Source organism: Maylandia zebra, linkage group LG22 (assembly GCF_041146795.1).
Source record: "Maylandia zebra isolate NMK-2024a linkage group LG22, Mzebra_GT3a, whole genome shotgun sequence".
Classification (NCBI taxonomy): domain Eukaryota; kingdom Metazoa; phylum Chordata; class Actinopteri; order Cichliformes; family Cichlidae; genus Maylandia; species Maylandia zebra.
In genome coordinates, this window is record NC_135187.1 from 18091919 (window position 1) to 18164007 (window position 72089).

General features: G+C 42.0%; 3 protein-coding genes and 1 long non-coding RNA gene across 6 annotated transcripts in view; 2 read left to right on the forward strand and 2 right to left on the reverse strand.

The window, feature by feature from the left end:
* tmem64 (transmembrane protein 64) overlaps positions 1–1270 on the reverse strand; it is a 17678-nt gene extending 16408 nt beyond the window's left edge. The window contains exon 1 of one of the 2 annotated variants that reach the window (XM_004548138.4): positions 1–1269. This exon is cut by the window's left edge and continues 263 nt beyond it. In XM_004548138.4, coding sequence (XP_004548195.1) covers positions 1–448 — 448 coding nt within the window. In that variant the 5' untranslated portion in view covers positions 449–1269. The other variant, XM_004548140.4, reaches the window with a different exon arrangement.
* A 2663-nt stretch (positions 1271–3933) lies between these two features.
* On the forward strand, positions 3934–46423 carry necab1 (N-terminal EF-hand calcium binding protein 1). Of its 2 annotated transcripts, XM_076879294.1 has the most exons (14): positions 3934–4171; positions 7201–7225; positions 10123–10231; positions 15219–15244; positions 15447–15544; positions 24345–24481; positions 30666–30787; positions 32036–32112; positions 37105–37152; positions 40251–40268; positions 41143–41255; positions 43145–43222; positions 45097–45188; positions 45682–46423. In XM_076879294.1, exons 1-14 carry the CDS (start codon positions 4082–4084, stop codon positions 45708–45710), a joined length of 1062 nt encoding a protein of 353 aa, XP_076735409.1. In that variant the 5' UTR covers positions 3934–4081; the 3' UTR covers positions 45711–46423. The 2 variants fall into 2 exon arrangements, with proteins under 2 accessions (XP_076735409.1, XP_004548194.1); XM_004548137.5 differs by lacking the exon at positions 40251–40268 and having other exon boundaries at positions 3940–4171.
* A 6163-nt stretch (positions 46424–52586) lies between these two features.
* Positions 52587–59431, reverse strand: LOC143414804 (uncharacterized). Its single transcript, XR_013095479.1, has 2 exons — positions 57132–59431; positions 52587–55135 (listed from the first exon to the last, which is right to left on the reverse strand). It is a non-coding gene; the product is annotated as an uncharacterized LOC143414804 (long non-coding RNA).
* An 11431-nt stretch (positions 59432–70862) lies between these two features.
* LOC143414707 (uncharacterized) overlaps positions 70863–72089 on the forward strand; it is a 2200-nt gene continuing 973 nt past the window's right edge. The window contains exon 1 of the mRNA XM_076879542.1: positions 70863–71293. Within this exon, the coding sequence (XP_076735657.1) occupies positions 71034–71293 (260 nt within the window). The 5' untranslated portion in view covers positions 70863–71033. The remainder of the gene's footprint in view (positions 71294–72089) is intronic.

Sequence of the window (72089 nt, forward strand, 5' to 3'; positions counted from 1 at the left end):
ATCCCCATCCACATGGAAAGGACACGATAATCAAACCAACTATAAAGAGCATGGCTCCAACAAAGCTGTCCAAACTCTCCACCCAGAGCAGGAGGTCCTTGAGGTATTGGCGTACCAGAGCCACCGAGGAGAAGCACACAGCAGTGAGGATGCACGCCAGCAGGGCGCTTTTAAAACAGAAGGTGGTGATACAACACGGGTGTCTGAACTCTGCACCACCGGTGAAGGTCGTCCCCCCTGCGTCAACGCTGGCCTCGGGAACACCATCCGACTTCCCCAAGCCAGTCCCCCTCTCATCAAAAGCGTTGCATATTAGGATGTCGATTTTGTCACACTCGTCCGTGGAGGTCTTCTGCAGCCAGCGGTTCAGCTGGATCTGCGTCTTGCCCACTGCGTGCTTTACAAGCTTGGTGAAAAGCTGCACGGTCGTAGCCCCTGACATTGACATGTCGGTCCTCAAACAGCCTCTGGGGACCAGCAGTGGAGCTCAGATTGACCTGGAAGCAGCTGTTATGTTACAGGCTCCTAGAAAGCGTCTAAACACAGTCAAAGTCCATCTCAACAGAGACAAGTAATCACAAACTTCGCAGACGATGGCTTCAGCATAAGTAGTAGTCCATTGCTCTGGTGCTGTTACTGCACTGGCATAGTAGGGCATACAGGTAACCTTTTGCCATTACATTAACTGCCCAACTTAACCCGTGTTAGCGGTTTATCTCGGGTACACCAGCTGTGTAGCGTGCCAGCGCAGTGACTTGATGTTGTCAGTTTTGTAGTCGCTGTCTAAAGCACTCGCCATCTTCAGAGTTGTTATCACTTCGCTCAGGACAAGGTTGAGTCAGTGGCCGGAGGGACACGACAAAGATGGGTCTGCATGACAAGGGGAGAGCCTGTGCTATCCACATCAACTTTCAGGACTCCCCCAGCATTCACATCCAGTTTTAGCGATAACTCACCAGCACAAATCACTGCGTGGCTAACTTACTCTCCGCCGTTAGCTAACTAGATCTCTGCGAGGATAAAGTCCAACAGTGCAATCTCGAGACTAAAACCACCGCCACCGGCCTTTCAGAGCCGCCTCTCCCGGACACCAGAGCGACAAACAGGACTCACAAGCCGGATGTGAAAGCCCAGTTTGCTCTTTGTCTCCAGGCTAGCTGCTGTTGCTGTTTCACTCGTCGTCCTCTCTCCTGAGTGGATGCTGTCGATGTCGAAGCTATTCATACAGACCACTGTTTGTGTCCCAGAATGCCAAGTAACCTCAGCCCACGTGACCCACCGTTTAACTGTTTCAACCAATCAGAAAGCTCTCGATGTCACCGCGAGATTTTTTTTTAAATAAGTTGTTTTTGAGCGATTGCTTGAATGATTTTGTTTCTGTCTGCCAAGCTTAACGCGATCCCTGTAACGTTTCTTTTACTTCAATCATTCGGAGTCTCTCTGTGTTTTTAAGGCAAGATATACGTAACAGATATCACCGTGAAATGTCCCCGTGTTGTTACTCCTTACCGTCAGTGTGGCCGGGACGTAGCTACGTGGAAAGCTCTCCTTTCTAAAAATAAACAGGAGCAAACACACAGTGATTTCATTAGAAAATTACAAATTACGCAACAAGAGGAAAATAAACATAGGAATTAAAAGTCGTTTAAAGATGGCCTGGATTTCATTTTGAACACACGTCATTTTGATGGTTTATGAAATTTAAATAAATGTAACTGATAAACAACTGAAGCAAATTAAAACACACAAACACATACACACACACGCATGAGATTCATATAAATTCATGAGAGCAATTTATTGTTGTTGTAGTTACATGCTTTCTGACACTTATTTTAGTGTGTGTGTGTGTGTGTGTGTGTGTGTGTGTGTGTGTGTGTGTCTCAATGTGCAGAACAGATATTACCTATACCAGGGATGTCAAACTCATTTAATATCGTGGCCTTCAGTGGGCCAGACCAGTGTAACGTCCCTTTCTGTCAGTGTAAATGCATGTAACTGCACATTTAATCCCCGAGAAGCGTTAATATAGGGGGGAAGTGCAATTTCAACAGTATTTCTCAGTTTTTCTACATTATTAATGTAGAAAATGACAGAAAGGTTTTTGGTACCTCATTGCCTACATAAACATTCCAGTACTGATATCATTATTAGTAGTATAAGTAAGTAGGCACTAAAAACAGGAACTTTTATGTCCTTTAATTATCTATTACTTTACTTTGGTATAGTGTGAATGGCAATAGGAGAGGTTTTTATGAACTTGTGAAAAGCTTATCAAAATACAGATTAAAGTTTAAATCTATGCATTCCTTCACACTTTCTACAACCTTTCAGTGGGTCAGATTGGAGTCTTTGCCAGGCCAATTCTGGACCCTGGGCTTTATGTTTGACACCCCTGATCTACACATATGTTTGCTCATTGGCATATAATCCTACAAAAAAGGTTCTCAATTCAGTTTTATTCTACTATAAAAATTATATGTTTCCTCTTGATCACCTAAAATAACATGCTCTTAAATTCAGCTGGCAAAAGTATAGATTGTCTCCAATCAGTCTTCATTCACAACAAGATGAATTAAGCTTAATTTTCTTACCATGTTCATTCAAAATAGCTTTCAAAGAAGGAATCAAAAACAAACATCCATCAAGCAATGAGGTGATGAAGAAGCAGACCTAAATGCAGTACATGTACCACAAATCTGTAACTCAACAATATATAGTACTGCAGTAAATATAGTTAGCATAAAAATACACTGCAGATTATTTTTATGGACATAATTTCACGTTTATAAAAATCTGGTTCATAATTTCAGGCGGCACACTACTGTGAAATGTGGCAGAGTAAGAGCACTTTCACTTATTCTCCTGTATTTCTGAGAGCATGCAGTATAATATTATAGCCTGAGGGGAATCACCCTGCTTGGTGTGCTCAGCATAAATTCATAACGAGGGGAGTGAAGCAGACAATAAGTTCATTGGTGCATCTAACACCGCTTTCTCGGCTGTGGAGCTGTAAGCCTTGAGGTGGTAGTCCTTTAAAAACAGACTAACCCCTCCTATCTGAGCATTGTCTCACATAAACCCTGGACTATTAATTAAATTATATGTTTTTTCTTTTTTTTTTTCATCAATGTAATTTTTGGTTTTGTTGATCTGTATTTTTGTGCTATCACAGCACCCCACTAGATGGAAGTGTTACACAGTTTTACAGCCATTTCAACCCAATACAAGTTTAGCATGAGCGATACATGTGGCAGATTATAACATACATATCCTTGTTATAGTTCAATATTCCTCTTCTTCTTCTTTTGCTAATGCAAAGCTACAATAGAAAGCATTCTTAATGAGTTGTTGTTTTTTAATTTGTTTGTTTTTTAGTTGTATACATTTTCATTATGGTCAGATTAAAAGAGAGCATATACTGCAGCGAAAACACAGAAATGTCAGTCCTTGAGAGACTGGCCATTTTTGTGTGTTGAAGTGAGACCACCGTTTTCAAGCATTCAACTACCTGGGGGGAGGGGGATCTGTCTAGAGAGGACATCATAAGCCGACCTTTTATGTGGCCTTTGTAGCTTTTACAAAAAGTTCACATTTATGTAACAGCCCCTCTGTTGGAGTAAGCTATTAGTGCTGCTCATTTGGCTGAATGCAGCGATGTTGTCAGAGTGTCTCAGGTGAAGTTTCTATGTATTTAATTATATATTTTAAAGCCTGTGCATCACAGTGTGAAAAACACGATCACTTCGCATCAACTGAGGCGGGATCAACACAGACAGTCAGTATATGGCAGGCTGTTGATTTAGCTGTCAAAATAAAAGCATATAGCTGCACATCGCTGCCTAACGGGGAGGAAAAAGCAGTCTCAAAGCTGACTGCAGGGCAGTTATATTTGGGCTTCGTTACGTGCACTGTAAGGATCGCATTAACTCTTATTTTCGGCTTTTAAAAGTAAACGTTTAATTGTGGCACTCCAGCCCGGAACTTGTGCGTTACTTCGCGTGTCTTGTCGGAGTCAGAGAATAAGAGGTTCAAGCGGACACACATTCCTCTGCAGATCACAAGTGAAGCTACACTGTGGATGATGGATTGTTCAGAAGAGGTTCAGCCGGTGTCCGAGGAGCCCAGTGCTCAAATAGAGCTCAAAAAGGGAATGTCCATTTTCATTGATGTAAGTATCATGTGTTTTTTATCCTTATTAAGACCAAAATTACACTTAAAAATCAACACTGTTAAAACATAACTGTGGAAAAAAATATATACCAGGATTACCGGTATGTGATCCTTACAAAATGCATTACAGTTTACAGATTTCAATTTATTAGAAATAAAGAAGACCTATTAGTGTTGATTGTGGCTCACTTGATTTAATATGGATTCCTCTAATGTATGACGTGTACAGAGGGCTTTCTTTCTAGTAATTATTTCATACAACTCACATGTACTTTATCTATTTGGTAGAAGGATTTCAAAGCTTACTCCTTTCGCTTCTCCTCAGCCTTAAAATCAAACACAGTAAAATAATTAATTAGTAGAAATCTGCCCCGTTTTGTTGATATGTTTGTTCACAAATCCAGCTTAAATATGAAAAATCTAATTAACATTAACATATTTCTAATTTGAAAAGAGAAACCTGTATTTTTTTGTGGGGGAAATGATCATGCAAACATGGATGTAGGTTTTGTTTGAGTATTGTGCAGGGGGTGGGGGTACATATTCAATTAAATTATGAACATCATTCACTTAATTTCCTAATTTTCACTGCAAATCTGTGCAAAGAAAAACAAACAAACCAAGCCATAGGTGGTAGTTGTAGACATGCTGGTGATTTTTCCTTAAGCGGGTCTTCTGTTTGGGTCCTGTTTTTGTTAGGGATGGAGGCAAGTGCAGAGGGTGTAAGTGTGGACAATAAAATAAGCCTAGGATTGATTCCTCACACATCTTAAACTCTCATCCTGATCTAATGACCCTTCTCCAAGTGTTTGTGTCTTAGCAGCTTTACCCCTGCTCTTAATCAGACTGCCTTCTGCCTCTTATCCACCTACTGATTCAATTTCCCTCCATGCTTTCATTCATTTGTGATATCTTAATCATAAACCTGTTGGCTGCCATCAGTATTTTCGGGAAGGCATAAGGAAAGCAAATGAACCAAGAGAAGTGTTTTGAGTGCTCGGTAAGAGGAGAAAAGTGCTTTGTAGTACATTTAGCATTTAACCAGAGTTATTAAAGGCAGAGACCTCTATCTATCCAGCCAATGGCAAACTCATTATCTGTCTTCTCCAACTGGATTACAGGGAATCAAACCATTTCTTGTTTTTAGGGGAGAGCTGGTCACAAATTGTTGCTTCTTGGGTATATTTTGTTTCTTCTGAGCTTCAACCTCAGTGTGCTTCATTAATACACATATCTTCAACCCAATCACTGACATTATCTCAGATGTTTGCATTTTTATTCTGCTGCCGTTGTTGCGGTGTGAGATTTATTTTATTAATAGCATATGAAAGATTCATTTGGGTGAGCTGAGGTATGAAATGAGATGAGACCCGGACTTGAGTTTAATTACAGGGGTAAAAGCAGAAACGGCAGGAGTAGTCATCAAGATTACTCTAAATATTATTTAAGCCTGTACTATTAAGATTGTGACAATGCGTTCACGGGGTGATAAAGAACAGACACAACAGCTTTAGAGAGCAGACACAATTACATCAGGAGCAGGTGCTTATTTTGAGCATTTATTAATATCTATATTATTTTTATACTTAATTGATAAAAACTTAATTATATGTAATTAAAATACCATGACTTAAAAATATCCTATTCTAGTTTCATATAATACAAAGTGATGTCTTTTTTGGTAGTCTTTTCTAATTTATGTACACTCACCAGACACTTTATTTAGGTACACCATGAAGCTTAGTACTAGTTTGAGTACAGGGAGCTCATCGTTATGCTCAAGAAAGCATTTTGAGATGATTTTAAACTTAGTGAGATGATATGTGATCCTGCTGGAAGCAGCTGTGAGAACATGAGGACACTGTGGTTATAAAGATGAGCAACTCAGGTAAGCTGTGGCCTTAGAATGATGCTCAGTCAGTACTAATGGATCCAAACTGTGCCAAGAATATATTTTCCAACGCATTACATCACCAGCAGCCTGAATCACTGATACAAGGATGGATCCATGCTTCCATGTTGTTTATGACAAATTCTGAGTGTAGCAGCAGAAATTGAAACTAATTAGACCAGATAATGTTTTGTTTTTTTCTAGTCTTCTGTTGTCCAGTTTTGGTGAGTCAGTGTGACATGTAGCCTCAGTTTCCTGTTCTTAGCTGACAAAAGTAGCAGCTAGTGTGGTCTTCTGCTCCTGTAGCACATCTACTTCAGAATTCAACATGTAGGGCATTTAGAGATGCTCTTATGGATATCTTTGTTCCAACGAGTGGTTACTCTTGTTACTCTTGCCTTCCTATCAGCTCAAAGCAGTCTGTTCATTCTGGAATTTTCATCCAGAGAACAGCCACTCACTGGATATTTTCTTTCTCTTTTTTGGACCACTTTCTAACATGGTTGTGATGGTTCCTGCCAAGTGAATGGTTGATTACATATTTGAAATAATAATGAAACAAAACAATTTTTTCTGCTTTGTCGCTTTGTAGAGGAACTGAATTTAACTAAGAGATGAAGACAGAGAAGCAGTATTTGTACAGCAGATTAAAAAAAAAACTGGAAAAAAAAAGTAAATCAGAGCACAGAATCGACTGCCAGGAGCTTGAAGATGGTGGGTGGATATTTTATAGTAGTTTTCTTTTTCTTTCTTTTTTTAACCTGTGTGCAGCTTTGGGCTAGAATCCTCTTAGTCTGGAAATCCCACAAATAAATGAATGAATTTAAAACAGACATCATTTAGATATAGATTTATCCTCCAAAGCCGCCCGTGCAGAGTCTTCTTCATGGTAAGTAAAAGTAGGATGTGCTATTTTGAGGATGGTGGCTCAAGCCTTTTACAGCTGATGTGGTCATTGCCACTCCGCCTTTCATCTCCTTTGGACTCTGGGACAGCACTATCAATAATTTAATGACGCACTGCTTTCGGCAGAGTGATCGATGATCCTCGCACTCACACACTTGCTTACTTTAACTCTGGTGGTGTGGAACCTGCTTTAATATCCTGTTGTTTTTTTCTTCATTTCCTAATTACAGATCTTACGGAGGGCCGATAAAAACGGTGAGTATTTCACCATCTGGCTCATTTCAGATTCACACACCAACACCACTCTCTTCTGTGTTGAGCGTCACTTCAACCTTTCTTTCACAGATTACTTTCTCAATGAAATTCCGATCATGACTCTCTGCTGATACTCTGTCAGTTTCCATGGAAACAGGAAACTGACCATGCCCACTGAGGTTCAGTTTCAGAGCATTTACAAAGAAAAACACTGACATTTGTGAACACTTTTATGATAGTGGTCCACACAAAATGACTCAGAGGTGCCCTATCAGGTGGCAAATTATGTCGTTGTTTCACCTCCACTCTCTAATGCAGGATAAACATACAAAAATACATCTTTTATGTTCTTATTGATCAGAGAAGTGCAGACAACAAAGGGAATCCAAAAAGCACTAAAATAATAAATAAATCTCTTTCTGTTACACATGCAAGTGTAATATAGGATGCACATAAATCCTCCATCTTAGCTTCTTTAAGCTGCTTCACTGTTTACTTTTCATTTAAAAACTGTTTTGACCCCACACAATTCAAGCAAGTCTTTGTTTGCTGAGATAATAAATATGCTTTGAAATAAATAAAACAAGATCTAAATTTCTTTCATTTAATTCTGGAAAGAATTAAATGAAATAAAATTAGCAATTTGGTTAGATGATGCTTTAAGTTGTGGTTATCTTGTGACTGACAAGCGCCAACCTTAGACCTCAGTCACTCATGGAAGATCCTGACTTGTCTGAAAACACTTGCAAACTATTTGTTGTGAAAATACTGTGAAAAGTGTGACCAAACCATTCATTAATTTCCACAAAACAATAAATATAAGAAAAAAATAGATCAGTTTATAAGGAAATTCTTACCAGATGTTGGTAACAACCCATCCAATCCATGCATGCAAAGAAATCACACCATAAATGTCCATGAATTAAGTTATGTGTAAATAGAAGAAATGATAGAGAGAAAATGTGTTGATCATACGAAGAAAAGAAGGTGCAAAAAAGCACAAAAAGTCATGACCCCTGCTGAAATCTGTCAGGAGTTAGAAAGCAGTCGTGATACTTTGTGCAAATTATTACGTTTGCTTTTCAAATTAAAAGCTGCTCTTAATTGATGCAACCAACACGTTTCAAAAGGTGCAGCTTTTATGTTGAAGGCGAGTAGTCTCTGTTTCTGGTTTGGGTCACTCTTTTTCAAGTTTCACGACTGCTCGGCGAGTTGCATTGCAGACTGCACATAACCATGACAACCTGCAAGCGCCCAAACAAATCCCACTGTTTTTGATACAATACTGTATACCTCTTTGTAACCACTTTCACCCAGTGACTACCTGCAGCCAATTGCCAGTTGGTCGGGCAATACACATTTTTTCTAGCAACTGATGTTTCCCAGGGATTTCCCGACTGGTCTGTGTGACTGTGGACTCATGCGTGCAGTAGCCACGATGTCTGAGATTCACCCTGTTTGACAGTTTCATAGAAACAAGCTGGAAATGACCAAAATGTTCATGTCGAGGGTTCAGAAGGGGACGTTACGAAAAACTGCCGCTATGTCCATCCTATAACGTCCATCAGCGATAACCTGGCGGGTGTACTTTGCTGTAAACAAGTAAACATCAGCACCCATTTCTGGAAACAGCTGTTTGTTTTAAAATGTTAAAAAGGAAAATAGTAGAATCAATTTTCCTATAAGTCATATAACATACCGACAAATTAACAGACCTCTATATTTAGTTGTCTTTCTTTGACCTGCATATATTTTTAATTTGGGGCATCAGTTTGTAGCAGGAGGTTGAGGGTTTGATCCCCAACTCCTCCAGGCAGCATGTAGAAGTGTTCTTGGACAAGTTGCTGACCCATTTGCCCCTCATGTCATTAGTATATTTGTTATATCTACCCATTAAAAGTCTGCATGAATGTGTGACTGCGGCTTGTTGTGTAAACAACATAAATGCAGTCCAGTTGAATTTAGCAGAAATGACCAAAAATAGCAAATCAGTATTTTTCACATGGCATGACATGCTCCATCATCTACTAAATATCCATCCCACGCCGTGTATGATTTGAAGCCTTGTCATGCAGCAATAGAAGTCATCCCACATGTTTGTTTTTATTGTTGCACAAGGAGCAGCACATGCCGAACCTGCTCCGAGCGTATTTCTGAATGCACTGACAGTGACTCACTGTAGGCTCTATTTTTGGGCATGTGATTGTGTTCCCTTACAGCAGCTATAGAAACATGCTACACATTTCCTCCAGATCAGGTCAGCAGTGACAATTTGAAGATCGGCCACACTGTGTCACAAAAACAGGAAGACACCACTGGAGCCAGAGCTGCGTGAAAAACGAGATGTCGTTGGTCTTTGTTTTCGCTGGAGGGCGTTCAGTTTGGAGCGCTCTGTTTTGAAATTCTGTTTATTTTCAGCTCATGAATATTTCATACTACTTTTATTCTGTTCATAATTGCAGCGCCTCAAATCATAAAAAATGACTGACTGTTTGATATAATGTTAGTCTAGTGGAACAAATGGTGATGACCTGCTTTATATATGGAGAGAGGGATAATAAAAACAAGATCAATGTACCTTTGCTGGTTTATTTTGTTATGTTATATTACTCCTCGTTTGATGTGAAATAGAATCTGATGTTTAAACTTGATGCCATATTTTACTGATATAATTTTTAACATCTAAAGACACCTCAGGTCAAACCAGCTCAAGACAAATATTCTTTATCAATGTCATCTTATCAGTTTTATAACAAAATGATCCGCCAGTTTCACTTTTACATTTGTTTGGACACATTTTCTTATAGTCTGATGTCTTGCAAACACAAACCAAATCCACGATGTTTTAAAGTGTTGAGAAAGAAGCCATCCTGAGAAGATTTGTTCTTTACCCCCAGATGATGGAAAGCTGTCCTTTGATGAATTCAAATCCTACTTCTCTGACGGAGTCCTGACAGCTGAGGAACTGAAGGAGCTCTTTCACACGATCGATACCCATAACACAGAGTAAGACTCGCTTTACCTTCTTACCAGTTTATTCCATTCAGATGAGGAGAGGTAAGGGGCAAGAGTAATCGGTTTCAAAATTCTGAACGATATCGTTGTGTTTTCCCTTTTAATAACATTCATCTTTTTAAAAGTAAGAAGAGATTTACTTGCTCAAATTATTTTGTGAAGTAACTAAAATAATACAACAATATAAATGAAATGGCTGGTAAAATTTGTTTGGAGCTTTCCCACTGAGGCTTTGAGAGGTCATTTTGAATTTAGTTACTGCTTTCAAAAAGAGTTTTTTTTTTTTTATTGTAATACCTGTACAGATTTTTGTTTCACCCTGAGAGACTGCCACAAGTAGAGAAATAAAGTGAGCTTCTGCATGCTTTTCTTGTACACCATGTCAGTGTGTGAATGTGAGAGTGAATGAATAGTGGAATTGTAAAGTGCTTTGAGGGTCTCGAAAAGTGCTTTATAAATGCAATCCATTATTATTATTATTATTATTATTATTATTATTATTATTATTATTATTACTCTCAAATATCAGGCTTGTCTAACGTGGTTTCCAAATTCTTGTGTATTATAAGTCACCTTTCAATCAGGGAAACCGTCAACGCATCACAATGAGGCCTAAATCATCGTTAATGATGATCCCAAAGTCCTCCCTCACTACACCTGTGAACTTTCTCTGTGGTCTTCCTCTTTTCCTCCTGACCTGCAGCTTTGTTCTGCAAGACTCAGCTGGAGGTGGAAGCACAGTAAATACAGATCATCTACTTTTAAAAATCAGGCACTGATGTGCAATGCAATGTTCCCTGGGGCGATCGTGGCTCAAGAGTTGGGAGGTCGCCTTGTAATCGGAAGGTTGCCGGTTCGAGCCCCGGCTTGGACAGTCTCGGTCGTTGTGTCCTTGGGCAAGACACTTCACCCGTTGCCTACTGGTGGTGGTCAGAGGGCCCGGTGGCGCCAGTGTCCGGCAGCCTCGCCTCTGTCAGTGCGCCCCAGGGTGGCTGTGGCTACAATGTAGCTTGCCATCACCAGTGCGTGAATGGGTGGATGACTGGATATGTAAAGCGCTTTGGGGTCCTTAGGGACTAGTAAGGCGCTATATAAATGCAGGCCATTTTACCATTTATATTCACAATGTCCCAAACACCTAACGGTGAGAGGAAGCCAAAGACACACTGACACTTCACTGTCGACCGATTTGCACTGATTTTTCTGCTTTTTAGTTCACACCAATTCTTTTAAATCACACACATGAGAAACCACATTACTTATGCTCCCTGCAGACATTATAATGTGAACCAGCTCCTGCATCAATCAGGATACAGATAATACTTATACAGTCACTCCTCTGTGATTACACTGAAGGCATTTGTGAGCAAATGACCCGCTGAGCCACAAGATATTTAGAAATAGCTGCTAGTTTCAGTTATATAATAGCAGTGCAGCACTGAAGCACTGTTTCTGTCTGAGAGGCATTTAGCAGGTGAATAAACCTTTTAGTGCCATTTTGACAAAGCTTAGATTAGTATGTAAGTATTTCTAATCTCTGTCTTCCAGCTATATAACACTGGCATCCTTAACCCTAAAGTCCCCGATCAAAGTTTTATATAAAGGAAACAAGTAGAACTAAATATATGTGTGTTATTGTAGAGTGATGTAGAACATGGTTAGGTTAGTAAAAGCATCTGTTATTGATCTAATGTTTAGATAGTCATAACAGAAGAGAAATAAAAGTGTAAAGCCATGCTAGCTTCTGTGCCACGCTTCAATTAGCATGTGCACAAACAAGCTAACAAGTGCTGTCATAAATATACAAAGTATAATATAGAGTAACTGTATCATCTATCACCGTGTACAACCAGTATGTAATCACACATTATTATTTGGTTTACCCTTCATTACCTGCCAAAGAAATGGAGAATTTATGGTTAGTGTTAGCGGTTTCACACAGAGCGCCACTTTTAGCACTTTAGCCACTGACTCTGTTGTGCATTGAATCAACACTGCTGGACATTTGGTTTTATGAAACTAAACTAAAGCTATTCACAACAGAAGAAGTGATGATAGTGATTTATTTCAATAGAAATACATTTTCTAATAGAGATGTCAAAGACTCGAGAGCACTCAGTATTTTTTATGATGAATTACCACTTTGAATAAACCACCTCACCTGGCCCTCAGTTTGACGTTAGACATTGAAAAATAATGATGATTATGTGTACTAATAAAGATCTGCAGTCTGAATCAGGTTGAAAATAGTTCTTCAAAAAGTGCTTGGAGAAACTTCATTCTGTGTAAGCTATTAGTTAAGTTTTCTTTGGTGTGCCTCACATTAATCAGATGCAGGTTCTGCATCAGTGGTCTAAAAACACTAGAAAGAGACTTTTGTAAGCTTTAAAGCAAGCAGCTGTTGAGCATTCAGCCAGCTGTTATAAACAAAGAGCTGGCTTAAAACTACACAAGGATGTAAAGGAACTTGTTCTGTATGTTGTTGGGCTTGTAGTTTACACACTGGGCCCTAGTGTCTGTTGATAGAGTAATAGTCACAGGATGGTTGTTGTTGTCTATATCACCCGAAGCAAACAGTGCTAATTCTATTAACACTGCTTAATGAGTACACTTATCAGGAAGCTTATTAAAATATCTCTGTTCACTCCACACAGTGGTGTGTCAATCATGTTACGTACTTCATTGGTGTAATTAAACAACCAGAAAATTAAACACTCTGACTCAAGTGGTTTGATACAGGTTGATTCTCTCTCTAAATAAATAGCTGCTGCAGCTCATCACATCATCACAACAATTATAAGAATGCAGGATTTGCACTCGGCATTACATCACACAACGATCACCTTGGAAAATTTACATTTAAATCAATATGTTAAACAGTTTCAATGTTTTGGTGTCCAAACTCACATAAACTGCAAGTGGACAAAAGAAAAAACAAGCTCTGGGGAGGCCACAGCGATCAATAAGTCTGGCCTCCTCACCTAACCAGTTATAGAGCCTTTTGAAGGGTTGTGCATCCACTCACAGAGCTAAAGTTAAACTTACTAACAACTGAATTTCAGTTTTTTCAGAAAAGTTTTTTGCAGACTGAGCACAGAGGCATCAAAACTGAAGTTTAATTGATTTTTATAAACATTTTTAAAAGGACAACTTCAGAAACAAAACCAGATTTCTTAAAATCAGAATATAGTTACTAACTAAATTTATTATATACCCACAACCAATCACATGACAGCAACTTTATAGGCATGTTGATAAAAAACATGAAAGCATATATCAGTCCTGCCTTGTATCAGCAGTTCAAGCAGAAGGTAGTGGTTTAATGTTGTTAGGGATATTTTCTTGGTACATTTCAGCCTCCTAAGCACCAGCTGAGCATCATTTAACCACCACAGCCTACCTGATTATTGTTGCTGACCATGTTCATCCCTTTATACCCAAAGTGTATGCATCTTCTGATCTGCAGCAACAGCAAGGTGTAATTAGTTAAGAGGTCATTAGTGCCTAAGTCCTCATCGTATACTTTTACATGGCCTCAACAAGATAAGCCAATGATAGGGGTGACTTAACAAAAAGAAAAGAAATTATTTGGCCATTTGAAAAGCAAGAAGAAATTATCTGGCTTTGTCACCACTTGCTCCTACAGTCATCACCATCTAAACGTCTGTCTACTTCCTTAATATTTTAAAGTGATAATAATTATTTCACAAACACATTTTTACACCAGATCTCTTCCTGACTCAGTATTAAAGATGATTTGTGGCTATAGCTGGAATTGAACCAACCAACAACCTTTCAGTGTGTATGTGTAGATTTGATGTGATATTTGTAATGAGAATAGAGACCTAAAATGTCCCTTTATTCCTAAGCAGAGCTCAGCAGAACTCAATTAATGATATTTAATTTTATTATATAGATTGTATCAGATATGTATTCAAGAAAATATCAACAACAAAAAAAGAAAAATGCATACTGTTGACATACAGTGGAGTCCAGTTTCCTATTATCTTTACCAGACTCCGTGTTAATGTGTGCCTCCACCTGTGAAATGAACACAGGAGGAGGCAGATGACAAAGTTGTAAGGAAGTCAATTGGAAGTCTCTGGTTGAATCCTATATTGATTAAAGAACGAGTAACCAGATTGTAAGGTCTCCCTGACAGGCTGTTAAACCTGCTCAGGTCCATGTCGAACACTGACATTATTCAATACAGCGGATTTAAACAGGCACACACAGCATGCTGCATGTATGGATGACAGATTATTGATATGGAATTAACTGTATTTACAGTATTTCAAGGCTGTTTTATTTATTTATAAAGGTAACAAATTTTCAGAGCAATGGTAATGTACCTTCAGTGTCAGAGCAACCAGGCTTCAAGCAAAACAGGAGAGAGGCTAATGGTGCGTTACTTAGTTGTCTGACTTCTGGCTCCTCTCTCCGTTTTCTCCTGTTTGGATCATTGATTGCAGCACTCTCCTCTTGCAAACAGCAGCCACGGCTTGCATGAAATGCGGTTTAAACGAGTGAAATCCCCTGGTATCAATGACTAGAGCAAGAAATAAGATGTGTTTTTTGTGTCGTCTGAAGATAGTTGTAGTGCTGATACAGTGCCTAATATTCTCTTCACTTCGTCACCTCTCCTTTGTTCCACTTCTTTTCTCTTTTGGGCTCTCTCTTTCAGGAACAAAAATACTCAGACCACCCAGAAAAGCATCCATGCATGAACATTTATTAGAAACGGCCAACATTTCTGAAACTCCCCATTTGGCCAATTTGTCTCTCACTCATGCCTCTGGAGGCCAAAACACCAAAATTATTCTGTTACTCATCGCATATTTTACTCAGTTCTATCTGTCATCACATTGATTCATCAAAGCGAAGACTGTGTCAAAGAGATCTTTGCAGGAAAAATGTACCTCTGTCCCTGGAGACGTCTGTTTTTAATTTAAATACCTGTCATTTTCTTCTTTTACAGCAACTTGGACACGGATGAACTCTGTGGTAAGTTGAGTCTTTTAAATGCAGACAGAAAAGTAAAGATAGGAAAGTAAGATGTTAGACATGGTCACATGCTCCCAGACCAAACCCCTAAGGCAGTGCGAGTGAGGTGTCACACCAGTGCTTCTTCAACAAAACACCTACAGCCCTGTCCCAGTTGTCTGACTCACAAAATGTTTTTTGCTTTGGTTTTTCTGCTTCGAAGAGTACTTCTCCCAGCACCTCGGTGAATACGAGAACGTTCTTGCTGCCTTAGAAGACCTGAACATGTCCATCCTGAAGGCGATGGACAAAACAAAGAAGGTAAGATACTATAAATGAATGTAATCAGGGGGAACATACACAGGAACACTAGATGTGAATAGTAATGATGTTTCCTGTGTGAATATTCACATATCTTTTGGGCATTGATGTTTTTGAAATTCTCTTGAAAGTGTGTTTTTCTTTTTCACAATGATTTCTGCATTTCAGATTTTATGCAAATTCCAGTTCTTATTAAAACAAAATAAGTTAAGGCATTAGACTGTTTTTTGGGTTCTTTCTATCAGGGAGGTCGTCTTGATGAAGCTACTGACATAACAGATATTTTAAATGCACCTTTATTATTATAAACGTAGCATAAAAAAGTAAGAAAATTTGTGTTTGTCAACTGTTTCTTTGGTGTAACAATCTTGCCAAATATGCATGTGTGTGTGTGTGTGTGTGTGTGTGTGTGTGTCTGTATAGTCATCAGCAATTTTATTACACGTGTCCAACTCAATATCTAATCAGCCAATCACATGGGTGGCGTCACGGCTGACGAGGCAGGTCGTGTGGAGGTAAAGTGAGGACCCCAGTGCAGTCAGAGGTTGGTATGAGGAGTGAGTTTATTTAAATGGAGACGGTGAGGACAGGAACTAAGAAATAATTAAACAGGGAAAACCTAAATGCACGGCGCTGAATCTAAAACTCACAGGATAACATGCAGATGAACACAGGGAGACATCACAGATGAACCAGCAACCAGCAGGAGAAAACACAGGGCTTGTATATTCACAGGGACAATCAGGAAACAGGAGACAGGAGGGAAACACAGCTGGGAGAAATCAGAACCGACAAGACTAGGAAGCAACATGAGACACAGACCTTCAAAGTAAAACAGGAAGTATACAGAAATAGCCTGGAGGGAGAAAGAACATGGAGGAGCACATGACGGGTGAGGAAACACAGAACACAAGGAGTGGGAACAAAGCACAACACTCACATCACTATATCCACTTAGGCTACGTTCACACTGCAGGTCTTAATGCTCAATTCCATTTTTTGATCGATTTTTAAAAAAAAAATTTTGTCTGCTTGTTCACACTACAAATAAAATGTGACCGCAAACATGCTCTAGTGTGAACCCTCAAAGCGGCCCGCATGCACAAAAGAAGACGTCACACACAACGCGCTCTGTTTAGACCCAGACCAAACAGTATTGTTTGACTGATGGCCGTTAATATGAAGACTTGTTTTGGACTTTACGTTTCCAAATTTTGCTTTAAGTTATGAAGTTATTTTGTTTTTTACATATGGCCTAATAATTATCCTTATTGCTGTTTTAGAGGAGCGGTGCTTCAAAGGATAGTTGCGGATTTCTGTCAGAATCTGCAGATTATACAGTACAAATAAAATGTTCATGTTCCTCCAACGTTGTCTTCCCAATAGTTTCACTGGATGGCCAGGAAGCGTTTGCGATGTCTTCTCCAGCGCTGATAATTGGCGTCTGTCTTGTGTCAGTGACGTAAAAGACGGATTTAATGCGACATGACCATTCAAACAGCAGTCGCTTTCTAAAACATCAGATATGTATCAGATTCAGTACCACATAAGAAAGTGACCCAGATCAGATTTGAAAATATCGGATTTGTGCCGTTCACACCGTCATACCATGATCGGATATGGGTCGCATAGGATCAAAAAAGTCGGATTGGATGCACCTGCAGTGTGAACGTAGCCTTAGACACACAGAGGGAGACGCATGGGTCCGCTACACAGAGGGAAAATTTCTAAATAAGGTATACAAGGAACATTACCCTATAGAATAACTAAAGACTGACACTGAGGACTTAATACATAATTCAAAATGACAAAAACACAGGAAACTCAAAACACTGGGTCGAAAAAACCAAGGACCCTGACAAGTGGCTGTAGCCCAGGAATTAGAGCAGGTGGTCTACTGATTGGCAGATTAGATTGGAGGGTTAGTGGTTCAATCACAGTCTGCATGCCAAGTATCCTTGAGCAAGATACTAACCCGATGCATCCATTAGAATATCAATGTGTGTGAACGTTAGCTTGGAAACACTGAAAATCATAGAAGAAAGTGTGTGAATGGGTGAGTGTGGCACTGAGTGCTCTGGGAGAGGAGGAAAGCACTATATGAGAATCAGTCAGTCCAACTCTGTGCGCTTAGGCATGCAGACATGGTGGCAACAACAAAAATTAGATATAATAAATTAGAACTATTTATACCTGCATGTTAAAATAGAGCTTTATCTTGGCAAATGGCTGTAAGCTGCATTCACAGTACTGGCAAAGGCCACTAATTTTTAATTTTATTTCACAATAAAATAAATGTATCTAATGATAATTTCCTTTATACATTTTTTTTTTTGCTAGATATCAGACATCACAATAATATGTGTGTGTCTGTGAAGGTTCTCAGTCATCCAGGTCATCGTAATAAAAGGATCCATATTCCTTTGACAATAATATGTGTGTGTTTTTTTCACAGTGAGTGAGTTAAGACTCAGTGGATGTGACATTTGAGATAAGTTGTGTCAATTGGAGTAACACAGGAAACTTTTGATTAAATTTAGAAGATGTACAGACAATAGGAAGGCATGTTTGATTTTCCCAGAATGTGTCCAAAGCTACATGCTGAAAATCAGCATGCTCCTGGGAGGACGCCCAGCTGGCATTCTCAGATCTCCCATTAGTCACATTTCCATTACAGAGCCAAAAAGGACAAGCCACGGCTCATGCATACTACTAATGAACCCCCCAGAACAAAACATGTTATAATTCTTTTTGGACTTGCAGCCAGCACAGATGACAAATTGAATGGATTGTGGCTGCGTTACCAAACAAATATGGCTTTTGATCTTTATGTATTACGTCCTCTTGATCTTACTGTCTGAAGCAGAATGCCCTTTGCATTATCAGAGACGAGAGGAAGGAAGATGAGAGTGGCATGAGACATAAAGTCAAAAAGACAGGAATGATCAGACACGAAGAAAAATGGCAGGGTGAAAGGAGAAATGACAAAGAGAAATGGGAAAAGGATGTGAGCAGAAGGAAGAGAGGTGGCTTATTAGATCTGGAGGGAGAGCTTCTATTTCTTTGTCGCACTCTCTCGTCTTCTTTGTAGTATCTCAGCTGGTGCACACAACACATGCTGTGAAGCTCAAATCGCCCCTCAGATCTTCAGTGAAGCAGACACATCTCATCGTGGCCATTGTGTGGGAGTCAAACCATTAATTTGTCAGTTGTATTTTTTTTTTTACTAGCACAGAACGAGGTAACAAATGATGACATCCAACTTATACATGTAAAAGTTGTAGTGTCAAAGATAAATGATGGCCAATCTCAGATAAGGCATTGGTTTATAGCGTGTGTTGGGGAAAAAACAGCAGTAAAGGTAGATTTTATAGAAAAAATTGGATCAAAACAGATTTATTAAGAAAATGTGAGGTGCAAAAAAGTAGTAGAAGCTCATAAGACAAAAAGGCGTTGTGGAAAAAAGGTTAGACATGAAGTAGCATAGCTGTGAAGTACACCTGCTTGAAATTTCACCATTTCTGCAGAGAAAAATACACATAGCTCTGCAACCCCTTTTGCAATCATTCAAGGGTCTCAACACGTTTAAGCTGAGGTGTGAAAATCAAATCGCACCTCAAATCATTTTTCTGTTCTCCAAGAGGATAACTGAGAGCCGGAAATGAGACATCGGCGGGGCGGTGGCGGAGGGGAGAACCAGGCAGTGTGTATGCTAAGGATTTATCATTTTCTACTGATGCTATTCACCTTGCAAATCTCTCAGAAAATCTCTAGTGCTCCCCCTAGAAAACACTCACACTGGATATTTGAGCCTAAATGAAGACAAATTATTCTGCACAAATTGGACAGAATGTGCAATAACTTCCAAATGAAATTCCAACACTGGACTGTGAAAGACACACAGGTTTTCACCACGATGAAGTCTTTCTGCTTGCGCTTTTTATAAGATTTCTTTGACCTTAGAAATGAGTCACAGAAAAAAAAAAATCCCCGTGTTTCTCTGATTGTCTCTGGGTATTGGCTGAGCAAGAAGGAGAACAGATGCTCCTTTAGTCACAGGAATAAAGCTCAATCGTCTCTGTTGGGCTGAGTATGTATTTCAGTGGGTAGTCTCTGGCTGGGGATGTACGTGAGGGGGCTGCAAGGTGTTTTTTTTTTATATATATATTTTAATTTTGCACTGGAATACAATAAGTGTGTGCACACAAGCTAATTTATTTGTGTCCATGCCTCATGTCTTTATGTACACGTGCGGGGGTGCTGGAAGAAGCATTGAAGCCAAATCTATGTGATCATAGTCAGTCCGTCTTTTATTTTATACAAATACTGATGCCAAACCTGTAATCTAAAGTTTTAATTAATAAAAAATAATATGCAGTGCTGCTGCCTGGTAAAATGTAGCCGCGTTGTTTGCTGTTTGGTAAGTTTAAAATTAGTGGAAATTTACACACTCCCCAGAAACAGATTAAAACATGCAAACTGAGTTTTACTTAGCATAGTTGTTGTGCTCAATCAGCTTGCTTTTGATGTTATTTAATTATAATTGTTAATCAGGATTTTTATAATTACCAAGGGTAAAACAACTGATGCTGAAGCTGAGGTATGATTGCAGGGCTGGGATTGCATTTATTCAGTGCGGACTTAAATGCTATGATTTTAGCAGCAGTTCTGGGTCAGAGAATGAGGTAGAAAATTATAGAAAACCACACGGTTTTGCCTTCAACAAAGCTCTCCTTTGACCTTTTGTACAACTGAAAATAAAAGATCAAAGAAGAGGCCAAAAAAAGAAACATGAAGCTGTTTAAAATGGTTCTTCATTGTTGAGATGGACACACACACGCTAACACACACTTGCACAAAGGTGGAGATCACAGGAGACTGACCTTTACCAGTTTTGTCGTGACTCACTCTGGCTGAGCGAGCGCGCAGGCATGTGTGCAGGTGTGTACATGTGTGCGTGTTTGCCAGGGGATCAAACAATATCTGTGCATGAGAGATAATGAGACTTTAAAAAAAAGTAATACTGCAAACACTGCAGAGATTTTGTGTTATCTGTACTCCTAATCTAGTCTGCTTACATATGGTTTTGTGTATGTATGTTGTTAAAAGGACTGATGGGGAAGAGTCTTAATGATCTGAATGCTAGAGGAGCTGCTAAGAGTTTATCTCTCTCCCAGTAGGCACCCACTCAACAAACTGTAATTAGTGAGTGTGTCTGCGCACACATGTACACAACATATAAACAAATCCAGCTTTTAAAATTCAGCCATTTTCATCGTACTACTGAAAAACACAGCAGTTACCCAAATAAAGAAACACTATCTTTTGTTTTGCTTCGATGCATGCATTACGCACTCTCTAATCCAAGTTGCATTAGCGTTTGCCTTCAAATGCCTCATTGTAAGTGGAGTGTACGAATGCTCATGGTCCTCAGAACTGTAGGAGCAGGTCTGCCATGCAAACAGCAAACTGCTGTGCTGACCATCCCTCACTCTCCTTTGATTAGATTCAAAACAGCACTTAGCCCTGCTGTGCTGTTCCACACATAACAAATGACATCTCTCCAAAACCTCATTGAGTCTAATTTTCCAACCTGCCATGAAAAAATATCCAACTCTGACTCACAAAATGACAAGAAGCTGATTGTTGCCAACACAACAGAAATGTAAACATGTTATTTCTCATAAATAACTGCAGGCAAACACCTGTTACACCAATCCGAAGAAAGGATGCATCATTAAGAGGTGGTGATTGATGCTGTTTGTTTACAGCTATAAAGCCGCAAAAATAACACATTTAATTCTTTAAAGTCATACTTCTCAATACTGCATGTGTATGTTTATAGTATCACGACTATGCACATGGTATCACATGACTGAGAACACTGTTTTATCATCATTTAGACCCTTTCACTCTCTCTCTGATAAATAAATACCCTACGGAGCGAAGACTAATGAATGTGTTCAGGCTGTTAGCAGCCTGACATGTTTTGGGGGAGTCAGTAGAGATCAAAACAAACCAAAGGGGCAGCAAATAGTGACCATGTGGATAAATAGAGCTTCGGAATATGTAAATTGGAAAATGTTTGCTAACCTCTTACCCATAACACATTTAAAAGTAGAGTTCAAAGTATTTAAAGGTGTACTTACAGACTTCCAGCTTTAACTTACAGGGTTTCACATATATTTTGTTTTATATGTTTAAAAATTGCAGCCACTTTTATACACAGCCCCCATTTTCAGAGGCCAAAAAGGAAATGTACAGTTGGGAAACAGATCAGAGCTGAGTCCTTGGTGTTTTATTGCAAATAAGCAGAGAAAAGCTCTGGAGTTGGTTTGTCTTTGACAACTTTTCACTAGAGCTTTCACTATAAGATCAAAGACGTGTTGATTCAAGCAAGAGAGTTTATCAGATAGCAACAAGGAGAAGTAAAAATCAAAAGTCTGGTCCATTCTGATTATCAGCTCAGCAACACCAAAAGGCCTTAAAGAATCAGAGCCACTTCAACGGGACAAGACTCAGCTGTTCATCTGCATCGTAAAGACAATGGTCAATCATTTATGGACGCCAGTGTTCACAGTTTGGACAGAGAAGACAAGTGGTTTGAAAGAGGAGTGAAAGAAGCCATCTGTGTCCACTGTGAATGACCATCTTTGAACAGAGGGCTGGTTTACGACACCAACTGTCTGCCGTCTATAATCCAGTTTTGAGATCCCCTCCCAGACACCTTAACGCCCACTCACATCCTGCGCCATTTGACCTCAGTAAATCACATGACAGGTTAGGGTTTCACAATGGGTTTACCTGAAACCTTGGCTGATTGTGACCCACACCCTGATTGTGACTTTTGCATGTGTGATTAGACACTCCCATTGGGCTTAAAATCTGGGACTGTCCACCAATTGCTCTTAGAACTGAAGAAGCTTCTTGGATGAGAGGTGAAACATCTGCAAGAAATTTCCAGATGCATTTCTTTCCAAGCGCTCTAGGCTACGATGACCTGGATGACTGAGAACCTTCACAAACAGACAGAATCGTTGTGAAGAAAAACAACTGCACAACATCTAACCAAGTAAAAAACAATCTCAAAGAGGTAAATGTAACATTGTCAGGGTCAATCAACTGATACCTTCATAATAGAGGAAACTACAGCAGGTTAACAAAACGGTACAAACCGCTGTTTACACCAAAGAACAGCATGGCTAGATTAGACTTCACCTGAATAAAAGTGTCTTCACAGTTCTGTAAAAATTATTTGGACCAATTAAACCAAGATGAACTTGTACCAAAATAATGGGAAGAGAAATTATGCAGAAGGAGAGAAACAGCTTATGATATGAAGCATATCACATCATCTGTCAAACATGATGTCTGATCTACATGATATTATAGTATTTGGATGTATTGCTGCCAGTGGAACTGGGTCCCTGGTGTTCATTGATGATGTGACTGCTTGCAGAAGCACGATGAAGTGTACAGCGCTAATCTCTCTGCTCAGATTTAACCAAATATGGACAGTACACAGTCTGTGTAATATGTGATGACTGGATGAATAAATAAATATCAATCAAACATCAATAATGACCCAAAGTGTGGTGCAAAAGCAATCCAACAGTTTTTCAAGGGATATTCTTCAATGACCAAGATAGTCACCTGATATCAACCCAACAGAGAAGCTTTCAGTGACTGAAGACAAAACTGAAAGAGAGACCCACGCATCTAAACTAAAGGTGGCTGCATTAAAGGGCCAGCAGAGCAGCCATTGACTGCAAACAATTTTCATCCAAGGATTAAAATCTTTATATTTAGAACACAAATATATTAGTTTCTCCAGTTATTTTTGAACCTCTGAAAATGAAGTCCGGTTATAAAACTGGTAATTCTTTTTTGCAAAACCTCTTGAATTAAAGCGCACAATCAGAATGTCAGTGTACAGAGGCAAAACAACAACAAAAGAGTTTTTGTCCAACAAATGATGGATCTAACTGTATATCAGTGTTGACACACACATACCAGCAGTTCAGTTCCTATTAAATCACCTCCTGTCATTTTCTGTGCCGTCACCTCCTGTTTAGATTTTTGCTTCTTTGTGAACACGGATCCTGGATCCAAAGAGCCAAAAAAAGATTTATTCAAATAAAAATGACTGATCTCAGATAGAAGCAAATATATGAACTACCCACATTTGCAGCTTTCTCAACTGAGTCAAGTTGGGTTTATCTTACAGTATATCATCCACCTGCATTTACAGTTACCACATCAAAGCATTTGCCCATACCACAAGTATGTCAACAACATTAATAAAATATTAGCTGAAAGCTTTTGTTCATGGACATAATTCTCCATTTAAATCATGACATAAACAAAGAATGAGTTGTAACGTTGTTAAATGTTAAGTGGAAGAATTCACTTTTCACTTTGTAGAAACATTCTGTCGTTAAACTCGACTCGGGTTAAGCTCTCCATCCTACATTTAACTCGACGTCGACTGACACATTGCTGACATCAGTCTAGTGTGGTGGATCAAACACAGCTAACAGGGATTCTTTTATTAAATAAGTTAATAAGAAGACCAAAGGTTTGACATCTGCTTCTTTCTTCTCCTCTCTTTCCAGCAGCACTGTTGTGTAATCTTTTCTAAATGAATGATCTCGTGGGCATCTTTTAATTAGCAGAGGAGGTCTGGGCGTCGAGTGACTCCCGGCTGGCATGTGAAACGTGTCACAGCTCTCCTCGTTCGGCCCTCCTTCACCATGCCTCCTACTCTAACTTGTCCTCCTCTAATCGCCTTGATTGACAGGATTATCAGGAGTCCACCCACTTGGAGCAGTTTGTGACCCGCTTCTTGCTGAAGGAGACTACCAATCAGCTTCATTCACTTCAAAGCTCACTCGAGTGTGCCATGGAAACCACAGCTGAGCAGACTCGCCAGGAGAAGTAAGAACAAACCTCCCCTGGTCATTCACACACGCACACACACAATTAGTCTTTCAAACTTGGGCAGAATATATTGTACAATAGCACCAATAATTACAGCTCTCACTTTTTTTTAAACCACACACACCAGTTTGCCTCCCACATTTTAGACTTGATGCCAGCATAGGTTCTTCTTAAGTGTTTGTGAAACACACCTGCTTTCTGTTGCAATCCAGCAGTTATTTGTCCTAATTTATCTGATTAACTCGTTCTCCATGAAGGAATATCTGAGAGAACTGAAGCACAGTGCTGGTTTGAGCTAAAACATCTATTGTAGTTCTCTTTTGCATTTTAGAATCTTTCAGCTCTTTCTCTTTCTTTTTGCACAGACAAGGTGCCAAATGTTGCGTTAACAAATGGTGCCAGATCAGTCAGTGCAGTGTAAAATACAATACAATATATATAAAAATATTTATAAATATTTCAGTTCGGTTCAGTTCAATTCAATTCAATTTTATTTATATAGTGCCAAATCACAACAACACCTCAAGGTGGTTAATATTTTAAGGTAAAGATCCTACAATAGTACAGAGAAACCCCAAAAATCAAACAAACCCCTTTGAGCGAGCACTTGGTAACAGTGGAAAAGAAAAACTCCCTCTTAACAGGAAGAAACCGCCAGCGGTAAGGGCAGGAATGCAGAACAAAAAGCAAGTTGTGAAATATAACCAGAGATTAATAATGACTAATGATTAAATGTAGAATGGCATAAAAAAACACTGAGTGAAATCTAATTTGATATGATTTAATATACCGAACATATATCAAATGTTTAAGTTCAGATATTTTACTGATTCATGAAGAATATTTGCTCATTTTGAATTTCATGCTAACAACACATCTAAGAAAACTGAGACAAGAGCAACAAAAGGCTGGAAAAGTAAAGCCTTGCTCCCTGTGCACAGGGAACAAGGCCAGGGATGAATATTTGATGCCTGCGATCTTCAGGTCTTTGGGTAGTATTGTATTAAAGAAATTGTATTAAAGGATCATTCTGTTCCCACTGCATGGGAACAGAATGATCCGTTTCTGAGGAAAAGTTAAAATTCTTCTTGAAAAATGTTGGACACTACATCCCTTGGACTAAAGTAGAGAGGCACTATCCAGCATCAACGCTCAGCTCAAAAGCCTGCATCTCTGATAGTCTCAAGGTACATTACAGTGCCTGTGAAATTGGAAGCTTACACATCTGGATTTGGCTTTAAAGCAACATATGCAGCATATAACATCCAGATGATTTTTCAGGGAGGGCCTTGCATATTTCAGCAGGAAGATTCTAAACTGCATACTGCATTTATTGCAATAGCATGGCTTTGAAGTACAAGAGTGATGAACTGGCCTGCCTGCAGTCCAGACCTCTCACCAACTGAAACATTTGGAACATCATAAAACAAAACATATGTTAAGCAGCTTGACTCTTCTATCAGGCAAGAATGGGACAACCTCTCCCAAATATCCAGCAGCTGCTCTCCTCAGTTCCCTGTTTACAGGCTGCTGAAGAAAGTAGGAGGGATGCTACATAGTGGTAAACATGGCCCTGAAAAAACATTTTTGAGACATATTCCTGCCTTTAATTTAAAAGTGAGCTAGTATTTTTCTTAAACTGGTAGACTTTCTGAGTTTAAACATTTGATATGTTTTCTGTTGTGAATGAAATATGGGTTTATGTGGTTTGGGAATCACTGCTTTTATTAACAGTCTATACAGCATTGTTTTTCAGAATCAGGGTTGTTGGATTTCTGCTGCTGTGTTGTCACAACTGTTGTGCAATGTGCAAAAATGGCAGTTTGTTTTTATTACTGCAAGCCATGTTTATGAATACTAGAATGTTAAAAATATGACCTTAATGTGGTCATGATCTTATTATAATTTTTCTAAATGCACTGACTGCTAATGAATACTCGCCTCTGAGCGTGAAAAGTGAAGGAGTGATGATTCAACCCGAGGCTCATGTTCTTAGTGGACTCTGTTTCCCGCATGTGCTCAAAGTATTTGATCAGTCTGGATCTGCGTTCAGGAATCAGACATGCCTCATTAGTGAGGATGACTCACCAGCGTGCAACATATTATATATGGTGTGAGTGTGGATGTAGATGGGTGTCCCCTGCAGGTCATGTCTGTGTTCATTATAATCCTGGTGTGTTTAAAGCACAGGTAATGATGCACCTGTCACCGATCTCAGATCAACAATTGAGCAACAATTTGCTGCCATTTGCAACCAAACCTGCATTCAACAGATTCTGAAATTGAACTGTTACTAAATAATACATTTGTTTTGTTTTGTCTTTTTATTCCAGGCTGTCCTTGTTTTGTGTTTCTCTAATTGCTCTTCGGTCTCTGCGGAGGAAACATATTGCTGAAAACACTCCATTGCAAACTCTTGCTGTGTTTCTAATTAAGTGCTTATTGGATGCTGGATTTTGGTATTCCAAACACATTAATCGCAGTCCTTAAGTCCTTTTGGGTTTTTTTCTTGCCACCTTAATCTTTATGCAGCAAAGGTTGAAGCTCAGTGGAGAGCAGCTGGTATCTTTGACAAACATGTGACACTCCAGCACTGAGAGGCTTTTGGAGTGCAGTACAGGAACAATGTTAATTATTGTTATGCCTTCTGCTGGAAATCATACAGAATTTTCCTTGACATTTGTGATCAGATTCAGAAAGAATGACACAAGTGATTCCAAAATCAAAATTTTTATTTATGCTCATTTTTGACCCTCAGGGCAGAAAACATGGACACCCAGTACAGTAACTCAAAAGTGAGGCGAAGTAGGGTTTTAAAGTTCATACCATGGATGCAGCTACTAAGAATCTCTGATGCAAAAACCCCAACACAGGACCTGAGAAATGCATCTGTAGATCCATCCACTGTTCACTGAAGCCTCATCAGAAACGATCTCAGTGGAAGGGTGGCTGACTAGAATATGCTTAAGGAACAAAACAAGGAGAAAAGGCAGAGGTATGCCAAATTACACAGAAACTAAACAGAAAATCAGAAGCAACCAGTCTGATGGAGTGATGAATCTAAATTTGGAATTTTTCGTTCAAGTTCTCATCAGCTTGTACGGAGGAGGTCAGGCAAGAGGCACAGCAGTGCACGTCTACAGCCATCTGTAAAGCATGATGGAGGCTCTGTCATTGTTCAGGGTTGCATTTCAGCTGGTGGTGGTGGTGCACAGAAGTGCAACCAGATTTTAAACAAAAATCCTACAGCATCTGGAAAAGATCTGATTTGCAACAGGTTATTTTTCTGTATGGCAACGATCCCAAACAGACTACCAATGCAGCCAAAGGAAACCTTGATAGAAAAACAATGGAACTTTATCACTCATGGATTGTCCTCCACAGAGTCTGGAGCTCAACATTACTGAAGCAGTGTGGGATCATCTAAAGGCAGCAAGCATCCAAAGAAGAGCTTTGAATGTCCTTCAATAAGCCTGGATAACTATTCATAAGGACTACAAATTACCAGAAACCTCCCAAAGAGTTTATGCTGTGTTGGAAAATGAAGGTGGCCTAATACCCAATAGTGACTTTGAACTGATGAGAGGTTGAACATTTAAAAAAAAACAAAAAACTTCAAAGTCCAGTCACTTTTCTTTCCAAGCTCCAATTATTGACTTCCAAGCTCATTAGAACTGCACAGTCTCTGCTTTTGCCTTATATACTGCATTTCCACGTATGTTTGTACATGTTTCAAGAGCTCACTAAACCAGTTTTCTCATTTTTCATCTCAAAAATAAAAATAGGAAACAGTAGAGAAATGAGGGGTGGCTTCAGTCTACTACTTTAGCCACATTATGTCTCTTATGTTTTCCCACGTTACATCTGCAGCTATCGAAATCGCAACCAAAGATCCAAATCACCATCAAATCATTTTACTTCCAGTTATATTTTTGGGTTGATACAGTTTTGCTTTCCATAATATTTTGTTTCACACAATAATTATGTTGACATTTATTCTCATTGGCAGAAAATAATGCGCTGGGATAAACAACCTTTAAATTAAGGAGACCTTCACAGACTGTCTTCCCTCCAAATGCATCGTTCTTTCACTCTCACGTCATTTCAAAGTGTGACTGTCGCTCGCTCCCCAAGCAGCTTCTCCTCTTCCTGCAGCCGTCTCACTGGAGAAATTGCCTTGTGCGTTTGAATTGCTCCGTCCTTCCAAACATTCGGAGATGTGGTTCTCTCTGGTGGTTTAAAATAGGTTTTTGTATTCAGTTGTAGGTATATGTGAATAGGCTATGATGGTATTACTCAGAACTGAGCTTGGGCCATAACAATGGCTCAAGAGCTTTATGTTTCCTATTGGGTTAGCATTATCTTTTTCATCATTCTCTCTGGAAAAAGATGAGCATTGAGATCGCACTTTGCTCTCCAGCTTCGAAACCTCTTTTCCTTCCTCCTCACTTGGCATAAAAACTGTAGGAGGAACATGTGGATGGGGAAGCTGTTGTGCTTTGATCTGTTAGATATCTCTGAAAGTTTTAGCAATTAAAGCAGCGATGTAGGTGAGATTGTGACTCACTGGCAGATCAAAAGGGATCTGCCCCTCCCAGTTTGTCCTCATCAAGTCTCAGTGGTATAGATGTATTAGACAACAGCTTGTGAATTAAAAACTGTGCTATGTCCCACCACTCTCTTCCCAACAAGAGCAGATCAAGCTGAAGAAAACCTGGTTGTTTCAAAAGTCATTACATTAAGACTGAAATGAGTGCACTCCTGAATACTGCACAGTTACAGTTGAAAAACAAAGTTTCGATCCCACAGTCTTGAAAAACAAGTGTATCCCATGTAAAATGTTTTCTGTGTGAATCAAAGTAAACGTTTAAACATGTTTGAAAGAACAGATTCAGTCTTCTTTTGAATTAAAGAAGAATAAGGAAGAAAATAGCTTAATAGACTGGTGAAGAGGGCCAGATGTGTCCAGGCCAGCCCCGTAGACTCTATAAAGGAGGTAGGTGAGAGGAGGATGTTAGCCAAGCTCATACCCATTATAGGTAACACCTCTCACCCCTGCATGAGACTGGAGGCCCTGAGCAGCTCCTTCAGCAATAAGCTGTTACGGCCACTGTGTAGGATGGCGCTAAAATATACATGTATGTCTGTGTATACCACTCTCACTGTTTATTTTTCCTTTTTTATTTTTCTATTATTTCCTTAATTCACTTTTTCCTTCCTGCTGCTGTAGTAAGTGAAGGGTTTGTAAAGTTTACATCTAGAGTATAAGTTGGTCTTATACCTCAAATTGCTTCCATTTTAGCAGTAATAATGTTTTACTGTGTTTTGCTGTTCATCTGCCATCAGTCTCCAACATCAGCTTCCTGAAATTTTTGTTCATTCTCCCTTATAAAACTTCAGTTTCAAAGGCTTTGTTGGTTTTCTTGCTATTAAACACAACTGCAGATGAAGAAAAACACGTGATTACAGCATGCCATCATTTGTTTAACAAAAGTAAACCAGAATACCGTACTGTAAGCAATCATTTCTTGTTTGGCTGGGTTTGTAGTTACTCTGATAATTGCATGCTCTGATTACACAGGACCTTTTTTTCCATGTGACTGTATCTGGTAATAGTCCTGGAACTGAAAAAGAAGTGAGCATGTAGGGTATTTAAAATGTAGAACGAGTTCAAAATAGAATTATGACATGCTATGTACACACGCACATGCATGCACGCGGGCGCAAACACACACATGCACACAATCATGCATGTTCACACGCAGCCTGCTCACAGACACCCTGAGGTCCCTTCAAAGTATGGGAACCAACAACTTGACAGCAGTAAGATAAATCTTAGGTGAAGACACCCTGTAGGTGCACATACCTTGTCACTGCCATTAGTATCACTGTCAGACCAGCATTACATAGAAATTTAAAGCAAGTCAAGACAACTGTGGCTCCAGACACCTGATTCTCATCACAGATTGTAAGAAATAGAAGAAAAAAACAAATAATTTAACTGTAATTTTGTGATCACCACATACGACATGTGCTGAAAGAGCATGTGTACTTTACAGAGGGCTGTGATGCAGTGTGTCCTTCAGTGATTTGACATTTTTTAAGAAAAACATAAAGAAAGTAAAAATGTATGCTGAAATATGTGAGGCTTAGGATATTTACTGGCCTGTTTTGATTCAAGACAGGGTCCTGTGAAGCCAGAGGTGTTGTCCATCCAGTGGTCGGGTCGTCGCTCTAATCGGAGGCTTCAGAGAAACAACAGCCTCTCCCCCAACAACCCTCTCTTTAGCCTCGTCAGTTCAGGTGGGGTTTTTTTTTTTAATGTTTTTTATGTTTAAATAACTCTCCATCACCATGTTGTGTTGCGTTATGTTTGACTGTGATTCATTCCTTGGGTTATCCTGCGTTGTTTCTGCCAGAAGCAAAAAAAAGCTGCTGGACCAGAGTCACACCGAGGGAGAGCAGAGCACAGGAGGGGAAGGAAGGTCATGTAGGTGTGAGAGAAACAGTGCAGTGAGACACACAGAGGGAGCTTGAGGTGGAGGAAGGCTGTGACCACATGTGTTTCTATGTTTAGTTTCAAAGCCACTTATCTGGTGCACAGGTGGAGGTTTGAGGTTGCACATATTTGGAGGTCAGTGGCAAGTCTCAATGCAGTACCTGCAGAGCGCACTGTAATTGGCTGTCCTGTTGTTGGCTCTGCAGCTAAAACATACTAACATTAGCACCCCTGCTAATATCAGTTTAGCAGGGGTGCAGGGTCAAATTAGGGGTCAGCTATTGACTTTGATTACATCTACAAAGCTTTTTTTATGTTTACGTAGTCACTGTCAATTATAGTGAGAAAAAATGGCTTCTTAATGGCTGCTTATTTCTATAATCTGAGTTACTTCTTTTGTTCTATAATCTATTACTAACCAACTCCAGATACTACTACACAGTATGTGCTGTTTACCACAAGCTCTGACATTGTACAGGACTGTAGTTACTATACAATCAATCAACCTGCTTTAGTTTTCAGCTTGTTTAGCTGTTCCTGGAGTTGTTTTGCCATCACCTGCAATTTCTTCATTTTTTTAGTTTGCATCTAGATTTTACTTAACTGTCATAAAACCTGATTCAAATTAAATAAATATGAAATCTAGGTATGATTTTTATAATATTTCTGCTTAGAATCCTGATAAATATTCATTTATCTACGACAGTTACATGTTTCCAGTGGTTTTTATTTTCATTGTTATACGTTTTTAACCGTCGACCTGGATTATAGCGCCAGATGTGGTTGCTAGGAGATCTGCAAAAAAACGACAGAGCATCTAGGAACTTCGATTACAGTGGTCAAAGCTTTTCTCATTGATTGGCCTGGTTTCTTGTCGCATGACATGAAAGGGATCCTTAAAATGCCTCCTGGCACACCGCCACCCCTTACAACAGTGACTGTTGAGGCAGTCAATGGAAAGTGTTTAAAATACAGTCGATGTATGCAGCACCTTTCATCCCCACCTTTCTGACTGAAATCCATCCTTCTCTCTGCTTCTCTCTCCCCTCCAGGTGTTTATGATGAAGACAGCCAGTGGATAATCCAGGTCAACAGACTGCAGAAACTTATCGACCGCCTAGAACAAAAGGTTACTTGACCTTTCGCTCAGCCTTTCCAGTCTCCTCTCCTTCCTACCTTCTTCTTGTGGGTCTCTTTCTGACATTTCCTGTTTCGCATCTTTCTCCTGTCTCTGTTTCAACCATCTGAGCTTTGCATCATTTTCTGAAACTAACCTGAGATTATGGCAAGTGGATTTAAAACTGTGTCAACATATTCACTCGTCCAACAACACCCACCCACATGCAGACACATGCACATATGTACGTATAGAGGCAGCACCAGCTGCACACAAACCATCATGGCTGCTCTCTGCATGAAATGTGGTGTAAAAAGTAGATAAAATAAATTGACATGCAAACCCAGAAAAGCTGTGATCTGTTTACATTACAAGTGTAAGACTGTGAACAACTGCAAGCATGAATATGAATAATATAAATATCTGAAATTTAAACCCCAGTTGACTCTAAATGCTCATTTTTTTCAAAGCATTATTATGATTACAGTTTTTTACAGACGCTAGGACACATTTCTCAATACTTAGGTCACGTTTGCAAAACTCCTCACACAGTGAGCACAACAGAAGTCTATGTGGGCTAAACTGAGGATCAGTTATCATTGTTTTGGCACAAAATGCATTCAATGACTACATCTCTCAAATTTCATGAATTATCTTCTCACTCAGACACAACACCTGCCAAAAATCTTTGTACGGACAGGACATTTTGCATGTGCTTACATACTGTTTTCAAAACTGTTAAACTTATGGCCAAAACAATAACACAATGCAAAACTTGAAAAGACAGCAAAATTCAACAACAATATTTTATTGAAACATATTTTAAATCTAAAAATGCAGTTTAACCAGCCACAGCTTATTCTCATTGTAGATGAACATCTACACAGGTGTTACTCCTTCAATTTTTCAACTCCTTCAATTCTGGCATGCCAGAAGATTCTTTCCTAGGTGTATTGCCCTAGATGATGTCATGGTCCGCGGCCCGGCGTCCGGGGTGCTGCTGGGATGTCCACGCCCACGAGCGTGGCTGCTAACCCCACACCTGCATCCCATCCCAGGCGATCATCAGGTGGACTATTTAATCCTGCCCTACCTGCTGCTCCACGCCAGTCCGTAGTCGCCTCTCAGCGATCACAACTCGGCGTGTTTTTGTTTACGAGCCACCTGCCTGTCCACCTGTCCGCCTGAGATTTGGTTCACCATCAGCTTCGCCGTCTCGACCCTTTTTGGAGCTCCACCCCCCTCTGGTTCACTCGGCCCGGCTATCACCCCTCTCACAGCCCCGCTCTCGGCGTTCCCTGCGCGGTCCCTCGGTTTCTTCTGGTTCCATACGTTGTTTTTCAGGCTACCCTCACGGGACACCTTTAGTTGCAATAAATATTACTTTCTTTATTCGCTCCTACCCTAGTGTGTGTGTTCTGCTACTGGGTCCTGCCTGCGCTTTCACTGGCTGGAGGGGACCGAACAGCCCTTCGTTATATGGACGGATCATAAAAATCTACTGTACCTTAGAACCGCCAAGAGGTTAAATCCCCGTCAAGCTCGCTGGTCCCTATTCTTCGCCCGCTTCAACTTCACACTCTCCTATCGTCCTGGGTCACGAAACATCAAACCCGATGCGCTCTCCCGTCTGTATTCCCCCGACAGCGAGGCGCCCCCCCCCCCCCCCCCCGCCACCATCCTGCCTGCCTCCTGCGTGGTGGGTGCTCTCACCTGGGAGATTGAGGAGACCATTCGCCAAGCGCTCCCGGGGGACCCTGACCCAGGGACTGGACCGCCAGGACGGCGCTTCGTTCCCGCCGCCGCCCGGGGAGCAGTCATCCACTGGATCCACACAGCACGATTCGCGTGCCACCCGGGCGTGAGCAGAACGGCGCGCCTCCTCAGCAGACACTTCTGGTGGAAATCGCTACTACGGGACGTGAGGGACTACGTGTCTGCCTGTGCCGTCTGCGCTCGTAAAAAATCATCCACGAAACATCCCATGGGCCAGCTCCACCCACTCACTACTCCCCACCGGCCCTGGTCTCACATCTCGCTCGACTTTGTTACCGGTCTCCCCACCTCTTCTGGAAAATGTGTCATCCTCACCGTTGTGGATCGGTTTTCTAAGGCCGCCCACTTCGTCCCGCTAGCCAAGCTGCCCTCGGCTGCTGAGACTGCCCAAGCGTTAGTCACGGAAGTCTTCAGGCTCCACGGAATTCCCCTGGACATTGTCTCCGATCGCGGTCCCCAGTTCACCTCACAAGTGTGGAGGACCTTCTGCTCCGTTCTCGGCGCCAAGGTCAGTTTGAGTTCCGGTTTCCACCCGCAATCCAATGGGCAAACTGAACGCCTTAATCAGGAGCTGGAGACTATGCTGAGGTGCGTAGCCAGTCAAAACCCCTCCTCCTGGGTTACTTACCTGCCCTGGGTGGAGTACGCCCACAATACTCACACCTTGTCCTCCACCGGCTTGTCTCCTTTCGAAGCGTCCCTCGGGTATCAGCCTCCGCTCTTCCCGGAAGAGGACCTGTCCCTCTCCGTCCCGTCGGCCCCTCATCACCTCCGGCGCTGCCAACGTGTGTGGCGCTGCGCTCGCCGCGCCCTCCTGCGCGCAAAGGAACGACAGGCGCACTACGCCGATCGTAGCCGCGCCCCAGCCCCTGACTACCAGCCGGGACAGAAGGTTTGGTTGGCTGCTGGGAACATCCCGCTCCGGGGCACGTCCCGCAAACTGGCTCCCCGTTTCATCGGGCCGTACGAAGTGGACCGAGTCATCAACCCGGTGGCGGTCAGGCTCCGGCTTCCGGCCTCTCGGCGTGTGCATCCCACGTTCCATGTATCTCAACTTAAGCCGGTCCGCCTCAGCCCCCTGTGCCCTCCTTCCGAGCCCCCTCCTCCCGCCCGGCTCGTCGGCGGCCATCCGGCCTGTGCGGTCCGGCGGATCCTGGATGCACGCCGGCGCGGGCGCGGCTGGCAATATCTTGTGGATTGGGAGGGGTACGGCCCCGAGGACCGCCTCTGGGTCCCGCGCTCCTTCATTCTGGACCCTCGTCTCATCTCTGCTTTCCGTGCTTCTCTCCGCAGGCGGGGTCCCGGCCGGTCGCCTGGGGGCGACCCTTGAGGGGGGGGTACTGTCATGGTCCGCGGCCCGGCGTCCGGGGTGCTGCTGGGATGTCCACGCCCACGAGCGTGGCTGCTAACCCCACACCTGCATCCCATCCCAGGCAATCATCAGGTGGACTATTTAATCCTGCCCTACCTGCTGCTCCACGCCAGTCCGTAGTCGCCTCTCAGCGATCACAACTCGGCGTGTTTTTGTTTACGAGCCACCTGCCTGTCCACCTGAGATTTGGTTCACCATCAGCTTCGCCGTCTCGACCCCTTTTGGAGCTCCACCCCCCTCTGGTTCACTCGGCCCGGCTATCACCCCTCTCACAGCCCCGCTCTCGGCGTTCCCTGCGCGGTCCCTCGGTTTCTTCTGGTTCCATACGTTGTTTTTCAGGCTACCCTCACGGGACACCTTTAGTTGCAATAAATATTACTTTCTTTATTCGCTCCTACCCTAGTGTGTGTGTTCTGCTACTGGGTCCTGCCTGCGCTCGGAACTTCGGTTCATGACAGATGACATAAGATGTGATGTGGATGAGAACCTGTGGCCAAATGGAGAAGACCGAGTAGATTAGCATTACTATTGTATGTGTATCAGTGGATGGTGTGTATACAAATTCTTGTATTTTGGGATTACTTAGTGCAAAAAAATAAAAAAAATACATAAACAAATATTAACGAATTCTGCATGATGTCTGATTCATTCCAGTAACATATATTGAAATTATAAACAGAGATGTGTCCTTGTTTTACACAAGAAAACACTGTGTAATGCTACATGTTGTTAGTGTTTTTTAGGTCATTGTTTTGTGGGTGACAAAGTGTGTTTGTCGGCTGTCAACCTTTGCTAGTGTTCTGGAAGAATGAGGTTATTTGAGACCTGAATGAAGTGTTTTGGTAGTTGTAGTGCATTTTGAATGTGAAATGAACTGCTTTGCCAAGCTGACGGTCAGTTAGGAGGATTGTGTGAAGAGTTTTGCAAAAGTGACCTAAGTATTGAGAAATGTGTCCTAGCGTCTGTAAAAAACTGTAATGCTTTTAGGAATCTAATAGAATATCCTTATTTCATTATTTAATGTCTCTCTTTGTATTTTTAATCATCCTTTTATACATTTTGAATTATTTTATGAAGATTTCAATTTTTTATTTTCATTTTTGGTTTATATATTTTAATTTTTAAAAATGTATCGATACAGTAATGTTGTTTTAATTGAATGCATTTATTAATTTATTTATTATGTAGTTATACTCATACATGGTAACCACAAGGACTCAGAAGATAAATCTTAGAGCTCATGAGATCATTACCAAAAAAAGAGCTCTACTAAAACAAAACAAAAACAAAAAAAACAACTGGTTTGTCTGGATATTTCTTTCTTTGTTCTGTTCTGCAACTTGTTTGTGTTGCCAACAGCTGGAAAAATCAGTCACTGCAGGTTTTATGGTGACTTGATTTTCTCTTTTTCAGCTGCTGGAGTATCTTTGAGTGGCTTAGTATAATTCAGAGTTTATATATAATATAATTCATTATTCATATTTCTCATCTTCTGTCTGCACCAACCCATTTTATCTTCTCCTTCTCAAGACAGCTTTCTTGTGATTGGGTTGGCTTCTATGCTCACACTAGACATGTAATTATATGGCCTTAGATGGTCATAGAAAGATATTTGCCTTCATAGACTCGTACAGAAACAAGGAGCAGAGAAGGCTTCCTGGAACTGAGCATTTAGAGCTGTTTGCAGTTTATGGCTCATGGTAGTAACAGCTCATATATGTGACAATAAATCTGTAAAAGCATACCAATGGGCCGTGTAATACTTGTAAATAAAGACTGTGAATGACGGGTTATACACTGAGATAAATGAAAATGAGTCACTGGTAAAGGACTCATCACTTCCTTTTGTTCCACAGGAGATCCGTCTGGAGCCCGTTGAAGAAGAGGTCTTGGAGAGCAAATCGGTTTGTTTTTCCTTACTTATCTACTGTTCACCTGTTTTTCCACAGTGACCACTTCACTGCTCTCACATGGAGGCCAGTCAGTGTTGTCATAGCAACAGCAGAGTTTAAAGTTGCTCTGTCTGTCTTTATCCTCCATCTGTTTGTTTAGGGCTCAATATTCAGTTAGAGTAGGGAGCAGACATTAAGGTGCGAGGACGTGTGAGCTAGGGAGTCGACAGTGCCTCTGTGTTCTTGTACTGTTTCTGCAAAAACCCATAGCTTAGAATACTGGCCATGTGAATAATACAGGACCAGCAGTAGGAAAAAATATGAACAATACATCATCACTTATTTTTATGCTGGAGCCAAACTCTGATGTTTTGCCTGCATCAAAAAGCGCAGTCTAGATGTGGAAAAGTGTATCCTCTTTCTCTTAACCAGGTCTAAAAATCTCTAAAAACAGAAGTTTTGGCATTTTGCTGTATGCAGGTGTGATGACACAATGTCAAGGAGCAAAGACATCAGCAATGATCGTAGAGAAGCAACTGTTGCTTCCCATCAATCTGGAAAAAGACATTTCCAAACTATTTATTTTACAGTAAGAAAGAAGAGAAAATCATTCAAAGACAGCTCTTCCTGGGAGTGGAAGTCCCAACAAATTCAGCCCAAGGTCCAAACCACTGAATCCTCAGAGAAACTACCAAAACCCAAGTGCTACGGCTCAGACCTGCAAGCCTCAGTTAGCATGTTATATGTAAAAGTTCATGACAGTACGATTAGAAAAAGACTGAACAAGGATTCGGATATTTTCCTGGAGAAAGGTTCTTCTCTCTAAAAAGAACATGGCAGTACAGATTAGATTTGCAGAGTTTCTCCTGAACAAACCACAAACCTCCTGTAACAATGGCCTTTGGACTGGCGAGACCAAACTTTGGATAAAACCAAACACACCATATTAGCACAACACCTCATCCTGTCAAGCATGGTGGTAGAGAGGTGATAACTTTGATGACAGCCACAGGACCTGGGCACCTTGCAGTCACTGAATCAACCATGAACTCCTCTGTATACCAAAGTATCCTAGAGACAAATATGAGCAGCAGCAAATTGACAACAGAAAGACTGAAAAAGGAAAGAATCAAGGTGTTGCAATGATCCAGTCAAAGTCCAGACCTCAACCTGGTTAAAATCCTGTGGTGGAACTTGAGGAGAGCCATGCATAAACAAATGGGTAGAAACCTCAATAAACTGAACCAGCATCGTTAAGAAGTGAGGCTTGGATTAGCTTTTGCTAAATAAATAATGTCATGCTGCAATATGTCTTAATGTCACGTGCTGTTGTTCACCTGACGTTATATTACATAATTTTAGAACCATTTTGTATTATGTCTTGATTCGTTAAAGCTTTGAGCTGGTTGAAGGTGTACTTTCTTCTTCACGTGACTGCATTAGGGTCATTACTCCTCGTGCTTGCAGATAAACGAGGGTGAGTAAAACTTAAAAATCTTGGACTAAAGTAGAAAAAAGTCCCAGAAGGAAAATGGCAGTCAGGCACAACAATGTCATTTAGGTTGATTAAAAGTGATATACACACACTTCCTCCTTCACAGATATTTTGATGTATCATAGATGATTGTCTTCATCGCATCACATACCCACTGTACTGTGATTACTTTTTGATTCCCACCATTGCAGGAGGACATGCATTTCTTTTTACCCAAAGTGTAAAACTTCTACTGACAAACAAAATGTTTTCCAGGTTTGTATTTGTGTCGCTGAATGTGCCGGTTTGTGTGTGTGTGTGTGTGTGTGTGTGTGTGTGTGTGTGTGTGTGTGTGTGTGTGTGTGTGTGTGTGTGTGTGTGTGTGTGTGTGTGTGTGTGTGTGTGTGTGTCCACATGCCAAAGGAAACAGTAACTGCTCTTGCAGTCTGAGCTGCCTGGCACTCATTTCATGGCTGAAATGATGACTCACTGACTATCACATCAACACCAGCACTAACAGGATTTCTCTTTAGTTTCTTCCATCATGAAAATCTCAGCAGCATAGCCAACATCTAATATTTTATATTTTTCATGCATTAGTTTCAAAGTTTTAATGCAAAAGCAATTTCAATCATTATTTTGGGAAATAGCTATTTTATATTTTAACACCTTACTGCCACTTAACCCTTGTAAATATAAAACAGATACATTTATCTTGTCTAACGGCTGAGAGAAGCACATGAAACATGTTTAACATGAGAACCCCTCATTGCATGTAGGGTTTTTTAGACATCTCTGGAGGTCCGTGATGTGACACATTCACGTATGTCAAATATGAAATTGTGAAAAAAAAAAAAACAACAATCTCACGTTAGTTAAGATGAAGGTTTCTGACAGATAAGGGCCAAATCAAGTCCTGCAGCTAAATTATTTGCTATCCTGAGCTATCTGCAAAGGACAGTGTTAATGAGTGAGAACTCAAAACTGTAAGTGACATGAAACCACTAAAATCTTTGTGTCATATTGATAATTTCAGTGGATAGCTCAACTAAAGTTTCTGTACCTTAGATGCTTCTTACACTTCTAATAGCTCTTGCAAGCTGTTTTTATACAGCACTGTGCAAACGTCTTTAGCTACCCCTCTCTGACTGCTTTTAGTTCTGTTCTCTGTCAGGATGATCCCACACTGCTTCAATAATAACGAGGTCCAGGCTCAATCCATCGCTAATTGTGTTATAGTATGTTTTTGTGTATCAACTTTTCTCCCTGTTTCTGTTCTTTTAGAATGGCCCCTTCTGATAATGGTCAGGCACAAGGAATGAACTGATTAAAGTTATTGAAAAGGCTCTCACACAAAAAAACGCTTTTAAAGACCTTCTGAAAGTCTGGATCATTGTTTGTTAAGACCACTTTTGGAAATTTACAAAAAGTCTGGCTCATTTGAAGATAAATATAAAAAATAAGAGGTTGTTTGAGATTTTTGTACAGTACTATATGTGCCCAAACAAGAAGAAAGTGGGATTTAAATAGTTTGTTTCAGAGAGAAGACGCCTAAGGAGCATCAGTGAGGCTATTTTATAACACAATATGTGTGCGTTATGTTTATGGAATGATTTGTGTTTGTATCCTACTGCAGAGGCAGCTCCAAATGAAGGTATGCATATGAATGTTTCATGCTACTGTCATTCTCATTACTAATTTGATGCAGACATCTCTTTGTGTGTGAATTAATCAATATGTAATTTTGTTTAATTTGCTGTGTGTCACTGGGAATAAATGGGTTGCTGAGTAATCCAATAATGACCCACAACACAAGACTGATGTGTGTTTGTGTGCGTTAACATGCCTGAGTGGATGCGTCCCTGAGTGTGTGCATGCGTGCGAGGGTGACTTTCTCCCAAATTAGCCACTGAGAGAGCGAAAGTGTGCGCATTTCATCAGACACACCCATACACATATATACACACACCCGCAGTCGTGTTTCAGTCATTTCAAAAGACATTATATTGACTTACCTTCATTTCCTAGAGTCTCACCCTCATTAACACACACTGCCTGCTTTATAGCCAACAGGGAGACCATTCGCTTCCTGTTCTAATCATCTGCTCTGCTGCTGTTAACAATTCCTCATCAGCCACAGGAAATGATTAGCAGGTTTTCTACAGTCATGGGTACACCAGCTCCCCCCCCCCCCCCCCCCCCCCCCCCCCCCCCCCCTCCCCTGCTGTTCACACCTTTGAACAAGATGTCTGTACATGCTTCTTCTAAATGTGTATTCGGGGTCATATTCTGGTCTCTGAGCAAATGTGTTGGCACATTTATTCAGAAGCTGATGCCAAGACCTTATGAGACATGATCATTTTTCACTTTACACTTCTGCGTGAGTCACAATGCACTGAGCAAATTCAAAATCCTGCCAGATTTCCAAACACCTCAGCTCAAACGGCCTCTCGACATACGAGAAGCAGCCTCTGTCTGTCTGACGTCTGTGCGCCTTTAAATGTTGTGTTTGCGTCTTGTCTCTGCAGCACATCCTAATAGTTCAGAGGCAGCTCTCGGTGCTGGAAGAAGAGCTGGAGGAGTTTCGCTTGGCTCTCAGACAGTACATGGAGTGCGCCTGTGCCCAGACTGGATGTTTGCAGTCAGTTTATATTCTCTTTGTTCATTTGTGTCAGGGATTTACTGCTTTTATTTTTATCCTTTCTATTTTTCACATTTTTGTAAAGGCTTGATTAAGACGGGCAGACAGACAGGTCTTGTGAAGCTGCCCTAACCTGAGACTAAAAATATTTCAGCTGCTTTTCTGGCATTAGAAACTATTTTTAACATATTGCTTGCATTTCTAATGAATTATGCAGCTTAAGGAACAGAAATCATAACGCATGTGTTTTAATAAGATTCCACTGAAATGCTGCATAAGCAAAACTAAACATCTTCTAGCAGTGAAGGAAACAAAGTCACACTCTGATATAAAGACAAGAGCCTCACCTTTGACCTTTTGATAATTATGTCAACTCGTGGACCAATTAGAAGAATGAAGGTGATCTTCAATTCCAATATACATTAAATGCCCACTTTATTAGGGACACATGTTCAACCGGTCCTTAATGCACTTCTGGACTGGTTTTCATGTAGCGCTTCTCTACTCAAGCAAATAAGGCGTTTTCTACAACATGTCCCATTCACCCATTCACACACACATTCCAACCCACTATCATGGCAAAGCATGTAATAGACAGCGTGTCCATTTCCCCCTTTGCTTCAAAGTGTGAAATGCACATGCATGAAGAAGTTGCAATAAGCTGCAGTACCAGCAGAGGGAAAATAAATTATTTCAACCCAACATGAAAATAATCACAGGAAAGTGTTCAAACAGACACTGATATGTAAATACGTATTAGCCACCTAGCGTAAAATCTTTCTAGCATAAAAAGACCCTGGAATATACTGCCTCATACCTGCCTCAGTCACTTAATGACTTATTGGCCTTAAATGTATTATGTCCCTCTGATGGAACTGCAGAGGGAGATACTATTATTTATATTATTTCATTTTACACCACTGTTAATCCTTTTGTGGAGGACAGGAATGACACCTGTCCTCCACAAAAGCCTGAGCAGGCTTACTGCAACAAGCAAGAATAACTTGCGGCAACTTCTTCTAAACAGTAAAAATTAATGCTTACTTGCACATGCAAAACAGAAAGGTCAGATGTTTGTTTAAAGGAAGATTAGTTAGAGTTATGAAGAAGGCCGAAACATATTCTTTATATGTCGAACTGTATGATTTGAACCTTTAATTTAAAAAAGTAATTTATTAAATCACTAGAGAAATATGAACATTGCTAAACTATTAATAAGCTACTAGTTCACCACTCCCCAATACTACACAGCATCCTTTGTGGCCTATATCATATGTGTATTACAGTGTAGTAGTGAAATTTAAGCTTGACTAGTGACTTAAATCTATATCAAATTAAATACATATGGCTGGTTTGAGCCATTGTCCTCCTAATAGGAGTAAAGAATCAGTCTTCTGTTATAGCTCAGGACATTTTGTGAGTTCTACTGTTGTGTGCGATCACAACAAAGCAGATAAAATAACATTTGCATTTCTGCCTGCCAAAACCTCCCAAAAATCTGAAGCTCTGTCACCCGAGTCGCTCCGTGAGTAAATTCAGCAGGACAAAACAAATTGCTCTCACATACTGTCACTCTGGTTTTAGATTAATCCCAGCAGCCTAAAGGACAGCTTGACATTTATATGCTTTGTCATGATTGCTTCTCTAAATACTCAGTCATGTTTCAGGCTCACTTTTAAGTTAAACTGTGATTAATAAAACACTAGCCTGCTGCATGAAGCCTCAACATCAGAACGAAACCACACAGTGTTTTTGACAGACCCACAATACCCGCATGCTGTCAGAGTGTAGGACACAATTCGGGCAGAGAAGCTGTGTTGGGCGACATGATGCGGCACACTAATTAGTAACTGCATGACTTGTGCGCTCTCGTGTTTTGTATTTGGCAGCATCGCAGTTCAGCGGCTGGCAAATGAATCACGCTTCATTCTCTATGAATTCTGGGAGCACAACAATGTGTGGAAGAAGTAAGTGTTCGCCTGTCAGAATGTAGTTGTTACTTGAATGTATGTTTTAACATGGAATTTTTATACATATTGTTGTGTCACATCATGTATATTTATCAAAATGAATGATCCTACTTAATTTTCCCAGTTCTATATATAAAAAAGGACAGTCATTGACCCATCCCTTCCCAAACAAACAGCTTGCAATCAAGCATTCCCAGTGTCAAATCACATAGCTAAATGTAATATAAAAGCACAGCGTGGGAAAGCAAATGTATAACAAGATCATTTTGTTTGGTTAAAATCACAAATCAAAGACAAAACCGTTGTGAATAATGCAGACCTGCCAGCATTTCAGGACTTCAGGCTGCATTTCTGCCACAGTCTGAAGAACCGTGAAGGCAAATATTGAGGCGACAGCTGTTTTTCCTTAACTGCTCCACTGAAGTCCAGCTGTTGTCACAAATGCAAAAGACTGTATAAGAAAGATTAAACCAGATAAGCGAAGGAAAGCCACTGGCTGTAGCAACAACAAGCATGGAGGAGATTTAAATAAAGTAGAATCAAAACACCTAAAACACTGGATCTGAAGTGGAGCTTCTAGGGACTTGATATTTATGAGCTCGACCGAGTGGTTAACTTGATAAAATCATATATCATGAAAGTTGGGCATAGAATTCTGCCTTAGGAAGTGAGGCCAGAGCAGAAATGCCTGCATCAACTTGATTTATTTCTAATGACCACCAGGGGGCTTCGTCTATAGCGGTCTGATTGTATAGAGGTTTCTTACATGTGCACATAGTTGTTCACATTATTGGACATTATACAACCAGATAGTAAAACACAAACCAGAAACAGATTGTTGTCCTTCAAACTAAAAGTTTTGTGTCATATTTTGAAAGGACAACTTTTACTTTTTAGGCAACAGTCCATTTCCAGTTTGTGTTGCACTTTTCACAGTTTCACTACCACCTGGAAACTGTTTCCAGACAAGCTGGTATGATTGCAGCAACCGGTGATTGCAGCAACTTGATAGTGACCAAAACAATCATAAACCAACGGGTGAAGGAATACACATTTCTCCCTAGCAACCAGTGGTTGCCAGGTCTCTAGGCGAGCGTGACTGATGCCTTATTCACTTGACCCAATCATGTAGTTTGTGGTTATGTATCCACAAAACTTCAATAGATGTCTGTAAGAAAATGAGCCCACTGCTCACTTGATTACCTCAGTAAACACTTTCCTAGTTTCTGATCTCAGTTGTTAGTTTCTCGGGGTTTTTTTATTGCAGATTGTTCAGCTAACTTATAACTTATAGACACATTTCCATTGCTGGAAAAACAATCCACTTTTATGGATTTTATGAATAAACCTTTATGACTGTTTATGTCCAAATTTTATTTTACCATGTTTGTTATATATAAATATATTTTTTTAATGGTTTTTTATGCTATTGTTCACATGTTGTCTATGGATGTACTGCCATGAACACTTAGCCAATGAGAAGTGTTCAGCTCTGCAAGTCCTGCCCCTAAAGATCATAAACTTTCAGGAAGTAAATCAGGTTGAGCACATTTTAAGGAATTGTTGGTATGGCAGTTTTTTAGTTGCTTTTGTGTACATGTTTACATATTTCTGTTTTTGTTTAAAGAATTTTAATTTATTGACTTTTAATAGCAAATAATTTGGAAAACTAGTGTTACGCAAACAGCTGAACTCAAAATCAATATGAGAATTATTCATTTATTTACTAGAAAGAAATTATGTAGAAAACCTGCCATGACCCCGATTTGAACCGGGGTTGCTGCGGCCACAACGCAGAGTACTAACCACTATACGATCGCGGCTGCTCTGACCTGAAACCATCTTTGAGTTTTCTCTTTTCTGCTCTTCAGTCACCTACAGACCAACTACAGTAAAACCTTCCAGAGGGGGAACGTGGACTTCCTGGAAACTCCTGAGACCATTACCACCATGTTGGTTCCTGGTAAGAACATCCATAGCATCAACAGTGAACTGTGTGACATCAACAGGAAAAAGATTAAGACTGATTCAGGCAGCTTTTGCTGGGGCTGCCGTTAATCATAAAAAGAATCCTCTCCAGACAAACAATCGATTTTTTAAGATTCAAATCAGGGCTCTGCAGTGTTTGAAGTTATTCAAAGGTCATGCTGAGAGATCTCTGCTTTGAGATTTCACCCGACAAATGTGATTAAGCATCAGAGAAATGAGATTGGTTAAGTGCTTGACACTGGGAAATCAACAACGACTCAGTCTACTTGTCTGCACAGTTAACAGTGACTTTTCTTGGTTAAACGTGGCACAATTTGCTCTCCTGGAATAATTTAATTTTTAATATTTTAGCATGTGTTTTTTATGGTTATTTTGTGGGGGTTTTCTCTTCTCTTTTCTATTTCTACCTTTAAAAGTGTCACTTTCAGCATTGGGCCAGTTATTTTTGTTTTGTGTTTCCACTGCAGCCTCCTGGTGGGTCCTCAACAACAACTGAACGTGGACACACACTTCTCTTTACTGATGGGTGCAAACAAACAGCAACTGGCCAACACATCTGGAAGTCCACAGCAAGAGCAACAATGCCGCCCTACCCCTGACACACGCACACACACACGCGCACACACACGCACACACACACACACACACACACACACACGATGAACACATTTTGTGAAGTCATGGTGATTAGTATCTATTTTATGACCTCCATGTTCCTTCATAGTTTGGTGGTAGCTCAAATAGCTCACGCGTGTTTGTTTACGTTCCTCGGCCATCCTAAAAGCAACAATCTCAGTAGACAGTGATCAATCTGATTATCTCATCGCAGTGTTTGACATGACATCATCTATAGTCCAGAGTAGTTCATGAGACAGGTGTGTGTGTTTGTATAGGTTAATTCGTGAAGACCAGCGTGTAAAGTTTTTGTCCCCATTGTTGGTTTTAGGGTTCAGTTGATTTGGGGCTGGGAAGTCTGTTAAAGAATGTCCTCACAGATAGCCATACAAGTATATAGGTGTGTGTGTGTGTGTGTGTGTGTGTGTGTGTGTGTGTGTGTGTATGCATCTGTGTGAGTGACTGAGAGTGACTAGTTGATGAAATTGTATCAACTGTAGCTCTGGAGAGCTCATTAAACCATAATACTGTTGTTTCAGCATTTATTGAGTTAAAATGAGATAAAAGCATAAATAAAGATGATATTATTGTGTATTTGTGGGCTTCTTTTTCTCATTCTGTGAGTGGAAATGATTTCATCTCTCTCTTGGTGTTTTTTTCACATTTGTCTCTCGTCACAATATCTTAAATATGACAAATCAGCCTTTTTCTTTGTTTATATTTTTATGATTATGATTATAAAAATATAATTATTTTTATGATTACGTAAAAGTGATATTTCATGCACAAGCATTATTTATTAGCCTTATTTAATATCTACATTCATTTACTTAAAAATAAAACAGGGTCATGTGAATAAGACCAAAGCAAACACATTTAAAGCCTAACACATTCTGACTTAAGCTTTGCATTTTATTTCCATATATATACTTAGCTAAGCAAACTGCACCACTGTGTGGACAGATAGCAGTACTGAAGCTAGGAGCCACTGCTACTAATTCTTTTTCTTTCACACCCAAACAGGAAAAGCAACTCTGACTGAGCTGCTCCACTATAGGAACAGTATGACCTTCAGCACATAATGAACACCACACTCACTTAAAAAATAAATTTATTAAAACAATTTTAATTAAACAACAACCCTTTTCTTTTAGTGTCTTTCCACTCAGTGTTTCCAAAAAAAAAACACTGAGTCCAAAAAAGCTCAAGGAAAGGTAAAGTGCATCTTCTGAGCCCATCAATTTGTTCCTACCAAGCTGTTGGAACAGTGTAGTATCCAGTAATAGCATCCAGCTAGCAGAAGCATCCAGCTAGCAGCAACGGCCATCTACCAGGAAGGATGGTTCAGTGGAGTCATCAGATGAGGATTTTCCTAAAGTGGTTCATCCAGCAGGAACAGACTACCACAGGAAAGAAAAAACAGCCTACACACAAGTGTGCAGGGAAATTAACCAAAGCATATTCATGACTTCCAGTACCACTAAGTCAGTGTCAATGTCCCTAATGGCTCATCCAGCAGTCTTACCATCATAAAAATACAGATATAAAATATAAACAGAAAAAATAAATGCTATTCAACAAATTTTCTTAGGCATGAACAAATAAACTCGATAATTGTCCTTGTATTGGCCGCCATATTAAGATGGTAGCCAGCCTTGCTTATCCACTAGCTTGTAACAGTCAGCTATCCAGCCTGCTAATAACCTCATTCACAGATTCTACAACATTTAGCTTTCTTCCTTAACAAAATATCACAGTGGTGGATTTGACATCTTGCTGCAGCATAATAAGGTACATCATCATCATCATCAACTTTTATTCGCCACATGCAGTAAACTGCAGTGAAATGAACCCGCCCTCCGACCTTACACACACAACACAGACATCACATGGGGATACAAGTCACAGAACGGTTGCATTACAGAAAAACACTGAAATGTACACTACAATGGGAAAAGTACAAGAGGAAAAAAAAGAGACCTCTACTCATGCTGGGCTACAGGAGGACAGCATGAGAACAGGAAACAAAAAAACTCCTCTGCACAAAAAAGCACATAAATGTCCACAGCACAACATTATGGAGCACGTGACCAGCAACAGGGTTGGGTAGGGAAAAGGAGTAATTCCAGGCAACACAACAGCCATCCTGCCACTGCGCCGACTCACCAGCGCGGGCTCAGACCCGCCTCGTGTTCCCAGGAGGCAACAAGCATCGAAGGCGTTGGAAGGGGAGGGGGGATGTGTGAGTGCTTATCAGTGTAAGTATGTGTGTGTGTGCGTGTCCATAGTTCAGCTGAGACAATGTCCTTCGCCCTATCAGGCTAAGTAAACAGTCTTCCAGCCAACCCAGGTGGCCTTGCATGGGATGGGAAGAATAGTCATCACACAGTCGTTATCAGGGAGTTTTTGTTCGGCTCCAGCCTTGGGCCGTGCAGCTGGCGCCGTGGTGTTCGCATGTTGATGTCGTTGATTTTTCTTTTATGCAAGCAGCTCAGTAGAATTTCAAAGCTGATCTTTAACACTCCGACACTGGTCTCTCAATTTCCCGTTGTAGAGCCGCGAGCCTCCCCATGATGGTATCAAACTTCTGGTCCGTGGTGTTGTCATTCTTTTGATTCTGAGACCTCACAACTGCAGTGAGCCGTTCTGTGATGTGATCCAACTTTCGCTCAAGGGTCTCATTTTGAGCTGGCCTCTCTTTCATGTATCCCATCATATGCTCAATGGTGTTATTTTGAGTCTTCACGGCAGCTGTAAGCGTCTCCAAGGTGTTAACCATGCTGCGTTCGTTGTGAGTCGACTGTTCGAGGGAAAGTAATACACACGAAACAAGACAAGGACACAAGAGGCTAAGCAGGGAAGATAAGGGGAAGGAAGAGAGGAGAAAAGTGCGACCGCCTTCGCCAAGAGCCAAACGAGAACATTCAATTTGACCATGCGCTGCAAGATAACTCGCCAGATGTAATAGCCAATGCCTGTCAGATTCGGCTCAGCTTCAAGTGTGTACCACTACATGACTTCTCTCTCTAATAACACATTAAACCATCAGTTTCAAGTACAAATATCTCGTAAACGTATCCATGGCGACTCATGTTAAATGTACCCAAGTTTCCAGCTGGCAGGGCACACGAAAACAGCATGCTCCTCATCGGATCGACAGGAGGAAAATGAAATTCTACAGCTGCTGGACAGGCGGCTGCTATGGTCATGGCACTGTGCTGCATTCAATGACTGCCAAATTATCAGAAATCTCATATTTCAGAAAATAATCTGGGTTACATATGCATTTTTTCTCTACTCAGGTAACTTAGGTGTCCCATTTGCAGCCAGGGGTGAATAATTATATAATGAAAAACATTCAGAATTATGTTTCTTAGACAGCACATCTGAACGTGAGTTGGGTTAAAATGCAATTTTCCTGGTGATCACATAGTGGATCACACAGATAAATCATATGGAATGGAAGTTGTCAAGCAAGCTCTCTTGGCCATCCTACATGTGTTGTGCATTAATGATGGCTCTGGTATGCAGACTTTTCTCTGTGGTGGGGTCGGGTGGACTGTCTCGGGCTCTGTGGGGCCAGGCGGCGCTGCTGAACTGGGCCCCGGTCCGGATGGGCCTGGGCCCCCTTTCCCTGGTGGGTTGCAAAGTATGGGGGTGCAATTTTATCCCACAACTTAGACATTCACATTACTCACACTCTCATAACACATACATATAGGACCTTGGGGGTGGGCACGCTACACATAATCCAAAAGACCATCAGGGTGTACAATTCCACCCCTGGCGTTGTTGCCCACCTCTCAATTTTAAATACATGTAGACATTTAGGGCTATCAGGTGGGGCTATGCACTTACCTGCTGCTCTCTCTCGCAGGTTGCTCCATGCCCTCCTGGGTTTTAAATGCACCTTAGAACACACAACACAACACCAACACTACATATGAGCGGGCGGAGGGAGGTTTGGAGTCTTCGCACACACACGTTCTCTGCAGCCTGTTGGAGCGGGAGGGGGGGGCTAGGAGGAGGAGTTGGCCGTCCAATTGGGGTCTGGAATGTGGGGCCTCCCTGCTGCTGCCGAGCCAGGGCAGTCTGCTTCTCTCCACCGCAGGGAAAAGGGTAACACTTCTGGGTCTGGGTGCAGTTTCCCCCTCCAGGGGCAAGGGTACCTAGACCTGGGGCTTAGAGTACGCTTGGGGAGTGTGATTGTGTGTACAGTGTCTTTATTTATGTCTGTCTCCACGTTGGGTGAGTGTTGAGTAATTGCGTATGAGAGCATGAGGGTGGGAATGGATGTCTGTATCTGTGTGTGGCTGTATGTCTGTGTCTATATGTCAGGTTGGGTATCAGACGCCACCTCTCTAGGGACATCTCAAGCCCTCCAAGGTATGGAGGCCTATCTCCCCCCACCACTTCCCCTGCCAGTGGCAGACGCCCTCAGACATTGGTGCGTTGGTGGTTCTTTGTGTTTGGGGATGGGCGTACAGGTACACACCGGCTCACTCCTGGTGGCTGGTTATCGGGGCCTGAAGCCCGGGGCTCGCTCGGGCCACTTCGGGGGTGGGGTACCCTCGGCTTGGGACTCGGTCACTCTGGCACAGCTGGCTGCCAGAGTGACCAATGCATTTGATGCTTCATCAAATGCAAATTCTTTTTCCTGTGTCATTGTCAGGAGCATCCAACAGCTGTCTGAAGGACAGTGTGAAGAAATCCATGAATTACTACAAAATTCATGGATTCTGCTCCAAAGGACACGACAGAGGGTAACTTTGCTTAGAAATGAATAGTTAGTCTTTATTGGCATGTTCATTTCTCATTTGCAGTAAAAAATGGGCTTTGTCTCACTGGCAGTTAAACATGTCATAATAAGTATATTAGGGCTCATAGGGGATCTCCCTCCCATCCATCCATTCGCTTCTGCTTATCCTTTTCAGGGTCGCGGGGGGGGGGGGGGGGGGGGGGGGGGGTGCTGGAGCCTATCCCAGCTGTCATAGGGCGAGAGGCGGGGTACACCCTGGACAGGTCGCCAGTCTGTCGCAGGGCTAACACATAGGGACAGACAACCATTCACACTCACATTCATTCGCACATTCACACCTAGTGGCAATTATAACATATTTATTGATTTTTGAGATACACTTTGAGTTAAAATAATTAATTTGGTAATGAATTTTATAACAGTTCTAAACATAATCTGCGTAAATGTGCAGTGATGCTAGAAGTACAATCTCTTTAACCCTTTATCTCGTATAATATTAAACAGGCTGTCTGGAGTTATTTTGTTGTTTTAACTGTAGAAAATGGCATAAAATCTGCTATCAATGTGTGCTTTTGAACTTTTTTTACAATTACTATTATCTGGTAGGTTTTTTTCTCCACTGTGTACTATAACAGTGTAATCAGGGATTAATAAGAGAAATAGACAAAATAAAATAGAAATTTTACAGTTTTTACTGCATGAGGCACTCAAAATGTCCATGAATAAAAGATTTAGAATAGCCAATTTGAAGTATGAACTGTAAAACACTAAACAACAACAAGTGTTTGTTTTTCTGCCCTGTGGTTTGTTTTTCGCATCTCTTTTCTTCTAAATGAGTTCAGGCTTCTGGTAGAGCTCCAAAAAGCACTTGCTCTCAAGCTGTAGCCAAAGGCCTACATTGCACTGCTGACACTTGCGCTCCCTTTTATACAACATTTTGCAGAGTTGATAATAAACCCAGTCTGCTTTGCCTGTATGCTCGACCAGCCACAAATAACTACTTTTTTTAGGTGTTGGAAGAGGGCTGAGCTATGGAAGCCCGTTTCCGCCACTGAAAAAAAGCTAGTATCCATAACTCGAAATTTCGAGCTAATAACTCGAAATTTCGAGCTAATAACTCGAAATTTCGAGTTATGGATACTAGCTTTTTTTTAGTGGCGGAAACGGGCTTCCATACTGAGCAGTGCTGCCAACTCCTCAGTAAGGAAAATCGCTATTGGCTGTCCTAAAAAAAAAAAAAACCATCGCTAAATGATGTCATCGCCTAATTTGCATAATTGGTCCAGCCTATGTAAATGTTACAGACGCTGTAGGAGAGAGAAAAAAAAAAAACATTGTGGAAGAGACATAAAGTGAGTTTAAAAAAAAAAAAAAAAAAAAAAAAAAAACACCCTAAAAGCATTTTGTCACGGCGAGTGAGATGAGCCGTGTGGAAAATAAAGGGGGATCCAAACGCAGGCACTTGTATGGGTGTGAGGGTGGTTTATTAAACACAAAAAGGAAATGGACAAACGGCGAACGGAGCAATGACTAAACTAAACTGGGAACAAACTAACTATAGAACACGAACCTGGACATGAATGAGAGCGGGCGGAAACAGATGATGGTTGACTGCAGGGAGAACACACAGATGAGGCAGGGTGGAAACACAGACGGACCAGCAACAACAATGACGGAAGACATGACTTAAATACACAGAGAACCACAGGGGAATTACACACAGGTGGTGGACACAGCTGGGAATAATCAACAAGACGAGACAAAGGTAAAAATGAACACTCACATTGAAGGAAACTGTTTCCAGGGCCTACTCCGTGGATCGGCTTCCTCCGAGGCGTGGACGTCTATCAGCAGAGAATGTACCTTCACCTATCAGCAGAGAATGTCCCTTAGTCTGTAACACAGTCAAATATATTCTCAAGTAATATTCAAGCATGCCATTCAGCGTGTTAGTACGAGCTCGGGAGCAGCTTGGGAGAACAAGAAAACAGAGACTGCTTTAGATTGTCTTCCCAAAGTGACTCAACTTTATTCACAAGTACAACAGTTTATATAGAGGGTAAAATTCATGAGACAGCAGATTATCAGTTCAAACCAGTACAGACCAAGATAAGGCAGCGTCTTCCTGCCCTTGGGTGAAGAAGCATCCTTTGTGTAGTTTATTAGTTCAGCTACAATTGTGATTATCTCAGCGACATATTTTCAAGGCACAAAACGAAGAGTTCTTACATTAGTGAAATCTGAAACAAACCATTTGGCCTTCAACAGGCGTCTAAAAGATTAAGAAACTAATGTAGCTGAGGGAGTGATCTCTGTGGTATTTCAACCTTGTACCAGCCTGTGATTCTCACACATCAATTCTTGGGTCAAAGAGAAAAACACTGAAACAAAGGGGCCTTATTGAATGACAGAGTTTTCCTGCATGATGTCACTATAAAACAATATCCAGTAAATGCTCCCATGGTACTAAAATACCTAACAGTTCCACTCTTTTTTTATTATTATTTTTAAAAAAAATAATAACTCAAATAGAAAGGAAAAATCACAAATGTAATAACATAATATAAAAAGCAAATCATAAAATGTAATAGTTCACAACCTAATGTTCAATATACACATCAGGAACATCATTGGTAACATCTGGCACATCCTCAGGATCAATTTGTGCTAATTGCAAATACATTGAAGTAGCTGTACTAGTAGCTATACGGGTTATCATTGAGAATGTGGCTTGCAGAAATGTGAACAGGGTTGCACTTTACAATACGAAATAGTAAATAAAAATCCTAAGGTTAATGCAGTAGATATGATTAATAACCTAAATATATAAAAAAGACAGTTCTTTAGTCGTCTCCTGGCCTGGTCCCAGGTTCGAGAGACCCCGTATAAGCGTCGTGTGGTGACAATGGGCATTTCATTTTCTCCATTATCAGGATGAAACGAGTCTATCTTTATCAGGTTAGACATTGTGTGGTACTCTAGGCTTTCTGTTCCTGCTGGATGTTCGAGTACCTTGTTGTTGTTCAGGCGGGGGATCAGAGGGCTTTCTGAGTCTTGGCTCTTTCAGGCGTTGTGTGTTAATCAGTGATTGTGTGTGTGTAGGTGGATTGGATCCGGGCGCTGGCTCGCCTGAGTCGTCATCTATAGGTGTATTGAATCCGGGCGCTGGCTCGCCTGAGTCGTCATCTACTTGATCCGACGCCTTAGGTGGTTTGGTGGGGCTGGTCTTAACCCTGCTGGCATGAATCCACTGAGGTTGTCCGTCTGTTAGGATGCTGGTTCTCGTCACTGCAAGTACAGTCTGGGGGCTGGAACACGCGGCCTCCCCGAGTGCCCTTGGTTTTAGCGACTGTACCAACACCGCATCTCCTGGTTTCCACGGATGGGTTGGATCTATGGAAGGGAGAGGCTGAGAGAGACAAACTTTCTGATAGTTATTATTCAGTGTTTCTACCAGGTTATGAACATAGTCAGACAATGCAGTGTCTATGTCCCCTTCCAATAGCGGTGCCCCTCTGGAGGCTGACCATGGTGTTGGAAACGGTCTTCCCATGATTATTTCAAATGGAGATAATTTGGTTGCTGCGGATGGAGTCATTCTAATCTCGCAGAGGATTTGAGGAAGTAGTTTGATCCAGGTCATTCCTGTTTCTATCATTGCTTTAGTCAGGCGATTTTTTATGGTCCTATTCATTCTTTCTACAACTCCTGAACTCTGAGGATGGTATGGCACATGATATTTCCAGTCTATTGCTAGAGTTTTAGCACACTTTTGAATTACTTCTGATGTGAATGAAGGTCCTCTATCACTGTTAATTTGGTGAGGTATTCCAAATCTGGGTATTATTTCATTGCACAACTTTTGACAGACTACTTCTGCAGTTTCTTTTGATGTTGGGTAAGCTTCTACCCATTTACTAAATTGGTCCACTATTACCAGTAAGTACTTGATGCTTCCTTGTGCTGGCATGTGTGTAAAATCAATTTGTAATGTATGAAATGGGAAATCTGGTTGTGGTAAATGCTGATGTTTTGCTTTTGGTTTTCCTACATTAGTTCGTGCACATGTTAGACAGGTTGCTAATATGCGTTTTACTGCGTGTGATGTTTTCTTGATTACAAATCTTGATTTTATTGCTCCTATTACCCCTCTTTGTCCGACATGACCCACACCGTGAAAATGGCGGACAAGGATTGGCAGTAGTGAAGATGGGAGGGCAATCAAACCCTCAAGGTTTTTGTATAAGCCGTCTCTGTTATCTAAGGTACAATCATTACTTTCCCAGTAAGTGTAATCTAAGGCAGAGGCTTGCTCTTGTATGAATTTTAGGTCAACATTTGTTTCTAAATAGTCTGGGAGCGTGACAAGTGGCAGCTGTAAAGGCAAAGATAATACTTCCCTTCTGGGTGATTGCTGTGAGGCAGCAGCTGCTTTCGCGGTTACGTCTGCAAGAGCATTTCCCACTGCTTCGTCTGTGTCAGCCGTGCTGTGCCCCTTCGTTTTAACAACTGCAATTGCCGATGGCAGCTGTATAGCCTGCAAAAGTCTTTGAACAAGGTCAGAATTAGCGATCGATTTTCCATCAGCAGATCTAAATCCTCTTTGTCTCCACAATGTGCCAAAGTCATGCACCACACCGAATGCATAACGGCTATCAGTGTAAACTGTTACCCGCTTATCCACATGTAACTCACAGGCGCGTATTAAAGCCATGAGCTCTGCTTTTTGTGCTGAGTGAAATGGTAATGAGTGAGCCTCTAGTATGATGTCAGGCAATGTCACCACCGAATAGCCACAAAGAAATAAGTTGTCATTTGGTTTTGAACAGGACCCGTCCACATAAACAATGACTGAGTCTGGGATTGGTGTCTGCTCTAAGTCTGGGCGTGGTGCTGTGGATTCCTGTATACGTGTCATACAATCATGAACGTCAGGGTCGTCTGAACCATCCTGTCGGTCAGAAGAACACAGCATACGAATAAGTAAGTGTGCTGGCGAATTGGGTGTGCTGCTTGCTTTTATAGTGAGATTTGCTGTTGAAGTCAGTGTAGCTTCATAACCTGAGTGACGTTGTGCGGTCATGTGTTGTGTAGTTATGTTTGCTAGAATGGTCGTGACCTGGTGATTGGTGTGTAGAATAGTGTCATGTGAGAGTGTGAGCTTCTCGCAGTCCCTTATCATGATAGAGCAAGCTGCTACTGCTCTCAGGCAGGCCGGCATCCCCTGAACTACTGCTGGCAGCACCTTTGAGTAGAAGGCTACTGGACGGTAGCCACAGCCATGCTCTTGGGCCAATACACCTGCACAGGTTGTGCCGTTCTCTGTGACGTACAGGTGGAACGGTAAGTGGTAGTCAGGCAGACCCAAACAAGGGGCGGAGGTCAGCGCTCCCTGTAATGCATTGAAAGAGGCAGTCATTTCTGTGGACCACAGTATTCGAGGAGGCTTGTCTTTTTTGCAGCATTCACGCAGAATGTGGTCATGAAAAGAACAGTCTGGTATCCACTGTCTGCAATAGTTCACCATGCCTAGGAAAGACAGCATTTCTTTCTGTGTAGTGGGCTTAGGGACAGAGGTCACAGCTTTGACCCTGTCTGTAGTCATAGAACGTTGTCCGTGAGACAGTGTAAATCCCAAATATTGAACAGAAGTCTGACAGTACTGCATTTTCTTTGCTGATGCTTTGTGGCCAGTCTGTTGGAGGTGCTGGAGTAGCATGTGTGTGGCAGTTTGACATAGTTTTTCACTATCAGCACAGAGGAGGAGATCATCTACATACTGGATCAGAGTACAGCCCTCTGGAGGAGTGAAGCCGTCCAGGGTAGCACGTACTACCATTGAGAAAGCCGCAGGGCTGTCTACCATGCCTTGGGGTAAGCGAGTCCATGTGTACTGCTTATCTCTATGTGTAAAAGCAAATATCGGCTGTGTGTCTTTATGCACAGGCACTGAGAAAAAGGCGGAGCACAAATCCACCACAGTAAAATGTGTAGCTGTTGCTGGAATAGATGTCAGTATGCTGGGAACATCTGGAACCAGAGGTGGCAGAGGCATAATGACTGCATTAACTTGCCTTAAGTCTTGTGTGAAACGCCATACGCCAGGTTTGTTAGGCTTTGGCACAGGATTGACAGGAGTGTTATATGGAGATACTGTGGGCTTTATTACTCCAGCTGTCAATAAATCTCCTATGATGATGTCTAAGGCTGCGGCTTTTTCAGCGGAAATGGGATATTGCTTGACATATACCGGCTTGTTGTTTTTCAGCTGAGCATGATAAGGTGTACAGTCAATAAATCCTACATCATTCTCACCTCTTGACCATAATGTCATGTTTTGATATTCAGCTGGCAATGTGACAGCAGAGATAGTACAGTGTATGGGGTAGGTCAGATCTATGTGTTGACATGGTGCAGTGATGTCATAGCCTATGTCTGAGTTATGTGACAAAACCACTGTTCGGCCTTCACTGGTGTGAGCAGTTATCATGTTGTTGAACAGTGTGAGAGAAACAAATATGTGGCTTCCAGGCATGGGGCTACCTGGTAACGGTGTTTGCACATGTTTTTGACACAGAGTGTGACGTGGGATACCAGTCAGATGGATATTGAGTTCATTCTCCGCTGAGGCGTCCAGCTGACACAGAGGCTGTTCCTTCTCCATGGTGTCGGTGCATAGGGCAGAGAAAACATAGCTGTTATCAGTATCTGCAAACATTTCACCCTTTGTGTTAAATGAAATACACAAGTTCATTTTTGCCATTAAATCTCTGCCTAATAGATTCACAGGCGAGTTTGGAATAATTATGAATGGATGATATGTAATTTCATCTGGTTTTGGGCCCCAGCGTGTTTTTAGAGAATGAGTTTTGGGGCATTGCACTAGAGTTCCGTTTATTCCCATGGTGTTGATGCACACAGAGGAAACAGGCCCACTATAGAATTTTCCAGACAGTGAACTTTTAGTGGCTCCACTGTCAACTAAAAAGGAATAAGTCTTTTCACCTATCTCTATATCTAACATGGGCAAGCTTTCTGTGTTACGGGACAATTGCAAATGCAGCATCGTGTGTAGTGCTTCACACTGTCCCTCATCATCACCTGGGCCTCCCTATTGTCGGTCCAGTCTTTCGTTATCATATGGGTGGGGATTAAAATGTGGATTATAAGGTTGCTGCCTAAGTGCAAAGGGGCCATTATTTTGATGTGATTCCTGTCTGCGTTGCCAGTTACCTTGTCTGTAAGAGCTCTGCTTACGCCTAGTGGCAGGAGCTGGTCCTGTGTTCTGTGGTTGAGATCTACCTGCTGCTGATTTGCATTCCGTCCTCCAGTGTCCTATTTTTCCACAATAAAAACATACGTCTCCACTCCTATCTCTCCTTCTGAAATCTCCCTGCTGCGCTTGTTGAGGGGGCGGGGCCCCTGCATACATCATTTTTTCACTTTCCTCTGAGCCTTCAACATCAAAGTTCAACAACATCTTAACACTTTTAGCCTTCGTGCTGTTGGGGAAAAGATCTGCACCAGCTTTTGTTTTGACAAGTGTGATAAAGTTCTTTATTTTCATGTCATAGAGATTATCAGTGGCAGTCAGCTTCAATAGTTGTGAACATTCTGGATGAATATTGTTTAAGAATGTTGCTATGAAAATCTGATCATTTCCTCCTTCAGGCATGCATGCCTCATTAGTCCAGCAGTGTGTGAAACGTTTCATAAACACTAGAATGGATTCATCTGGCTTTTGCTTACACATGGTTACTGCATTTAAATCAATTTTATCTCTAGACATTGTGAGCAGAAATCTCTTTAGATTTTGAAAAAAGGCTGTGATTTTGTCATCATTTATCCACAAAAACGAGGTGGTGTTGGCTGCTTGGTCGTTTTTAGGGTCTAGTTCCTCTACTTCTTCAATAAGCTGAGATTCAGTCACACCTGGGATTCGTTGACATAATATATATCTATAGTCAGGCCCACCCAAGTGGTGGTATCTGGTACTTCTCTGTAATGCAGAAACAAAGGCTGTAGGATTTTGTAGAGGATCGGGAAGTTCTTTAATGGTTGCTGCTAACTCTGAAATTTTAGGGGGTTGAATGCAACACATGTCCCCTATTATCATGAACGGGAGGGAGGTGCTGACGTCATTAAATTGTGATCCCTGCTTTTCTTTATAACGGGTGTTTTTGTGGGGGCCCTCTTGAGTTTTTTCCTCTTTTTTCTGCTTTAAGTAGTTCCTTATTAAATTTCTGGTGTTAGTTATTGCTTTTGGCACAGTTAAACCATTCGCTACTCTAGTGTGGCGCTGAACATGATTATCTATGACAGAAACGGCTTCCTGCAGTTCGGCTTCCGTACGTTCAGTTAAAGGATCTTTCATGATTTCCTCACACTCTGTCATTAACTGTTTTGTTTGCTTTTTATGTTCCTGTAACTCTCTTTCTCGTTCAGTGTATTCTCGTTCCTGTCTTTGATCTAGGTTAAACCAGTCATCTTCTTCTGATTTAGGTGTCATTTCAGTGCCTTCCTCACTCTTTTGGGATTCTGCTGTTAAATCAGGATATACGCGCTGATGACGTGCAGCCGCCGCAGCAGCTATTAATTCTGTTTTTTCATCATAAGGCGGCGGAGCCGTAGGTTGAACGGATGGGCATATAAGGCTAGTTTTTTCTGCAGTGGATTTACTAGAGCCTACACTGGCTTGATTTAAAGCATTTACGTCTGGCTCGGGTCCTTTATTCCATAGTGGTAGCATGCGATTGGTCACATCACGACATTCTATCATATATTTTTTACAGGACTTTTTAATCAGCCTACTTTTCTTATCACAAATAGTATTTAACATTTCTACTGACCTGTTTTCTGGCGATAATCGTTCGGGATAGGGCTCCGGAAATACATTAGGATGCATTAAAGTTATAGTTCTTAAGTTCGAGACGAAATCAGTCACGTAAGCACTTCCGCATGTTCTGGATACGTAATCATGGAAGTCTTCATTGATTCGCGAGCGTGGGTTAAACGTAACCGGAAGTGGGAGTCGTACTGAGCCGCTATTTGTGATTTTATATTTTATTTTTTTCGGTTTTACAGTTAATTTTGAGTTTTTATCGGACCCGTCTAAGGTCTTTGAATTATTCTGACCCATGGTCAGTGATTTCCAGAGGGGTTTAGACGCTTTGAAGGATTTAAGTTAGTTTCTATTTTTGCTGTGGCACACCTGAGGTTACTTGATTTTTTGCTAGCAATTTTATGTTTTTAGTGAGCAACTTCTCACTTTTTAACGAGCAACTTCTCGTTTTATGACCCCAGGCAACTTCCTGTGTCCTTTCTGCTGGTGAGCAACTTCTTAGTTTATGACAGCAGGCAACTTCCTGTGTCCTTTCTGCTTTTATTTTACAAAACAACAGGCAACTTCCTGTGTTTCTATGTGGGCCACTAAATAAGGCTCCTCAGTGTATCCCACTTGTTACTATGTGGGCCACTGAAGGCGGCCTCGTCAGCGTATCCCGTTTCTATGTGGATCACTGAGAAAGGCATAACACAGTCTTATTAAAATAAAAAGACAAGTGCCTACCTTCGTCAGGATCCCACTTCTGACACCAAAATTGAAGGAAACTGTTTCCAGGGCCTACTCCGTGGATCGGCTTCCTCCGAGGCGTGGACGTCTATCAGCAGAGAATGTACCTTCACCTATCAGCAGAGAATGTCCCTTAGTCTGTAACACAGTCAAATATATTCTCAAGTAATATTCAAGCATGCCATTCAGCGTGTTAGTACGAGCTCGGGAGCAGCTTGGGAGAACAAGAAAACAGAGACTGCTTTAGATTGTCTTCCCAAAGTGACTCAACTTTATTCACAAGTACAACAGTTTATATAGAGGGTAAAATTCATGAGACAGCAGATTATCAGTTCAAACCAGTACAGACCAAGATAAGGCAGCGTCTTCCTGCCCTTGGGTGAAGAAGCATCCTTTGTGTAGTTTATTAGTTCAGCTACAATTGTGATTATCTCAGCGACATATTTTCAAGGCACAAAACGAAGAGTTCTTACATTAGTGAAATCTGAAACAAACCATTTGGCCTTCAACAGGCGTCTAAAAGATTAAGAAACTAATGTAGCTGAGGGAGTGATCTCTGTGGTATTTCAACCTTGTACCAGCCTGTGATTCTCACACATCAATTCTTGGGTCAAAGAGAAAAACACTGAAACAAAGGGGCCTTATTGAATGACAGAGTTTTCCTGCATGATGTCACTATAAAACAATATCCAGTAAATGCTCCCATGGTACTAAAATACCTAACACACATGAGACGCAGACCTTCACAATAAAACAGGAAACAAAACACACTTTACTAAGACACAGACTAGACAGAGACAGACTTGAAATGACATGAAACTAAACCCACATCTTAAACCCAGATAAACAGAAACATGGAACTCTAAATAGACATAAACATTATCATAACACGACAAGAGAACAAGAACACAATCCCTAATGCAAACTTAAATCAAAACACAATAAACTCAAAATACTGGGTCCAACGGACCCAGAACCGTGACACATTTAGAATATATTTAGAACTACAAATTAATTTTCTCTTAGTAATTATTGTTTTCAGTAATTCCAACCTTCCTCCTTTATCCGGAATCACTGGCGGAGTTACTTTTTATAGTGTGTGTGTGTGTGTGTGTGTGTGTGTGTGTGTGTGTGTGTGTGTGTGTGTGTGTGTGTGTGTGTGTGTGTGTGTGTGTGTGTTCCTTTAAGTGGTTTTAAACCTTGTGATCCAAAAAAAGTAACAGTAAAAAGAAAATTTTTAACCATTAACAATCAAAATGAACATAGTGTAACGGAGCGAAGGTGATTTTATTTCCACAGTGTCTTTTTTTTTTTAAAGGAAGGAAACCTTCCTCCAAACGGACAGAGCAGTGGAGCCGCCAAGGGAAAGCACACGAATAAAATCTGTATAATTAAAATATAATTTATTATATTTAAATAGTTAAAAATGTAAAATGAATTAAAACAACCTTGGCCAAGGGGTAACACAATAAAAATCAATAAAACAGAACATTAAAAGTCCAGTGGCATCCGCCACGATATAAAAGTCACAAAGAACTAAAAAAGTCCAGCGAAGTGATGTAAAAGGGAAACCCAGCGGAGTCCTCGCCTTCCTCCCCGCATTCCGCGTCCTGGTACGCTGAAGAAAGGGAGGGAGCGGCAGTCACTATTCTTTTCGGCAGTTTTCATTCAATAAAAGGGGATAAGTCGAAGACTTACCCCGGGTGGGCAGAGCTCTCAACTCCGCCCGCCGCTTCTTTAAAACTGCAAATCGGCACCGGCTGTCTCGCCGCCTCTGCTCTCCCGCAGTGCACAAGCTGGGCTCTTGTTGCTACTGCCGTCCGCCTGTTCGCTCTGCGTCCCTAGTCGCTGGTGCTGTCCGTCCTCGTCTTGAACGCCAAGCTCCACCAGCCCCTTCGGCTTGCAGGCGCTGCCGCCTGGCACCACTTACTCCTGGCCGTCTCTCAAGCCTCTCGGTCGAACTTCCTTCCTGTGGTCTGTCAGGCCCTCTTATTGGCCTCTCTGGGATCTCTCGCAGGTGTGATCAGTTTATTATCAGGTAGGGGCGGAGTCTTTCCAGGACAAGTCACCAAATAAATACCATTAAAACATGCAGTAAAACTCATAAAAATAACCCAATGTACAATATTAAACATTAAAAAGATAAAACACAACAAAAACATGCACAGTAAAAAAACTTAGATGACTTGTCCCTTTCCACCCCGTGACAATAGCAAGCCTCTTCAGTGGAAATCAGATGTACAACATGGAGTTAAGGCTCTGCAAGGACATCCGATTTCTAAGTTTGCAATGATTAGAATGATGTATTATAGTGCACCGATTTATATTAGACAAAGAAAAATGTACATTTACCGCTGCTCCCGCCCTGCGTTACAGTGGGAGAGGAGCAACGGCTTCGCTCATGCGCGATTCATTTGCAGTTTTGTACGCATAGGGGTGAATATCTCTTGCTCTGACAGCAGCTGGAGGCGACTGCTGCGTGAGGACTATCTGCCGCCTGTGAGCGCTTTGGCATGGGCGAGGTGCCCACGCCAACACCTGCTTTCACATCAAAACGTCTCCAATAACACCAGAAAAAGTTACCAGATTTGTCGCTAGTCGCTTTTTAGAAAAAAAGTCGCTGATAGGTTCTGAAAACTTGCTAGGTGTAGCGACAAAGTTGCTAAGTTGGTAACACTGGGGCTGGGCAGCGTATGTTTGCTGATGGGTGAGAAGTCATATATAAAAACATAGTATAAAACATAAATGTTCTTACTGGGCCTGGCAGGGAAAATCACCCCTTTGCTGGCCTAAGAAAAGGGACAATTTAAAAAAAAAAACAAAGTACGCACAGTAGTACTGAAATATGTATTGTTAATTATAATGTATTGAATTTATTCATGTAAACCTGTACTGTTGCTGTTTTTGTTAACTGCCACTTTTGATTTCCTCTGCCTGGATTTAAAAGGCCAAATTGAATCAAGGGAGAACGAGAAGAGGATCGGCGAGTGCTTCACCATACAATACAGTGCAGCTGATTAACCTGCAAGAAGAATTTCAAATGATACAGGCTGAAAATGTCAAATTAAAAGAAGAGGCAGAAAAATCAAGAGGAGAAGCTAAAAATTCAAAGTTTGAAACTGAAGTAGTATTGCAGGAATTACTGCATGTGGGTCTCAAACTTAAAGGAGAGAAAATGGGAAAACAACAGGCAGAAAACGAGAATGAAAACATGAAGAAAGAACTGTTGGAAGCTCAAAAAGCATTGGAGGAAGAGAAAACCACAGCACAAGAAGCCAAAAGTAAATATCAAACTGCAAAGAAGGAGGCAGGAAATGTGATTCGGGAATTACAGGAGGTTCAGGAAGCTTTTGAAGAGGAAAGAAGGAAAATGCAGTTGGCAACACAAGAAGCTGCAAATGTAACGGCTGAAGCTGAAAAACTAAGGAAGGAATTACTGCATGTAAAGCAACAACTTCAAGAGGAGGAAAAAACGTAAACATGAGGCAGAAAATGAGATTGAAAATATGAAGAAAGAATTGTTGGAAGCTCAAAAAGTGCTGGAGGAAGAGAAAATTAAAATACAGGAAGCAAAGAAAGAAATGGAAGATACAAAGAGTTACACTCAAAACATGAAGAAGGAACTGATGAAAGTGCAAGAAGAACTTGCAAAAGAGAAAATTGAGGTGAAGGTGTTCTGAAGGCAGGACTGTGATGCAGTTTTCTGCCTCGCCACTAGAGGGCGCGGACGTTTTGTGAGTAATGTTTGACTGGGATGGAAAATGGTGTTCATGAAGGCAGTGTGAATCACAAGTTATGCTCGGGAGCAGTTTATGTGGGTTCAATGAGAGTGTGCGTCCATAAAACTGGTGAGTTACAGGATATTTCTTGTGTAAGAAGGATAGCCTGTATGTTTTCTTGCTCTGGACGTCCTCTGTTTGTACATTTTCTATAAGCTAAGTTATCGCTAAGCTAAGCGGGCTAAGCTAAGCTAAGTTCGCCTAGGCCAAACTGAGTTCAGTTTGAGTTGGGGATTTGTTATGTGTATTTGCCTTCTTTAGTTGGCATCATAAGTGAGTGGGGCACAAGAGTTAAGTGATGGGAAGATGTTTATTTTCTTTGTTGTCAAATATGGTTCAGACTATAAGTAAAAGCCGCCAGCTTAGTATTAGGGCCTATAAGACAAGTATGTGGCTGTAATATGTTATATGGTGATTATTGTTGTCTATAATTTGATTGTAATTTGTGTTCTATTTTCCATTCTGTTTGTAGAACCACACACACACTCATACCCACACCCACGCTAAATCTGCCATTAAAGAGCTGAACGATCATCCCCTGTCCTCGTTAATTTCTGGAGGGTCATAGTGGCACTTGACCTGTGCACACCCTGCGATCACCACCGTAGAACTGAACCTCATATCAGAAATCATCATAACAAAATTGGTCCTTCGAGCCGGATAGGTGATTACAGAGTGAAGATGGATTATGACCCCCAGAGAGCAGGTGCACGTCCACGGAGGGCTGTGCGACCACCAGGATGGATGACTCAGTATGAAGGCTACACACTGCCACCCACTGCTACATTGGAGCAACAGCAGACTAGAGAGGGATACGCCAAGATGACGCCCCTCACCCAGACTCCTGGTTCTATTGGAGCTGCAGGACAGACTCCAGTGTCATCCAGCATCCCTCAGGAGTTCATGAACATTGTGCAGCAACTGCAGGAGGACAACAGGCAACTTCAGATGATGGTAGGAGACATGAGGAGGCAGATGGATCGTAATGTCAGCACGTTGGAATCCACCCGCTTACGTTCTGCCCAGCAACCAGGGGGCTACATTTCAGCTGATAACACTTGGGTCTCCACACCTCTAACTACACAGCCTTTTCCCCTGAGACCAGAGCAGCACAATATATCCTACACACAGGATGCAGCTGAAGAATGGCCAGTACCACCACCTCCAGTTTTTCTCCCAAGAGATCATCCTGATCTACCAGAGGTACAGTCTGTTCCACCTCCACCGCTACCAGCCATTGCACAAGAGCTTAGCCAACGCTTACAAGAGCTACAGTTACAGCAACCCTCAGCCACTGAAACTCCTGAGTTTCAGCCTCGTGCGCCACAGTCCACCCCCTTATCTCAATCACTAGCTGGGCCTAGTTTCGACGCGAACATGCTCCCCCCAGAACAAATGCTGGCTCCCACTACAGCCATAGGTGTAAAGGAGAAGACCTACAGAGGACCATCGCCCTCCATCCCAGAGTTCACGCAGGGTGATCCCAGGCAGTTTGCTAGATTAAGGCTTGCCCTAGACAATATTCTCCCCTTTGATGCAACGGAGAGGTTCAAATATCAGGTCTTATGTGACCACCTTAAATTTGAGGAAGCTCTTTTAATTGCTGACTCCTACAGTAACTCACCTCACCCCTACTCTGACACGATGGCCTCGCTCATTAAACATTACGGTCAGCCGCACCAGCTGTCACTGCAGAGGATAGCAGAGCTTATGGATGAGCCCAGCATCCGCCCACACGTCTGATGACACAACTGGATTCAGAAGGTTTGCACTGAGAGTCCGTGCTCTGGTCGGCATGTTAGAGCAACTTGGGGAAGATGGACACATAGAGCTGCAATGCGGGTCTCATGTTGCTAGACTGACACGAAAGCTACCCCAAGACCTACGTGCTGCTTTCCGCCGCTACCTTTACCCACAGAAAGATGGAATACCATCATTGAGAGACTTTGCAGAGTGGCTGGAGTATGAGCTGGTCATTCAAGAGGGCGGAGATCACACAGAGAAGGTAGAGGAGAGCTCGAGAGACAGGAGCAGCATGAAAAGAGATAAACGAGCCACCAAAAGGACTACCACCGTGCTGCATGGTGCAACACACAACACTGCCCCCCAAAGGTCCTCAGCCACAACCCCTTCCACTTCTGAGGTCCAAGACAAGCACACAGCTTATTGTCCATATTGTAATAACACTCTGCACTTCCTAGATCAATGTGTCAACTTCAAGATGCTGACTAAGGAGCAGAAATCAACTTGGATTAAGTCCAACAATCGCTGTTGGCGTTGTGGGCGGCACCACCAGGCCGCTCAGTGTCGACTTAAAGTGCAGTGTAAGACATGCAGGGGAAAACACCTAGAGGCCCTGCATGAAGTGAATCTCAGACCTGCTGCACCCAATCCACCAATGGAACACGTCGCTGAGCTGGGGAGTAAACCATCTACTGAGGTACTTTATCTAGACCGGCGTGCTGGCTGTAGCCAAGTACTTCTGAAGATAACCAAAGTGCTGCTGCAGAACGGTGAGCACACCCTGGAGACATTCGCCATATTGGATGATGGATCTGAGAGGACGATCCTTCTCCCGGAGGCCACTCAAAGACTGCAGTTACAGGGCACGGCAGAGAGTCTTACTCTACGTACGGTGAGACAAGGATTGAGAACCTTGCATGGCGCATCAGTGACAGTCAAAGTCTCCCCTGCCAGCCAACCATCCAGAACATTCACCATTGAGAGAGCCTTCACAGCAGATGACCTAGGCTTGGCTGAACATTCCTACCCTGTGAAGGCACTTCAACAGAAATATAGACACTTGAGAAGGCTTCCCTTGCAGCCCTTCACAAATGCCCAGCCACTCCTTCTGATCGGCTCTGACTGTCCTCACCTAGTAACGCCCATCAAACCTGTGCGCCTAGGCTTACCTGGAGGACCAGCTGCAGTCAAGACTAGACTTGGTTGGGTACTACAGGGACCAATCCCCTCCCTTAAGCACTCTGCTCAACCACAACAGTGCCTCTTCCTCTCAACTGCCTCTCCTCAATCAGAGCTTCATAGTCAAGTAGAGAGGCTTTGGCAACTTGACACTCTCCCATATCGAAGTGAGAAACTAGTGACACGGTCTCGGAGGGAAGAGCAAGCTATGAGGCTTTTGGAGGCAAAGACGACAAGACTGAATGTTGAGGGAGTAAACAGATGTTCAACTCCCCTTCTGCGTGTCAGTGATATGCCTACACTCCGGGTGCCACCTGAAGCAGTACTCCCCAATCTACGTGGCACGGAGAAGCGCCTCAGTCGAGACCCAGAGAAGGCTAAAGCTTATCAAGCGGAGATGGCAAAGTTGATAGCAGCAGGCTATGTCAGAGAAATCAGTGAGGAGGAAATGAGGGCCTCCACAGAATCATGGTTCATCCCCCACCACATGGTGACACACAACGGAAAGAACCGTGTGGTGTTTAATTGCTCATTCACCTATAGGGATCAGAACCTCAACGAGCTGCTTTTACCAGGCCCGAACCTGGGGGCCTCTCTTCTTGGTGTGCTGCTACGCTTCAGAGAACGCTCCATCGCAGTTAGCAGTGATATCAAGGGGATGTTCCACCAGGTGAGACTACTGCCTGAGGACCGGCCACTACTACGTTTCCTCTGGCGCGATCTGCAACGAGACACCCATCCCAAGGTGTATGAATGGCAGGTGCTCCCCTTTGGGACAACATGCTCACCGTGCTGTGCAATTTATGCACTCCAGCGACACGTCCATGACCACAGTGACCAGGGAGATGACGTGCGTGACTCCATTGAGAAGAATTTTTATGTTGACAACTGGTTACAGAGCTTCTCTTCTCCAGATGTGGCCACAGAGGTTGTGGACAAACTACGGTCACTATTATCTGAGGGAGGATTTGAGCTCAGACAGTGGGCCAGCAGCACCCCAGATCTCATCAGCCATCTACCAAAGGAAATAAGATCGGAGAGCAGCGTACAGTGGCTGAATCAAACTGATATGGACCCTCAAGAACCTGCTCTAGGTTTGCGCTGGATGTGCTGCTCTGACACTCTGCACTACAAGTCCATGCAGTTGGAGAGGAATCCTCCTACCATGAGAAACATCTACCGGGTTCTGGCGAGTCAGTATGACCCACTAGGGTTTCTCGTCCCCTTCACAACGAGGGCGAAGGTACTAGTCCAGCAGCTGTGGGACAAAAAGCGTGAGTGGGATGACCCCCTGTTACCAAGTGACCTGCTCTCGGCATGGAACGAATGGGAGGGTGAGCTGCAACATCTGGACGACATTAGTCTACAACGTTGTTATGTAAGCCCAGAGCTGGACAAATCTGACAGTAGGCGTGAGTTGCACATCTTCTGCGATGCATCTCAACAAGCATATGGAAGCGTTGCCTACCTACGGACGGAAGATGCTGCTGGAAAGGTGGAAGTTGCTTTCCTGACTGCCCGCTCTAGGGTGGCCCCTAAACGGCAGATGTCCATGCCACGTCTGGAACTATGTGCAGCCTTGACTGGAGCTCAACTTGCTAGCCTGCTGACCAAAGAGCTCACCCTACCACTATGCAGAGTGGTGTTATGGACAGACTCCACCACTGTCCTAACATGGATCCAGTCAGAGTCCTGTCATTTCAAGGTGTTCGTGGGAACTCGGATAGCTGAAATCCAGGAACTGACAGACAGCCAGTCTTGGCGTTATGTGACAACATATGACAATCCGGCAGATGATCTAACTAGGGGTAAAAGGCTACAAGACCTCACAGTCCAGTCCCGGTGGGCATGTGGGCCCCCGTTTCTGCAGCTACATCGAGACCAGTGGCCAGAGCACCCAGCCACACCATGTACAGACTTTGCTGAGGAGCAGCGTAAACCAATAACTTGCTTAGCTGTGTCTACTGACTCTATCTCCCTGCCTGATGCACAGCAGTTTACCAGTTTTAGCAAGCTTTTGGAAGAAACAGCCAGGTGCCTTCACGGGGCGGCTGGTGACAATCTCACATCAGAGAACTACAAGGAGGCTGAGCTTATTCTGCTGAGAGCTGCTCAGAAAGACAGTTTCCCTGATGAGATCCAGTGCCTGACCACTGGGAAACCAGTTCTCTCATCCAGCCGTCTGTTTTGCCTAGACCCGGAATTTGATAAGTCGCTTCAACTCATAAGAGTAGGTGGTCGTCTCAGACGATGCCATGATTTGGAAGCTGCTGTGATACATCCAGTAGTATTGGACCCTAAACATCCAGTCACCAGACTACTCATCCGACAGGCTGACAGTGATTTGAAACACCCAGGAGCAGAGAGATTGTTTGCAGAGTTGAGAAGGAAATACTGGATTCTTCGCGGCCGTGAAGCCGTAAGAAGCGAACAGCGCTCCTGCCCTGAGTGCCAAAAATGGAGAGCCCAACCTGCCAACCCAAAGATGGCTGACCTTCCCCTTGCACGCCTACGATTACATCAGCCAGCCTTCTTCTCAACAGGCATCGACTGCTTTGGGCCAATGCAGGTGAAAGTTGGTCGGAGAAATGAAAAACGCTGGGGCCTGCTCTTCAAATGCTTGACGACTCGTGCCATTCATATTGAGGTGTTGTCTAGTATCAACACCGACTCATTTCTAGTGGCATTAAGAAGATTTGTCTCTCGTCGTGGGAAACCAGCTGAGATACTGTGTGACCAGGGAACAAATTTCCGAGGTGGGGATCGGGAGCTCCAGGAAACTTTCAAAGCCCTGCATCCCTCTTTACAAGGCAAGTTAGCAGAGCAGCAGATCAAGTTTCGATTTAACCCTCCCAGTTCTCCCCACTTTGGAGGATCCTGGGAGCGAGAGATCAGGTCCATAAAGGCAGCTCTGGCCTCCACATTGGGCTCACAGGTTGTAAAAGAGGAAATACTCCAAACAGTGTTGATCGAGATCGAGGGAATACTCAACTCGAAACCCTTGGGGTACGTGTCATCAGACGTGGCTGACCCAGACCCCATTACCCCAAATTTGTTGCTGATGGGGCGGCTAGACCCTTCCCTACCCCAAGTGATATACTACGACTCAGAGCTCATTGGACGACGATCATGGAGGACCTGTCAGGTGTTATCCGATCGCTTCTGGACACAGTTCATACGCCACTACCTGCCTACACTGCAGACACGGTCAAAGTGGCAGAAAGACACTGCTCCGATCCAGCTGGGCACTGTGGTGATGATAGTGGATCCCCATCTTCCCAGAGCATCATGGCCTGTTGGGAAGATCAACAGGGTATTCCCCGGAGCTGATGGTTTGATCCGATCTGCAGAAGTGGACGTAAAGGACCGTACCTACGTACGCCCAGTGAGCCGCCTTATTCGACTACCTGCAGTACCAGAACAAAATGGACAGTAAATGACATTCTGCAAACTTGCGAGGGCAAGTTGGGGGGCGGCTGTTCTGAAGGCAGGACTGTGATGCAGTTTTCTGCCTCGCCACTAGAGGGCGCGGACGTTTTGTGAGTAATGTTTGACTGGGATGGAAAATGGTGTTCATGAAGGCAGTGTGAATCACAAGTTATGCTCGGGAGCAGTTTATGTGGGTTCAATGAGAGTGTGCGTCCATAAAACTGGTGAGTTACAGGATATTTCTTGTGTAAGAAGGATAGCCTGTATGTTTTCTTGCTCTGGACGTCCTCTGTTTGTACATTTTCTATAAGCTAAGTTATCGCTAAGCTAAGCGGGCTAAGCTAAGCTAAGTTCGCCTAGGCCAAACTGAGTTCAGTTTGAGTTGGGGATTTGTTATGTGTATTTGCCTTCTTTAGTTGGCATCATAAGTGAGTGGGGCACAAGAGTTAAGTGATGGGAAGATGTTTATTTTCTTTGTTGTCAAATATGGTTCAGACTATAACGGTGTGTTCACACCGAACGCGATGGACGCGAATAAAACGCCCCAAACGCCCCTAATTTGACGTGTGTACATTCGCGTCTCAACGCGTGTCCAAGAAAAATCCATCGCGCGTCAAAATATGATATTTTGACGCGCGTGAACCGGAAATGTGGGAGGAATGTGGGAGGGAGTTGTGCCAGACCGGTATCTTTGCAAGATGGCAGCTATCGAGCTAGCGCTTGAAGAGAGAGTCTCCCTTCTCTATGTACTGTGGAGAGCAGAGCAGCAGCGTAAAAGACGTCCTCGCCGTACCTGGGTCCATCAGGTCCTCCAGAGGCATGAGCAGTTTGGTGAGTTTCACCACTTGCTCCAGGAGCTGCGGCTGGATGACGGCCGATTCCAGCGCTATCACCGTCGGCCAGTTTGAGGACCTGCTTTCCCTCGTCGGTCCCAGCATTGCCCGCCTAGACACCAATTACAGACGCTCAATCCCACCTGCAGAGCGCCTGTCCGTCTGCCTGAGGTTAGTAAAACTATTTAATACGGTAGTCCTTTATTGATATCTGTGCTAATATGCTAATCCATCCAGTTATACACTGCTAACATGGATGTGCTATGCTAACAGTGAATGCTGTCGGTGTTTACTGAAAGCAAACTGTGGTACAGAGACGACTCTTTATAATATTTCTAGTGATACTCAGAAGGTCTCATCAAGTCCCGATTTAATTCGATTTATGCTGTTATCAGTGTTTGAATGATAGCATGGCTGTGGTGTCACATCAATGTATGCGCTCGGTGTTTGCTGATATCAAACTGTAGCATTAGGACCACTGAGTTAACCTTTGTAGTGATACTCACTCCTTTTTATTTAGAGCTGGTTTAATTCTGGGATAGTTGAATATTTGTATATAATCCCTGCAGCTGTCAGACTCTATAGCAGGGGTCACAGCCTTTATTAAAACAGAGTTAGATAAAACTGAACAGTTTGGTTCATCTTTAGTTACATGGTTCTATCTTGATAAGCTGTCTTATCACAGATTAATTTTTCAAAAATATTAATGATTTAAGCAAGGAAAGGGCTACATGTCAACACACAACTCTTTATTTCTATTAATGTCTTACTTCATTCCTACCTGATTGACATGTTTAGGAATTATGAGTGATTGGCTCACTGTAGTTGTGAAAGTTGCTACCAATCAAATTATGATATGTTAAAGTTAAAACAAAACACTGTTTTAGATATGATCTAATATACATTTTGTAATTATCCTTATAATTACAAAAGGTTTTATGTAAGATTCATGTTTTGTGATTTAAAT

Bases quoted from the DNA above. Each gene is read 5' to 3' on its own strand.
- necab1 (XM_076879294.1), top strand. From the start codon at position 4,082: ATGATGGATTGTTCAGAAGAGGTTCAGCCGGTGTCCGAGGAGCCCAGT. The intron at 4,172-7,200 runs GTAAGTATCATG...TCCTAATTACAG, and splicing joins GAATGTCCATTTTCATTGAT to ATCTTACGGAGGGCCGATAA. The intron at 45,189-45,681 runs GTAAGAACATCC...TTTCCACTGCAG, and splicing joins TACCACCATGTTGGTTCCTG to CCTCCTGGTGGGTCCTCAAC.